Source organism: Lathyrus oleraceus, chromosome 4 (assembly GCF_024323335.1).
Source record: "Lathyrus oleraceus cultivar Zhongwan6 chromosome 4, CAAS_Psat_ZW6_1.0, whole genome shotgun sequence".
Lineage (NCBI taxonomy): Eukaryota > Viridiplantae > Streptophyta > Magnoliopsida > Fabales > Fabaceae > Lathyrus > Lathyrus oleraceus.
The window spans coordinates 37,048,879-37,120,698 of NC_066582.1; the positions used below are offsets into that span (position 1 = coordinate 37,048,879).

General features: G+C 38.0%; 5 protein-coding genes across 11 annotated transcripts in view; 2 read left to right on the top strand and 3 right to left on the bottom strand.

Moving 5' to 3' along the window:
• Positions 1-25,203: 25,203 nt before the first annotated feature.
• On the bottom strand, positions 25,204-48,886 carry LOC127138676 (uncharacterized). Of its 4 annotated transcripts, none has more exons than XM_051065170.1 (20): positions 48,593-48,886; positions 48,251-48,493; positions 47,861-48,049; positions 47,589-47,672; positions 47,316-47,375; positions 47,163-47,207; positions 46,635-46,834; positions 45,205-45,626; positions 28,667-29,147; positions 28,191-28,317; positions 27,906-28,103; positions 27,677-27,763; positions 27,515-27,577; positions 26,845-26,919; positions 26,688-26,738; positions 26,403-26,480; positions 25,946-26,080; positions 25,740-25,847; positions 25,603-25,668; positions 25,204-25,482 (listed from the first exon to the last, which is right to left on the bottom strand). In XM_051065170.1, exons 2-20 carry the CDS (start codon positions 48,485-48,487, stop codon positions 25,414-25,416), a joined length of 2,775 nt encoding a protein of 924 aa, XP_050921127.1. In that variant the 5' UTR covers positions 48,488-48,493; positions 48,593-48,886; the 3' UTR covers positions 25,204-25,413. The 4 variants fall into 4 exon arrangements, 3 of the variants coding, with proteins under 3 accessions (XP_050921127.1, XP_050921128.1, XP_050921130.1); XM_051065171.1 differs by having other exon boundaries at positions 48,251-48,391; positions 48,593-48,885; XR_007808834.1 differs by having other exon boundaries at positions 25,354-25,482; positions 25,603-25,683.
• On the bottom strand, positions 32,647-45,198 carry LOC127138675 (uncharacterized). 3 transcript variants are annotated; one of them, XM_051065169.1, is made up of 3 exons: positions 44,856-45,198; positions 44,313-44,375; positions 36,792-40,362 (listed from the first exon to the last, which is right to left on the bottom strand). In XM_051065169.1, exon 3 carries the CDS (start codon positions 40,302-40,304, stop codon positions 36,903-36,905), a length of 3,402 nt encoding a protein of 1,133 aa, XP_050921126.1. In that variant the 5' UTR covers positions 40,305-40,362; positions 44,313-44,375; positions 44,856-45,198; the 3' UTR covers positions 36,792-36,902. The 3 variants fall into 3 exon arrangements, with proteins under 3 accessions (XP_050921124.1, XP_050921126.1, XP_050921125.1); XM_051065167.1 differs by lacking the exon at positions 36,792-40,362 and adding an exon at positions 32,647-36,629 and having other exon boundaries at positions 44,313-45,184; XM_051065168.1 differs by having other exon boundaries at positions 36,792-40,359; positions 44,313-45,190.
• Positions 48,887-55,007: 6,121 nt separating the features above from the next.
• LOC127138677 (12-oxophytodienoate reductase 3) lies at positions 55,008-57,142 on the top strand. The gene is made up of 5 exons (XM_051065174.1): positions 55,008-55,267; positions 55,359-55,499; positions 55,646-55,776; positions 55,913-56,095; positions 56,262-57,142. Exons 1-5 carry the CDS (start codon positions 55,194-55,196, stop codon positions 56,915-56,917), a joined length of 1,185 nt encoding a protein of 394 aa, XP_050921131.1. The 5' UTR covers positions 55,008-55,193; the 3' UTR covers positions 56,918-57,142.
• A 2,961-nt stretch (positions 57,143-60,103) lies between these two features.
• LOC127138678 (O-fucosyltransferase 35) lies at positions 60,104-65,146 on the bottom strand. Of its 2 annotated transcripts, none has more exons than XM_051065175.1 (9): positions 64,565-65,146; positions 63,296-63,439; positions 63,098-63,170; positions 62,932-63,002; positions 62,762-62,850; positions 62,406-62,538; positions 61,444-61,676; positions 60,848-61,324; positions 60,104-60,708 (listed from the first exon to the last, which is right to left on the bottom strand). In XM_051065175.1, the coding sequence occupies exons 1-9, from the start codon at positions 65,036-65,038 to the stop codon at positions 60,486-60,488; spliced, it is 1,917 nt and encodes a 638-aa protein (XP_050921132.1). In that variant the 5' UTR covers positions 65,039-65,146; the 3' UTR covers positions 60,104-60,485. The 2 variants fall into 2 exon arrangements, with proteins under 2 accessions (XP_050921132.1, XP_050921133.1); XM_051065176.1 differs by having other exon boundaries at positions 63,296-63,368; positions 64,565-64,774.
• A 5,275-nt stretch (positions 65,147-70,421) lies between these two features.
• The window catches only part of LOC127135873 (uncharacterized), a 2,375-nt gene continuing 976 nt past the window's right edge, over positions 70,422-71,820 (top strand). The window contains exons 1-2 of the mRNA XM_051062501.1: positions 70,422-71,258; positions 71,339-71,772. Coding sequence (XP_050918458.1) covers positions 70,422-71,258; positions 71,339-71,772 — 1,271 coding nt within the window. The remainder of the gene's footprint in view (positions 71,259-71,338; positions 71,773-71,820) is intronic.

The window sequence follows — 71,820 nt, forward strand, 5'->3', positions numbered from 1 at the left end:
TGCCCCTGTGATCTGTGTTGGGAGGAAGAATTCTTTTGAGTACCAATTCACCGACTTGATACTCCCGAGGGCGCACTTTCTGACCAAATGCTTTCTTCATTCGTCTCTGACCGAGATACGTCAATTATAGGTACGTAGTTCCAGCATAGCACCATTTCCCGTTGGTTTGATTGATGACCAAAGCTGAGTCCCCGTATACATCCAGGGATTTAATCTGTATTTTGACGGCTTCCTCAAGTCTTAGGATACAAGCTTCGTATTCGGCTTCATTGTTGGTGCAGGGAAAAGTTATTCTGGCACCAAATGGCATATGAACCCCCTTCCGGTGTGATCAACACTATACCAACTCCGCGATCATTGACGTGGACCGCCCCATCAAACATCATAACCCATTTGGATTCAGGGTCAGGCCCCTCCTCCGGGAGTGGTTCCTCTCAATCTTTCGATTTGAGAAACATGATGTCCTCATCAGGAAAGTCAAACCTCATAGGTTGGTAATCATCAACCGGTTGCTCTGCAAGATAGTCTGACAAGACACTTCCCTTGATGGCTTTTTGTGAAGTGTATTGGATGTCATACTCTGTCAGTATCATTTGTCACCTAGTAACTTTTCCGGTAAGTGCTGGCTTTTCAAAAATATACTTGACTGAATCCATTTTTGATATCAATAGAGTCGTGTGAGTCAACATATACTGTCTTAGTCGGCGAGCAGCCCATGCCAAAGCGCGGCAAGTTTTCTCGAGCAATGAGTATCTTTGTTCACAGTCGGTAAACTTTTGCTAAGGTAGTATATTGCATGCTCTTTTCGACCTGACTCGTCATGCTGACCGAGCACACAACCCATTGACCTTTCTAACACAGTCAAGTACATGATCAACGGTCTTTCCTCTCGGCCTGTAGACTGGCCCCGATCTTGATCTCTTTCTTGTCGTCTTCGGTACCGATGTTGACGGTCTCAATCACCTCCTGATAAGGTGTAATAGCTCGGTCCTCCTGTTTCAACAATCTGGCTAACCCTTCAGGCAATTCACAAACTTCCTCAGCCCCTTCTTCGGCTTGATAGATAGGATTGTCGAAGTCATACTTGGCCATAGCAGTGTCGTTAGCAGTGAGATCCGAGTGGTCGACTCTGCATGATGGAGGATCATGCTTTACCTTAGAATGAGAGATTTTTTTTGAAAGAAAGGAAAAACGAAAAAAGAAACATTGCCATTTTTTTTGTAAAAAGTAAAAAAACTGAAAGAAAGAGAACACAAAATTGTTTGCAAAAGCCGTCCTTTATTGATGATAAAAATAATTGCGAAACGTAACTAAATGGATGGCCCTACAAATGAGTCATTACACCTTGGGCAAAGTGTAAGACTTTATTATGCATGTAATAAAAGGAAAACAATAAAAATTACTCTTTCAGCAGAGTAACCCGGACGGTTTTTTCAGACGACCAATTGTTGAGCTTTTCTCCCGGGACACACGGGCGAATCCAGCTATCTAAGTCACAGTCGCTGTCAGCCTTGTCTTCATCTGCAGCATTGACGACGTGGGGAGAAACCAAACCCCCGCTGGAGAAAGTACCGGCTTCATTCTTCTGAGATCCCGGAGCATACCCCAATCCAAACTTGTCTTCTTTGATGACTGGCTCCACAAATTTGCCCCAGCCTAGGGCATTACCAGCTTCAACCACTTCGACAGCATTAATCCCCTGCCCGCCGTGAGCCGGCATCGGGTTCTGGATAACATTAGGCACCGGAGCAAAATTGATAGCCTGGGCATCTCTCAAATCTTGTACCTTTAACTAGAGAGCCTTGCAATTATCCGTAGTATGGCCAGGTGCGTTGGAGTGAAAAGCACATCTGGCGTTGACATCATAACCTCTAGGCAAATTATTGGGATTGATTGGTGGGGCCAGAGTTCTCAGCGTAACCAGATTCATGTCAATCAGCTTGGGAAGTAATACTGAATAAGGCATTGGGATTGGCTCGATGACCCGGTCCGTCTGCCTTGGACGTTGTTGATAGTGTCTCTGCTGACCCGGATTACCTCCTTGTTGTTGATTGTTGTACCTGGGTTGTTGTTGCGGATGATATTGCGGTTGAGGAACAGGTGTTGGAATAGTGACTGCGGCCACTTGATCTTGATAATAATTAGGGCGTCCTCTGCCCCTGCCTTTGCTGGCATACACAGCGCTTGTCTCGCCTTCTTTTCTTCGCTGACCGTTACCAGGAAACGGTCTCTTGGGACCTGATGAGTTGGGAGCACTATTGTCTTGAATTCAGCCCATCTTCAACAGACTCTCGATTCTTTCTCCAGCAATTACTATCTCTGCAAAGCTGATTGACGGGCAAGCAGCCAATCTCTCAATATAATTGCCTTGAAGAGTGTTCATGAACATGTCCGCCATCTCCCTTTCAGACATAGGGGGTTGGACGGACGCAGCAATCTGTCTCCAACGCTGAGCATACTCTCTAAAGGTTTCCTTGGCAGTCTGAGACATACCTTGCAACAAGGTCCGATTTGGAGCCATGTCCAAGTTGTATTGATATTGCTTGATAAAAGCCTCTGCCAAGTCTTTCCAGCTCTTGATGGTAGTACGAGACAAACGAGAATACCATTCACGAGAAGCTCCAGTTAGACTGTCTTCAAAATAGTACATCCACAGCTTTTCATCTTCTGTGTGAGCTCCCAACCTTCCCAGATAAGATTGGAGATGAGTGCGTGGGCAAGAAGCCCCGTTGTATTTCTCAAAAGTAGGGGGTTTGAACTTGTGAGGAATCCTTACTCCCTGAACCAGACCAAGATTTGTGACATCAAAGCCTAAGGAATTTTGAGACTCCAAAGATTTGAGCTTCTCAGCCAGCTCATCCATACGGCGAGTGGTCTCGAGGGCCTCGTCGTGCAAAGAAAATTGATCACACTGATAATCTTCAGTAACGGGGCGCCCGTTAATCCGAATTCCTTGATTCACATCGTACCTTCCGCCAATACCATTCCCAACATTCCCTGTGTTGCCAACATTACCCGGGTTTCCATCAGCATTTGCGTTACCCGCGTTACCAGTGTTCACAGGGTTATCAGCGTTCCCAGGGTTACCAGGGTTCCCAGGGTTACCAGGGTTCCCCTCAGCACTTGGTATCTCCAAATCTGGATTGGGCCTCGGTTGCTCAACCAATTCCCTCAGCTTTTCTTGGCCTGCTGCCATACCAGTCATCAATGTCATGAACTGATCCATCCTTTCACGCATATCAGCCAGCTCTTTCTGTACTTGGTCCATCGCTAGTTGTGGACGATTTTCCTTTGTCGGGTACCTGTGGACTCGCTTGGGACCAATAACTGCCTGATACAGGGAACAAACATTAGACACTGCGGTGACACCTGCAAAACAGACAAGGGTTAATATGCATGGTATGCGATGCACTGCTTGTTCAGTTTTAAGGCACCCCCGTTTTGAAAGGGAATACCCTGCAAATGAATAAGCATGAGATGTTGGATGCAAATATGCAGATGATGTTATGCAATGCAAAGGCATGTCAATCAGAATTGATGGATCCACTTGAACATCTGTCAGGTTGCACTGTCTGGAGAGAAATTAAGAGCACACCAAACAAAGGTCATGGGATGGATCATGTTATCCTTAATATCAACCACCCATTTTGGTGGATTATGGTTTACACCTTATCAACACCCGAGTTTCATTGATATTAAGGATACCTGATCGGATTAACCATGAATCAAGGGTTTGTTGCAAGTCACGAGCATGGAGTTTAGGTTAAGAACCACCCAAAAGGAGTGTACTAAGGTTTAAACCTGCCAAACATGTTCTACAAAAGGTTCCCATAGTCATAATCCCATCTTTCGGATATTATCAGAGGAACGACTACTCGTATTCCAACAATATTCTCAAGAGAGACTCTTATGAGTGTAGTATCGCGTAACAATCGTATCAAATCTCACACTTGAACGACTTTCGCATTACGTCCTACGAATAGGCCAAGATGGGTTTGGTAAACTAAGGTCCTTGGCTTCTTAGGTCTATATTGGAACAAGTAATGTCTAACCACAACTTACTTATGTGACATTATTGATCTCAACATGACCTCCACCAAGTGAATGGGCTTGCAAGTCAACTCGCTAAGGAATACTCCACACAAGTTGACAGGACTATGCCATTCTCCTATCTTAAGTGCACTCGAGTTTGGGTATAGAACTCATCTCACAAAGATCACCAAGCAGCCATAGCCAACCAACAGATACAACAATGATATGTACACAATGTAATAAGGTAAAGCAGGTAAATAAATAACTGTACAAAAGCATGAACACCCAATAAACAAACAAACTACAAAAGCTATGAGGGACTCGCTTAGGGAAGATGGACCAGCAAGAGGTCAACTTCTTAGTATCCCCAGCAGAGTCGCCAGCTGTCGCAACCTGAAAAATACAGTGCGCGAAAAAACAACCGGCGAAAGAAAAAGACAGAAGAGTCGCCACCGTGCGTTATTCATCCCAAATGAGGGAAAGGAAACGCTCGAAGTAAACCTGAAAAAAGGAAAGGACATGACAGGGTCTCGCAACCAAATCTTGGGTTCGGGAGTCGGTTATGCGAAGGGAAGGTATTAGCACCCCTACGCATTCGTAGTACTCTACGGGATCCACTTTTGTAGTTTTTGTCTAAAGGGTGTGGGTTTATCTTGTGCTGTTTGCCAAAAAAAAGGGTTAAATGAAAATGACTCGCGCGGATGTCGCATCCACTGCATACGTATCTCATCTGAATATGAGAATCAGAGTCTTCGTAGCTCGGCTGACCTATGGGTTGGGGGGATGTGTGCTCGCTAAGACATCGCGTCTTATGCCTACGTATCTCATCTGGCCTGAGAATCAGAGCAAAACGTAGTTCGGCTAACTACGGGGTTATGGATTGGGTTTTGGGCGAACGACGTCACTACGCAATCTACCGGATGCTCGACCTTTGGAGACTTACTCGCCTGTAGTAGAAGGAGTAAACACGTTGCTTTGGGTTTTAGGAGAAGAAAAATCAATGAAGGGTTAGGGTTTGGGATGCTCAAGGGCAAAAAGGCAGTCCTTGACGAAGGAATCGCGCTACCTGCAGGGATATGAATACAAAACACAAAACATGTATCTCAAAGTAAAATGCCACCAAGGGGCTCAAACGTTGCCTCATATCGAGGTCTTCCAGCTAGGAAAGCAGTAAAATGCGGGAAAAATGTAAAAGTACCACGCGGATAAAGATCCGAAGTAACAACAATTAGAGGAGTAAGAAACCCTGAGATCCTTCCAAGCTAATGCCATCAAAGAAAAGTGAGTCAGTACAGGTAATCGGAATGAATCTCCAGGGGTTATCCCACAAATAAAGTGGGAAACCACGCAAGTTATCCCTGCAAAAGTCATGTGAGCCCTCACAAAAACTCAACAAAAGGGTTAGTGAAACACCATAAGCATTTTTTTCATGAATAACAGTATGGTTTCAGAAACCTCAAACCCTGTGGCATACACTCAAAAATTAAAAGGTTAAACATTCAAGGCATTGTTTATACATTCATATACATATTAAACCCATGGGCAAAGGTAATGGGAATAATGGCAAACCTGATTGGAGAGCTTGATTGAAATTGAGTTGCACCCGTGAGGTTTACAAAACAATCTTCAGGGTTTATGTGAGGCAGAGGTGATTCTGTGTAGTTGAGTTCCCTTCGGGGTTTGGAGGCTGCTCTGAACTCCGTTAGGTCTTCTCTCACTATCTTTTTCCTCAGGGTTTTGTTCCAAGGAAACCTCAGAGTATTTTGCTTCTCTTCTTTCTTCTCCTCTTCTGTGTGGCCTTTGTTTCAATGAAACTCTAGTATTTATAGGCTAATATTGGTAGCTTAGTGGGCTTTTGAGAAAGGTCCAAGTCCAAAAAAAATTATTATATTTTATTTATTTAATTATTTATTTAATTAATTAATTAATTAATTAATTAAAAAAAATTTATTATTTTTTTTTTGTAAAAAATTATTTATTAATTTTTTTCGTTTTTTTTTTTTTTTTCGGATCTAATTCTGATTGACATAATGAAATGTAATATGAAATTCTAAATGAATGCATGAATGAGGAGGGCAAATTTTGGGGTGTTACAAGTGTCAACAGGGAGGCAGATGAGGCCTCATGTCAGAAGAAGTCTACAACCGCGTCAACATTATCATCATGTTTCATCCATTATTCCAGTATTTTCCAACAATCAACCTATTCCAGTTCAACAACAACAACGTCAACAACAGCCACAACAAAGAACAAACAACTACAACAACACTGATAATCAACAACAACAGAACTTTGAGAGGAAAAAGGTCTCTTTCGACCCTATTTCTATGTAATATGCTAAGTTATATCCGTCTTTGGTTCTCAATAACCTACTTCAACCAAGAAATCTTCCACAAATTCCAGAACTACTTCCATGGTGGTATAAGCCAGAACTCTGTTATGCCTTTCATCAAGGGGGTCCTGGCCATGATATCGAGAACTGCTACCCGTTGAAGTATGAGGTCCAGAAGCTAGTAAAGAGTGGAATGGTATCCTTTGAGGACCGTGCGTCGAATCTTAAAGCTAACCCATTGCCTGCTCATGGTAATTCCTATATTAACATGGTAGATGGTTGTCTAGGAAGTTTCCGAGTGTTTGATGCGTGACGTATCTGTCGATCCTTGGTTGAGATGCATAAGACCCTGTGTACGATTAGTGATTATAAGCACGACCATGACAGTTGTGCAATCTGCAGTGTGAACCCCTGTGGGTGCTCAATCGTCAAGAGGGATATCCAAAAGTTGATGTATGAGAATGTAATCCAGATTCAACAGTTGAGGGATATAAATGATGTCAATGTTATAGTACCTGTGTTTAAAACCCCAGAGCGGGTAGTGATTCAGTTTGATAGCAACAACAGTAACAGCATTAACAGATCGGTATCGCCGTCGGTAATACGGTTAGTGGTCCCCGTCCCATATGCATCTGATAGAGTTGTTCCCTATCAGTATAACGCAACAATGGTAGAGAATGGTCAGGAAGTCTCGTTGCCTACGACTAATTCTGTTGTGAACATTGTTGATATTGTGAAGGTGACCCCTAGTGGTCGTGTGTTTGGTCATGTTTTCCCAAAGGATGTAGAGGATGTTGGTAAGAAGGTTGAAGTGCCTGCAGCAAATCCGGTTAGTGCTCCAAAGTGTCAGTATGGTGAATCCAGCAGTTTGAAGCCTAACGATGATGATGAGGTGCTTCATTTGATAAAGAAGAGTGAATTTAATATGGTGGAGCAGTTGCTCCAAACTTCTTCCAAGATTTCAATTATGTCTCTGCTTATGAATTCTGAAGCATACAGAGAAGCATTGCAAAAAGTATTGGAGAAAGCATATGTAGAGCATGATGTAACAGTGGATCAGTTTGACCATATCGTGGATAACATCACTTCCTGCAACAACTTGAGCTTTTGTGATGAAGAACTCCCCGATGAGGGTAGGAATCACAATCTGGCACTGCATATATCGATGAATTGCAAGGAGGATGTATTATCCATTGTATTGGTTGATACCGAATCTTTGTTAAATGTACTCCCCAAGTCAACTCTGTCAAGATTATCCTACCAAGGAGCTCCAATGAGATACAGTGGCGTGATCGTTAAGGCTTTTGATGGTTCTCGCAAAACTGTTATTGGTGAGGTGGACCTTCCAGTAAAAATAGGTCCGAGTGATTTCCAAAATACTTTCCAGGTAATGGATATCCACCCGGCTTATAGTTGCTTGTTAGGAAGGTCATGGATACATGAGGCAGGAGCTGTGACATCCACTCTACATCAGAAGTTGAAATTTGTGAAGAATGGTAAGCTCGTCATTGTGGGCGGGGAGAAAGCTTTATTAGTGAGTCATGTGTCGTCTTTATCATATGTGCAAGTTGAGGATGAGATTGGAACTCCGTTCCAAGCTCTATCTATTGCTGAAGAGAAGAAAGACGGGGCACTTATGTCCTCTTTTAAAGACGCTTAGAAGATTATTGAGGGTGGTAGTTCTGATCAGTGGGGCCGGATGGTAGAGGTCGCCGAAAACAAGAACTGATCCGGTTTGGGCTTCCAACAAGGGTCGTCTGCAGCTAAAGTTGAAGGTGCGCAACCTAGTTTCCGTAGCGGAGGGTTCATCCATGGTAATGAACAACACTCAACTGCTTTAATCGAGGATGATGAAGATGAAGACTGCACCAATTTTGTGACGCATGGAAAAGCTTGCAACAATTGGAGCATTGTCGATGTTCCTATTATTGTTCATTGCTCTAAGTAAATGCTTTTATTTTGAAAATCCTTCCCCTATGCCTAAGGAAGAGGTGAACATTGTTAGGCATCTTTCAATTTGATCATTAATAAAATGCAATTCTATTCATCCACATCTATGATGTTTTTATTTTTACTTTTTGCTTTCCTGAAAACTGGTAATCACATAAAACATGATTAAATAAATAATTAATTGTCCATCTGCATAATATTTGGTCACAATTCAATTCTCTAAAATCAAAATATCAAATCACTATGCAGGTTGGATTCTAAACCCATTGAATACAATGATCCTACTCCTTCTCCAAACTTTAAATTCCTTGTGTTTGAGGCTGAGGAAGAAAGTGATGAAGAAGTGTCTGATGAATTATCTTGTCTACTTGAGCACGTGGAAAAAGTCATTCAGCCATTCAAATAGCAGATTGAGTTGGTCAACTTGGGTTCCGAGGATAATGTGAAAAAAGTCAAGGTTAGGTCTCAATTGTGTCCAGAAGCTAAGAAGGGGTTGATTGATCTTCTTAGAGAGTATTCAGATGTGTTTGCCTGGTCCTATCAAGACATGCCTGGTTTGGATTCTGATATTGTGGAGCATAAATTGCCATTGAAGCCAGAATGCCTTCCAGTCAAGCAGAAGTTAAGGAGAACTCATCCCGATATGGCAGTGAAGATCAAAGAGGAAGTACATAAGCAAATCGATGACGGTTTCCTTGTTACTGTTGAGTATCCATAATGGGTGGCCAATATTGTGCATGTTCCGAAGAAGGACGGAAAAGTTTGTATGTGCGTCGATTATAGAGATTTAAACAAAGCTAGTCCGAAAGATAATTTCCCTCTGCCACACATTGATATGTTGGTAGATAATACAGCTAAATTCAAAGTCTTTTAATTTATGGATGGATTTTCTGGTTATAATTAGATCAAAATGGCACCCGAGGATATGGAGAAGACCATATTCATTACACCCTGGGGAACATTTTGTTACAGAGTTATGCCTTCCGGTTTAAAGAATGATGGTGCAACTTACCAGAGAGCAATGACCACTCTATTTCACGATATGATGCATAAAAAGATCGAAGTTTATGCTGATGATATGATTGCTAAATCCAGTGATGAGGAAGAGCACGTTGAGCATTTGTTGAAGTTATTCCAACGTTTGAGGAAGTACAAACTCCTCTTGAATCCCAATAAATGTACTTTTGGTGTTCGTTCTGGAAAGTTGTTGGGCTTTATTGTCAGTGAGAAGGGTATTAAAGTTGATCCTACCAAGGTCAAAGCAATACAAGAAATGCATGCACCCAAAACTAAGAAGCAAGTCAGAGGTTTTCTTGGTCGCTTGAATTATATCTCAAGATTCATTTTGCATATGACTGCCATGTGTGGGCCTATATTCAAGCTTCTTCAGAAAGATCAGTCTTGTGATTGGACTGAAGATTTCCAAAAAGCTTTTAACGGTATCAAAGAGTATATGTTTACGCCTCTGATTCTGTCTCTGCCTGTTGAAGGAAGACCGTTGATCATGTATCTGACTGTGCTTGAGGAAAGTATGGGTTGTGTTCTTGGTCAGCAAGATGAAACTGGAAAGAAATAATATGTTATTAACTACCTGAGTAAGAAATTTACTGACTGTGAGACTCGGTATTTTATGCTAGAAAAGACTTGTTGCGCATTGGTTTGGGCTGCTAAGCGTCTGCATCAGTATATTTTAAATCATACTACTTGGTTGATATCCAAAATGGATCCAATCAAGTACATTTTTGAGAAGCCTGCTTTAACTAGGAGAATTGCTCGTTGGCAGATGTTGTTATCTGAGTAGGATATCAAATACCGGTCTCAAAAGGCTATAAAAGGTAGTGTCTTGGCTGACCACTTGGCTTACCAACCGATTGAAGATTATCAGTCAGTGCAGTATGATTTTCCTGATGAAGAGATTTTGTACCTGAAGATGAAAGATTGCGATGAACCATTGCTTGAAGAAGGGCCAGAACCTGGTTCCTGGTAGGGCATGGTATTTGATGGAGCTGTTAATCAGTATGGTAATGGCATTGGAGCAGTGATTATTACTCCTCAAGGCACTCATTTTCCGTTTACAGCTAGATTAAATTTCAAGTGTACAAACAATATGGCTGAGTATGAAGCTTGCATTATGGGGGCTTAAAGAGGCCATTGATCTCAGAATCAAGTATTTGGACGTCTATGGAGATTCAACTTTGGTTGTGAATCAAATCAAAGGTGAATGGGAAACAAATCAACCCGGTTTAATACCATATTGAGATTATGCGAGGAGGATTTCAACTTTCTTTACAAAGGTTGAATTTCATCATATCCCTCGAGATGAAAATCGGATGTAAGATGCTCTTGCAACGTTGGCTTCAATGATTGTAGTGAAGTATTGGAATGAAGTTCCTAATCTTACTGTGATGCGTCTTGATAGGCCAGCGCATGTGTATGATGTTGAAGAGATCAAAGATGGGAAGCCGTGATATTTTGATATCAAATATTTTCTCCAAAGTCAGATTTACCCGCCTGGAGCATCTCTGAAAGATAAGAAGACTTTGAGGAGATTAGCTGGCAACTTTTACCTGAATGGTGATGTGCTTTACAAGAGAAACTTTGATATGGTCCTGCTCAGATTCGTGGATAGACACGAAGCAGACTTATTGATGACTGAAGTACATGAAAGTTCCTTCGGTACTCACTCCAATGGACATGCAATGGCAAAGAAGATGTTGAGAGCAGGTTACTATTGGATGACAATGGAATCTGACTGTTGCAAGTCTGTGAAGAAATGACACAAGTGTCAAATCTATGCAGATAAGATTCATGTTCCTCCGACACTGTTGAATGTCATTTCCTTTCCATGGCCCTTCTCCATGTGGGGAATTGATATGATTGGCATGATTAAGCCCAAAGCATCGAATGGACATCGTTTCATTTTGGTGGCTATTGACTACTTCACAAAGTGGGTTGAAGTGGCATCGTATGCAAATGTGACCAAGCAAGTTATTGTGAGGTTTATCAAGAATCAGATTATATGCCGGTATGGTGTGCCAAGTAAGATCATTACTGATAATGGATCTAACTTGAATTAAAAATATGGTGGAAGCTCTTTGCAAAGACTTTAAGATTGCACATCATAATTATTCTCCCTACAGGAGCAAGATGAATGGGGTTGTTGAAGCTACTAACAAGAACATTAAGAAGATCATTCAGAAGATGGTTGTAACGTATAAAGGTTGGCATGAGATGCTCCCATTTTCTTTACATGGGTACCGTACATCCATCCACACTTCAACAGGGGAAACCCCTTTCTCACTTTTTTATGGCATGGAAGTTGTGCTCCCAGTAGAGGTTGACATCCCATCATTGTGCGTGCTGATGGAAGCCAAGTCGACTGAAGTTGAATGGTGTCAGACCAGATTTGATCAGTTGAATTTGATTAAAGAGAAGAGGTCAACTGCCATGTGTCATGGTCAGTTATACCAGCAGAGAATGAAGAAAGCTTTTGATAAGAAGGTCAGACCTCATGTATTTAGAGAAGGTGACCTTGTGCTCAAGAAGATTCTATCTTTCAAACCAGATTCTAGGGGAAAACGGACTCCTAATTATGAAGGCCCATATGTCGTTAAGAGACCCTTTTTAGGTGGTGCTTTGATTCTTACAACTGTGGATGGTGAAGATTTCACTCGTCCTGTGAATGCTGATGTAGTCAAGAAATACTTCGCCTAAAAAGAAAAGAACATCTCGCTAAGTTGAAAACCCGAAAGGGAGGCTTAGGCAAAAATGAGTGTCTCGGTGGATTGAAAACCCGAAAGGGCTATCCAGGCAAAAGTTAGAGACATAAAACAGAAGAATTATCCCGATAAATTAAGTACCCCACCTTGGGGCAATTTATGTAAAAAATTATGGATTATGGAAAGTAACTGCAAGCTGTTGATCTCCAGTCTTAAAGACTTTCTTGAGCGCAACGTTTGGTTCTAATTCATCTTCAACCAAAGCCAAGAGCACAGTGGATATCAAAATTGGTAGAAGGATTAGTGATCATTGTATTCAATGTAGCCCTTTTCCATGTAAATTACCTTTTTTCAACTTTTGTAAAGATCTATGGAGTCTTGTCATTTACAGACTACCATTCTATTAAATAAAGTTAAGCCTTTTATCCAATTATTTCTAATCTTATTTATTCAGCTAAATAGAATTAAATTTTATTGTGATCATTTTGAAATTAAAGTTTTAAAATAAAAATCATGTTTTCTTAAATAATAAGAGCAATTACTTTTTAAAGAGCAATTGATTTCAAGAATATCCACAGCGGTTTGAGAACAGGTAAGCCCTAAAATGTGAAGCATTGTTGGTTTTCCCCAAGCAGTTAGTGTGATCTATGTTTATTCCCCAGCATCATTTCAACATCTCCCACCGAATTTTATTGGTTTCCCTAGCTGAGTTTGTAATTTCCTCCCTCGAGTTGTAGGCGCATTATCGCAGCAGGTTACATAGATTCAGCAAATTTTGTTTCCCCTCAAGTCGCCAGCGGAGTTATCCCTGACCACTGTTAACCCGGATTCTTGAGCAGTATTTTGGATCCTCTGCAAGGTTGTCTCCCATTTGATATGGTGTTGACCTAAAATTTCCCGCAGAGATGATGGTGCAGATTTTCGGCAAATCTTTTCCTCTTCCCCAGCCAGGGTTGAGCCTTTGAGATAGGTGATTCCTGTTCGTCCTTTGCAACCCTTTCTCTCCAGCAGATGCTTCTCTCCTGTGAGGATAGGCTGAGTATTGTATTGGTGATGCAGACCAGTGACATTTGTATCATTTGTGATCGTTTTGTTAGTATAATCATCATATATACATATACATATACATATACATATACATTCATAGATTTCATCATTTCATTAATAATGCATTTTGCGTTTCATTGTTTCTCTGATCCTCTACTACGATGGTATCCTTTCCCCCTCATAGATTTGGTATGTTTGTCCTCTTTCAATTGTAGAGTGTCAGCCCCTTAAGCAGAAAGAATTTAACCTTTTTCATTCCCCACTGAGTTATTTCCTCGTGGATGATCATTATTTTAGCTTCCTCCCCAGTTGACTATCTGGATGAAATCACTCCCCCTGATTTATATCCTCATTGGATTGAGTCTTTGATTGACCGTTTCTTTCTAGATGTTACCTAGATAGATGCTTTTGATCCCCTGAGAGTCTATTACCCAGTAACTAGTAATATTCTTCTAAATTTGCAAGTATTTCACTTCTTCCCCAATACCCAGCAAAAGTAACCTTTTCCTCCCCAGCGGATTCGTTTTCACGTCTCCCAGGAAGTTTATCCTTGATATGTTCATCTTAATCGATGACGGATACTCTTTCCCTTCTGAGTTTATCCTTGATATGTTCATCTTAACCGATTACGGATATTCTCGTTTTGGTATTCTACCCAGTAAAAAGGTAGTTGTAATCCCTGTTTTGTTCCCCAGAAGGTTAATCCTTGATATGTTCATCCTAACTGGTGACAAATTTCCTCTTCTTTGCGGTCTTCTGCCCAGTAACCAGTAGTTGTAAATCTTGCTTCCCCTTTTTGCGGAGTCTATCCTTGATATGTTCATCTTAACCGATGACAGATATTCTATTTTCGGTATTCTATCCAGTAACTGATAGATGTAATTCCTATTTCTCCCCTTGGAGTCTATCCTTGATATGTTCATCCTAACCGGTGATGGATATTCTCTTTCTAGTATTCTATCCAGTAATCGATAGATATAATTCCTACTTTTTCAGGTTGTTTATCCTTGATATGTTTACCCTAACTAGTAATGGATATTCTTCCTAACGTCCCCAGGTGAGTCTATCCTTGATATGTTCATCTTAATCGATGACTGATATTCTTCCCTTTGAGTCTATCCTTGATATGTTCACTTTAATCGGTGACGGATATTCTCTTTCTTTGCGGTCTTCTACCCAGTAACCGGTAGTTGTAAATCTTATTTGATTTGGTTCCTTCCTCAACGATTCATACTTGATATGTTTACCCTAACCGATAATAAATGTCCTTTCTAACAGATTATGTTATCTTCTTACCCAGTAACCGATAATGGATAATATACTTCTATTACTCCTGTGTTGAAGAACATTTCTTCCCCAGTTGAGTTTGAGTGTGTATTTCCCCAGTGAAATCGGCGTTCCCTGTTTGGGTCGAGTATTTCAGTTTTGTCCTGATTTACCCATTTCCCCTGCATATTTTTCCTTTTCCCCTGGCTGAGTCTTTCCATTGATTCATTTTCATGGAATCCCCCGTGTCCCCCAACAGTCTTAAGTCGTAGCCTGGCCTACGCACAACCTTTTTATCCCCCTAGAGTCTTTGTCTCCCCAGTGAGTTTTCCATACGGAATGTATTATACTCCTGCGGACTTTCGGTCTCTCCGGATTCTTTTCCTTTGTGGAAACATTCTCCCCACATATATTATTTTAATATTCATATCCTACTCATCATGAGGTCTCTTAGGGACCAAAATTTGTTTCTATATGTTGTTATTTAAGTTCATTCTACAGAGTCGATGCGAAGATTTTAACTTTCATTTCCTCAGCTAGAACGTCCTTAAATAGGGGCAGCTGTAAGACCCCAATTTTGACCCTAAGATCCCTCATGTTATCTCATCATATGCATTAGCATTGGGATCACACCTTGGCATCCTCCTTACCCCTCATTCATTAGGTTTGCATTGGGAGAGATCACCAAGCATAATTTGATTGTATCATACTTTGTTTTTTATCATTTACTAACCAAAATACCAAAAATATGTCATTGTATAGTTTAACTCTTTTGTAGGTAGTGCATATGCTCACCTATGCTCTATCAAGCTCATATCTAGGGTTTGAGACCCTCAATGTAATGAGCTCAATTAAGAAATGGTTCACATTGGCTCTAGACATCATATATGAATCCCTATGATCTTCACATGTTATTTTGATCAAGAAATCATTAAGAGTTTGGAGTTTGTTTGCCTTGGAAACCCTAATTCATCTGGGTATCTTGTTTGACATCTTCAACAAGTTTCTTCAACAATTGATCAAATATTTCAAGGGATACTTAACATTGCATCACCTTATGCATATATTATCCTCCATGATTCCCAAAGGTCAAGAGAATAGCAAGCTAGCAAGTTGGTTCATGGTGGTTAACCAGAGAAAGTTAACTGGTCAAAACTGGGGTTCCCTAGATCCTATCTCCTACAAATTTTGTCATATGAAAATGATTAAAAGAGAAACGTTACTTTAAATTACATTCCAAACAACTTTCATGTTTATATCAAGAGCTAGTTTTGCATTTAAAGTCATTTTTTATGGTGAAAGATTATAGGTCATTTTGTCTAAACCCTAGTTTGGAAGTCAACTTACCAAGACCATAACTTGCTCAATTTTTATGAGATGAAATACATTCAAGTTACATGATCCAATTCAAGATGTATAATTCAACTTTTATGTTTGTAGGAAGTTCAAATTAAACTTGCAAATGCATGTGCCAAGAGGAAACATTATAGGTCATTTTGGGTCAATACCATTGAACAAGTGATTTTCCTCAACTTCTAAAATGCATAACTCCTTCATAATAAATCAAAATAAGGTCAAATTTATGACTAAATTGACGGTATTTTAAATATATACAACTTTGATGAAGGAACATTTCTCATTTGAAGTCCATAGGAAAACTTATTCAAGGTGGGAGAAGTGAACATATGGCTTGATACTTAGAATTTTTTTTGATATGTTTGATTTTCCAAACTTCCACTTCAAAATTCATCATGATCCAAGCTTCAAATTAAAAAGTTTTCAACATGAAAGTTGTTCCTCTTGATCTAACCTTTCCAAAAAATCCAAAATCATCTCATTTGGATAAATTGTAAGGCGCTTACACATGGGTGAAAGTTGAAGGACTATTTGGATGATTTCCACTTCCACTTTTCATACACGAATGCATGGCTTGGCAACATGATTTCATCATGGCTTACACTCAATTTTGGATCTAAGTGCATCATTTGATGGGCCTATCACACGCCCATACAAGCATGCAAGAGAGACTTTCAAACTTTTGCCAAAAATGGAAGTGTGCAATTATCAATCTCATGGCCTATAAATAAGACCTCTCTTGCTAAGAAATAAGGACATCATGCCCAAGCTTTGATTCAACAACCCCTAACCCTCACCATTAAAGGATAAACTTAAAGATTTTCTTTGAAAATCGAGTTTCAAATCTCCAACTATTTTGAGATTAAAACTCCAAGAGTTCATCCCTTTCCTTGATCCATTTCCATTCCATCAAGCATCTGAAGCATGGCCAAGTATAATTGAGAGCAAGATCAGGCCAGTCTGAAGCTCCATTGAAGGTGAATTTTCAGATTTTTCATCTCTTTGATTCTCACTCAATTCTCCATTATTCTTGTTGATTTTTGGTTGTCTGAAGTCGTACCAATGTAGGCAACAAGATTTAGTTGTTTTGAGGTCAAATCGAAGCAACTTAGTTCATGATTCTCAAAATTCAAATCCATGTATCTTTTTATATACTTGGAATTAGATAAAATTGAGGCCAAATTCGAGCTTCTGAGCATTTTTCCTTCAAAATAGTGTACTCATTTTCCATTTTTCTTTGAGTTTTGGTTGGACCAGTCCGGTGGCCATCACCAGAGAAGATGACCGGAGCTAGGGCTCCGGTGGTGCGTTGGATCAATCCAGGTCATCTGATCCTTTTAAAACATTTTAATCTTGAGCATTGCTTCTAATTACCATTCCTGCAGCGTGTTTGACTCATGACCACATGGAACGCGCGTTTTGGACCATTTGATCTATCACCCTAATTAATGAGGGAGATCAGATGGTCCATGTATTTTTTATTTTCTGATTTTTTTATTTTAATTACTTTATTTTCATTAATTCATATTAATTTCATTATTGATCCAAAAAATTTCAAATATTTTCCTCTTTCATTTTCTGAATTAAAATTATTTTTTGGATCAATATTGATATTTTTCATGATTTAATTGTTTTTGTACATATTTTTAATTGTTTAAAAATACTTTGACTTTCCAAAAATTATGAAATTTTTTGACCAAGGTCCTTTGACCTTCATTGACCTAGGATAAATCTCTTGGCCATTTATTTGGTGTTTTGAAGAGATTTTAGGTTTTTGATCAAACATAATTTAATTTAATGCATTTTTAATTGATTTTTTAATTGTTTAATTGTGAATAAATTGTGTTGAGCCATTTTTATTGACTTGTGAAGTTTGACTATTTTGTTTGGGTCTTGGTCAAGGTTGATTTGACTTTTGTTGGATTAAAATTATTGGATTTAGGGGATTGATGAAATGTACATTTCATCTCCCAAAATGAATGAATGATTTTAATTTGATAAAATTCCTCCCATGACCAATTTATGTTTATCTCATTTCCCCTACCTCTTCATCTTCAATATCATTATATCCCATCCATTCCATTGACCAATGATATCTCTATATCCTAAGGCTAATTGGCTCATAAACCAATACAAGTATGAATGAGATTAGGTCCACCCTTTTGCCATTTTCTTTTAAGTGTGGTATGTTTTTAGGAGTTTGGTTCATTATACCATATCTCTAACATGCATTAACACTAAAATTTATATTGCTCGGTCTCAGATAGTTGTGACTTTTACATAAGTCCAATTATGATTGCTTAACATAGCGCTAAATTTTGACCCAAAAGACATAGAATTCTAATAAGTGGGATTGTAAGTCTCCCCCTTTCATGGTATTATGTGGAAACTTGGCCTTTTTTCCTTCCTTTGGAAGATGTCTTGGTTCAAGGATCCATGTTTGTGAATAGAGGGTTGAGTGGTCTCCAAAGAATGACTTAATCAATTGAAAAGCAAAAACAATACTAACATCTAATCAACTAACATTTGACTAACCTTTGTTCTATTTGCTTTTAATTTCAAGTCATTTACTTTATGTCATTTACTTTATGTCATTTACTTTATGTCATTTAGAATTCAAGTCATTTATCATTTTTTCATTTACATATCATTTAACTTGTTTATGTTTATGCCATTTTTCACTTTGCTCACTTGAGTCATATATTGTGATTGTATATATTTGTTTGTGTATCTTGTTTGTGTTTGTGGTCTTAAGACCCCCAAAATACCTAATAAAAACAAAAACCCTAAAAAAATGTTTGTGTGGACTGTTGGATTTGATCTGAGCTTTAGACTTAAAATTAGGCAACACTCTCTATGCAAAAGGACTTGGCCAATATCAACTTTTCTGAAACCAAGTCATTGTGAATTGAACATTCATCTGATGCAAGTATTGGGATCCACTTGAGTTCTCTGCTACATGGTCTTGATATAAATGTTACTTTGAACCTGTGTCTAATGCCTTATTTTGAGCCATTCAAGGAGTATGTCATCTGATACATGGGAGATTAAGAAGAAGACTATGGAGTTGCTAGCTTGGATGTGGCTATCTTTATTTGATTCCTTGCTCTTCATCTTGCTATTTGTATAATGATATTGCTTGATTCCAAAGTCCAAAGGAAAAGTGGCTTTCTATATGACACTTTTGTCTATTGGATTGCATCCCACTGGTCAGATCTTTTCAACTCTTAACTTTTAAATTCCTGCTTAGGATTAGTCTCTTCATCTCCACCCACTTATTAAATTTCAAATCTCTCCCCTCTTTCAAAATCTTCTTTGCTTGTGATTTTTAAACTTAGACTTTATTGCAAATTAGAAACTTTGGCCTAATGCCATTACATTTTTAAACTTCTTTTCTTAATTCAAATTTGTAAATGAACTTAACCATACTTGACTTAAAATTTCAAAGGACAAAAATAACTAACACTCATTCAAAGTATTTTAGGCCTTTTGTGCCTCTTTTAAACTTAATTTTTTATTAAAAGCAATTCACTCACTTTGAAATTGATACCACGAACTACGAGGTTTTGATCCCTCATTTTTATGTTGGTACGTAGGCACAAGTCTGAAGGTCTTGTCAAACACAAAAATATAATCAATGAATTCTTTTACTCATCCTCACCCTCTATTTTTCTCAAACATCATTTTATACCAAAACACATACTCACATAGAAAAGGGATCCCTAGGAGTACCTAGAACACTTTGGGTGCTAACACCTTCCCTCTGTGTAACCAACCCCCTTACCTGTAATCTCTGGCATTTTATTAGTTTTGATTTGAAAACTTATTATATTTGGGTTTTGTTCGTACTTTTACCTTTTTCCTTTGGAAACAATAAAAGTGTGGTGGTGACTCTTGTTTTATTGACGTTAAGTTTATCCATAGCTTAATGGTCATGAATTTACCGCTACACTTAGGCTACCGAAAAGAAGATGCATCTTGTTGGTATAGGTAGTACCAATAAATCCTTATAAGTCTTCCTTCAACCATGCAGTCTTAGCCCTGCACAACCTCAGGATCCCTCTCATTCCAATGTGAATTCAACGACCACTCTCTACCCTCTTCAGCATCGAGTGTTATATCCAATCTCCACCCTCTTCGGCCTTGGGTGTTATATGAATGAATGAGATGGGCCATTTGGTAGTAAAGTGAGGGCTCAAGGAGTTTGAATAAAATGTCACGTACCAATTAATCCTTATAAGTCTTCCTTCAATCATGCAGTCTCGTCCCTGCATAACCTCGGAATCCCTCTCACTCCAATGTGAATTTGGGGACCACTTCTAGACCTCTTCTGCCTCGAGTGATACATCCACTCTCTGCCCTCTTCAGCCTTGGGTGTTACATGCCCATCATCTTTTGCTTGGTGCATCCCTGAACCACATCATATTGGGAGAGGTCTGGCTCTCAGGCCATTTATAACGCCTAAACTGCTTTCAGAATTATCGAATGACCCCACAAACCAACACTGGTCTTTTTAGCATGCTTTATCCCCACTTACACGTTTTCCGAGAAACTTCTCAGAAGGTCACCCATACCAATACTACTCCAAGGCAAACCTCCTTAATTGTGGAGTTCTTATTTGTTAGGCTACCGAAAAGAAGATGTATCTTGTTTGTATAGGTAGTATCAGTCAATCCTTATAATTCTTCCTTCAACCATGAAGTCTCATCCCTGCATAACCTCGGGATCCCTCTCATTTGGATGTGAATTTAGCGACCATTTTCCTCCTTCTTCGGCCTCGAGTGTTACATCCACTCTCCGTCCTCTTCGGCCTAGAGTGTTACATCCACTCTCCGTCCTCTTCGACCTTGGGTGTTACAATATACCTCCTCGTCGATGGAATCTCTCTTCTCCTCTTTAACTTTTCATTTTCTTTGTGATACTAGTCTTATAGAGGGGTTGACAGCGAGGCGATGACACACCACTTTAGTATCTATCCTTGGCATGTCATATGGGGCCCAGACGAACAATTTGATGTTTCTAATGAGTTGTTTAAATAGTTCACGCTCTTCTCCTTTAGAAACCGAGGTGCTTATCTTCGTCACCTCGTGAGCCAAAGGGCCTATCTGAACCTCCTTCGAATTCTCCGTGGACGTGAGCCTCTCATTTTCCACGCTCAATTTGGGGTCTTAACTCGTAGTGTATACGACATGCGCATCAAAAACTAGGGCAGCCTAATGGGCGAAATCTCCCCCCCCCCCCTTCATCTAGTAACATTCTTGGGCATTTTTTTGATCTCCTTGAATCGTCCTGACTCACCTGTTGGGTAATAAGTATTTCAAGACCAGGTACTGGGTGGATATAATTTCTCCTAACGAGTTAATAATTTTCCTGTCAAGGATGACACTCAGGGGCAGATCCAGACAGTATATATTGGTGTGGTTAAACATAAAACAAATTACAAACTAAATCATATTAAAAATGAATAATAATATTTTTAATGCAATACATTACAATGAAAATCGTCTATCATTCATTTCTTAAAAATGAGCTAAAATAACATCATTGTTAATTGTTTCAAGAACATCTTTTTCTATAAAAGTTACAAGACAATCATTTAACCAATGATTACTCATTTTTTTACATAGCTGACTCTTCACAAACTTTATAGCTGAAAAAACACGTTTCACGCTGCAAGACTAAAGCCAATTTCAGAAGCTTATAAACCATATCAAATATGTTGCACTTATTTATTTCCACAAGCTTTGTATAAAGATCGGAAAGTCCTTTTAACTTTACAAATTTTGGGTCACATCAAACATCTCTAAATGGCATGTCACACCTCAAAAGAAACTTAGTAGCTATAAGGGATGTGTTTACACAAAAACGATATTCAACATTCATTTTCTTAGTTTGATTAACAAGTGTGACCTTAATACTTTGGTTTGAATTCATGAGATCATAACCCATATGCATATAATCAACATGACTATGGGAAGAATTAGCATGATTATCCATTCTTTGAGCATTCTTCCAGTCACCAAAACCGTCTCCCACAAAGTTATATCCCCCATATTTAGAGACATTTTTAAACAAAAAACATGGCAAACAAAATTCTAGGTCCTTGGATTCACTATAATAATCAAATCATATAAATCAAACCATTTTTTTGCAAAATCGGCATTATTATTTACCTTGAACAGACCAAGGGTAAACGAAATTGTGAGGAGGTTGATGACAACCTATTTTTAAATAAGTTTTCCTTACCTCATTTTGGATTTCAGGATGATAACTTGAAATTGGAGGCCTAATTCCTGGACCTGTTTCCAACAATTCATAATCAAACAACTTTGATACTCTCACTTGGATGTTGAGTTTTCGATGCTTATAGATTAGTCGAAGAAGTAGCTTTGTCTCTAGAAAGTACCGGAAAAAATTTATTCATTCTAAAAAGAGAACAATGAAACCAATTGATTAGAAAGAAAATAATTTATTAGAAATTAAGAAAAATGATATTTTTAATAAAGTGGGGTTTTAGGGTTCAACTTAAAAAGGAGAAAAAAATGAGGGAAACTTGAAATACTCATTTTACCTTTGATTTTCAATCACCCACAAATAAATGCAACCAAGTCAAGTGAAAAAATTAGAGGAAAAAAATGAGGGATTATTGGATTAGGAAATGTGAAAGCAAGAGACAAATATGAGAGATGGTGGGGGTTTGAGAATAAAAGAAAATAAAATCACTGTATGAGAGAGAAAGAGAAAAATGAAAGAAAGAGACATTGAAAGAGAGAGAAAAAATAAGTTAGTGTTGGTTGTATTTTTTTCTTTTACTAATTAACTTAATAATAATAAAACTAAATACATATATATATATATATATATATATATATATATATATATATATATATATATATAAATTGAGAAATCTGGTGTGGCTATAGCCACACTCTGCCTTCAAGTGAGTATGCCCCTCATGACACTATATGGCGATAAAACGTCCACTATGAGATAGTTGACTTCAATCGTCTTGGAATTTTCTCCCATGCCGCATGTTGTCTATAGGGTTATGTGATCCCTTGTGCTCGTCTGAAAAACCTACTAGTGAACCCTTGAACACCTTTATGTTATTGGGGTCGAGCTGGAATTTTTGAAAGGTGTTCCAGAATAAGATGTCGGTTGAGCTTCCCGGGTCTATCAAGACTCGCTTGATATCCCACTTACTGTGTTGCACAGTGATAACCATGGGGTCATTGTCATGAGGAAGACTCTGATGGCATCACTACTAGAGAAACTTATGTTAGCCTCTGGTCCTCTCTGCTTGGTTTTTGAGGGTCCTGGGGGATATTACGTTTACACTCAGCACCTGCCTGGCGTATTTCCTTTTGGAGGAGGTGGAACTTCCTCCGCTTAAAAAACCTCCGACTATGATATTAACCACGAAATCTAAATCTTTCTTGGTCATTTGAGGAGAAGGCGGTGAAAATGGAAATGATGATGAAAGGTGTGTCCCGAGTTAGTTTTATCGGGGCTCCATGGTTGACACCATTACACTTGTCAAAAAGTACAGATGCATGGCCCCCCTATGCTTGTAGGGGTGGCTAGAGGATTTAAGGATTTTTTGTGGTTTAAGGCTTGCTCACAGTGGTGAGAAACCTTGTTCGATGGTGTTTTTAGATATGAAGAGAGCAAACTCGTGTGAGGTGAGAAGCTCTGTATTCTTAGGGTATTTCGTGTGTATTCTGAGTTCCCCCTCTCAACTCTAGAGTTGAGGTATATATAGAGGCTTATGTGCCTGCAATTAGGGTTTCTCGGGAATGACGACTACCCACCTAGTAATCATAATGAAGCATTGAATCTTTATTTCCTAAAAAGACATGGTTCTGCCTCTTGACTCTAAATCCTCTATGATCAAGACATGTCATTTCCCATATTTTCTCAAAACTGAACGAGTTAGGGAGTATTTAAGGCGAGGTTGTCCCAATTGCAAGCGGTATAAGGATGTCGCCCCTTACTTGCTGCAAAGTCCTCTTGCCCGGGTGGACGATCCTCTGCAAATATATTACTACATCTTATAACAACTTTTTATAATGGATTGTTCTTAGAGTATAAGTTGATTGCCATTGTTAGACTACAATAGTCTTTACTAATCAAATAAAGTGGAGGCAATTGGTGCTACAAAATACTCCCACCATATTTTGGATGATTTGAAACGTTTATTTTTTTTATAAGCAACGAACACATTGCAATAAAAAAGAGGCACAAAGGGTGCACCCTTTTATAAACAATGAAACCAAAGAAAAAAAACACGCAACACATCGACCTACAACACCCGACTAAGAAAAAAGGAACCACCACCTACTTCCAACACTTGTCAAGATTACAACACCAATCCGACCGAGAGATATCCCTACCTTTCCTAGAAAAAGCAATAAACCACTCCATGAAACGTTGATAAATAATATTATGAACAAAACAAAACAAAAGTTAATAAGAAAAAAGTGGAAGCAAAGCAACTGTACCCCTTCCATTATACTACATGTTCAACTTTATGAAAACACAGTGGCATAACATTGGTCCCTAATAAAGCATGCATGCACCTCAATTATATTCGGCAATCAATGAATTTAAAGTACAAACACTTAATCAAAACAAAACTACCAAATTACTCAAAAGAGTAGAGCATTTAAGAAGAAAAAACTGTCCCAGACAAGAAGGACACATAAAATGTTTCCATTAATGTAACAGCCAGAAGGGAAAACCCCGGTATCTTTGCTGAAGCATTCTGGTTTTAAAATCAACCATTACAACATGGACCACCACACTTTTGATTCCACACAAATAGTGTGATCATGTCCTCAACTTGTGCTATTGCAATCACACCAAGTAGACATTAAACAGTACTCTTCAATCTTTGTATCTTTCTGTAATGCCAGCAACAGTATCTTCAACATTTTAAATTCTAATGTTGTATATTTCTATGGTACAAATACAATTGAGTGATTTCAATATGTTTTTGTACTTTTTTTTTGTTGTTAGTCTTTTCAGTTCTTTTGTCATTGTCCTTTAAAAAAATTATTTTTTATTATTTTTTTAAAAAAGATATTCTGCATTATGAAATGAATGTCACTTTAATAAATTATAAAATATATTATTTTTCAATTTCTAAAATAAAATTATTTATTTTTTATAATTGTACTTTCAAGTAGGGTAACAAAAAGTACAGTAACTTAGCTAGACAAAGATATCTATTTTCTATATACAAAAAAAGCAGGACAGGGGCAATACACAAAACCTTTAAACAAACAAACAACCTTCCAATTCAGACCATGTTGTCTCTGATCTCAAACGCCATTGTCAGTAACAACACTTAATGAGATGAAGTAGCTTTTTTTTTTCCTAACATGATTATGACCATAAAATACAGTATTGTAACCAGATTGAACCGAACAGTGTTACCGGTTGAACTTGAACCAATTGAACCATGATATACAAGTCTTTCCATAGCTCTAAATATTTAACTTTACTATGTAATTTAGAATTGAATATATAATTCAAATAATAATTATTTACAAGTGAAGTTTCATTCAAGATTTTAACTCCATAAAAAAATTATACAACACTGAACTTTCGCTCAAGATTTTAAGATCTAGATCGTGATTTTCACAACCTTGCTTATGTTCACGCTTGAAACAATACAATGATATTTCCAGAATGTTTTGCATGGTTGCTCTATTCGTTTTGTAAAGAAGAGAGCATAATGTCTGTGTGTACAGAAAAAAGCTGTGTATCGACGAAGAGCTGTTTAGCACAAAGCAACAGAGTTTAATAAATCTGGATTAGTAATCTGAATACAACAACAGAACAGTAAAATTGTTTACATAGTTAGCATAAAGCATGATGTAAGGTAAAGAAATAAACCTTCATGAAAGGTTGATCACGATACGAGAATGAGCCGATGAAACTCTCCTTCAAAAGCAAAGATACCTAGAGGTACAAAAACTACAAATCATCAACACATATCTAACTTCATTTGCTGCTGAGAATGAAATACAGACCTTATCGTCGTTTGATTGTACATTGGTAATTGTGTGAGAACGGATGTTATAGCAAAGAGAATCCAGATAAGACCGCAACACCGAAAGGAACCCCTTGGCAGCTCCAATCTGTAGAGACACTAATGCTCATAAGAACAACTGTAAAAAATCAGATATCTACTTGAATCTTTCTGAGGATGCACTTGAATTTTTATTTAAGGGCACACCTGCGATTCTGTGCAATCATACACTGGCCTTCTCTTTCCCAAGTAACTTTCTCCTACAAGAGTGTCGTGATAAGGGCGTAAACACGATATTAGCTCTTTCTGTCTTGGCAGTTGTGGTAGTGTTGGTGACTTCACCTATTGCAACAAATTATAAGATAAGTACATGAAAAACATATTAACGAAGTAGCTTGGCTCCATTTCATTCCTAGGAAGGATTAATGTATTAAAAGAACATCTGATCAGACACGATTAATTACATTTAGTGGATGGTTCAATGAATATCATGTTTAATTGAACACTAGACAATCATGGCTAATAACGTTCACAATAGCGGCTAGTAGCATTCAAAATTGCAGTTAATTACGTTAGTGAATGGTTAATAAGTTGTGACACATGTTTCTACTTATTAATAAGTCGATTTTTACCATCATTGAAAAGCTACATTAAAAACACAAACCTGGTTTCTGTCGGCATCAACCACAATAACATTGGTAAACTTCGACTGGACTTCACTGATCTTGTTCTTGATACCAACCTAGAGGATGAATTTTTTAGGCAATCAGAGACACCAGCAATGGTATTATTAAATGGTGGTTAAGATGAACTTGAAACAAAATTTAAAACTCAAATTCGACTAGCAAATCTAATTTTATCTTCCAATGGATGATAATGTTAAATCAAGAAGATAAGAATACGCCATTCAGAAAAAGAAGAAAAGAAAACAGAAGATAAGAATACTCACTATGTAAGGAACAGGTGCATCTAAAAAATCAAGCATGTCATTTGGTAAAACCTGGTAGATCATGTTCTTATCAGACACCGTAAGGTGAAAAAAATATATTTTAATAACATGAGTAAACTTGTTCACTTTAATATAGAAAAAGAGAAAGAACTCAAACTGTCATTAGCAGGCTTTGCCATCGGTAGGGCTGGATTAGCGGAATAACTGATAAAACTGAAGCAGATAGGACTCCCTGGTCATGAAAGAAGGATTATAAACTTTAAAACATAAGTCAGAAAAATTATGTCTAACACGGACTATTAGCCGAATTTTCGTCCCAAGGATTGAGTGTGAAGCATAATCATCCATATAATTACACAGGATAATCATTTACATATACCAGAGTGAGACCGACTAACTTGTAAAACTAGAGGATAATAATGCAGTCGCACGCTACAGAGACCATGAACATGATAGCAAAATTACTGATGAGATGAAAAAGAAAAAAAAGAAAAATTCAATGCAACTTTTTTTATGCAAAATGCTTTTAGATTTGTAGATGATCGTTTATATATTCAATGCAACTTTTTTATTCAAAAATTGCAATAATGTATGAGTACTTGACAAAACAACGATGAGAAGAAATCAAAATCAAAATATAATTGTTATTGTTCCAAATAGTGTGTGGAGACCAATCAATAAGGGAACAAGAATGTTTTCAAAGGACAAAACAATATATAACCTTTTTACTCATATAACCCACAGCAACGCAGCAAGTTCAACATTAAAATATTACAAGTATTCATCGACACAATATTGTTACACTTAATCTGAGGTGCCAGACATACCAAATTAGAACAGGCAACAATTATCTGCTTTTCCAGGAGAACTCCTGCTAAGAATGTTAATACCTGCAGAATTCAAAACGGACAAACAATTGGTTAGCATGTTAATACCTCCAGTTCATAGTTATCAAACTCTAAAAGATGATAACAGAGCATAAAACATACATTTTCAAGTCTTAAGGTACCACATAAGCATGCTATAGTCCATACAGATAACGAAGTTGCCTCTTCTACCACGGGAGTGTTATGTGCCTGAGAGGAACAAACAACAATGTAATCTTAAGTTTGATGAGCATATGACTCCTAAACCGAATGATGCTTTAATACTCAAATCTTGAATCTGAACTAATATAAAAACAAGCTTATCCATTCAAAAGTTACTATGATAGCATACATCAGCTAACTCTGGACCGGTACTGCAACTTTTCAAATCAAATATTGAACCAGTACGACATGGTACTGTTCCGGCTGGTCTATGATATTCCAAGGGATGCAGGTGCTCCAAAGGATGAAATGTAAGTGCTGAACCCTTGGCAGGACAATTTAGCCGGTAATACTCGCATATAATTTGTAGTGGTCCATGGTCATTTTCCTGCAAATTGGTAAATACCACTAACTATAAAAATTGTCTCCATAGACAAGGAAAATAACAGATATAGATGCTTCTTAAACTACAAACCATGGCCCATTCAAGAATATCATTTAAGTCATTTAACTTCTCTTGGCAGGAAAAAGATGCATCTTCTGTCTCATTATCATCAATATCCCTCCTGAAATTTCTGTCTTCACAAGGTGAGCCTTGAAAACTGCATAAAGTATGTCGAAGATTCATCATTTAAATGAAAGGTAAAACAATTTGAGGACAAAATGTTTCCCTATAAGGATATATCAAAAAACATCATAAATTAGTTAAGATTGTAGATATTCTAATTTTGGTTAACTTCCATAAGACACATAAGAACCTCAAAAGAGAGTGCTATGAAAGCAATCATGGGATTCAAATATTTTGGTTTAAAAAAACTACGCACTTCACTCTATTCTTACTCCATCAAAAGAGAAAAACACTATCAACTAGGAAAAAAAAGATAGCAAATAGATCAAACTTAAAGCAGCATATATTTTTTTGTAACACATTTATGTTTAAGAGCCACGAACCTGCAGGATGATTCAGAGCTTTCGTACTGGCAAGAACGCAGGAGGGGCAAAATAGCATTGGGTAAATTACTATCTTCTAATTCCTTATTGGTTGCAAAAGCATCTCCATACTGATCACTGTCTTCAGTTATTGTAGGGCCAGATTCTTCTTTGGCTATTTTCCTATCAGTTTCATGTTCGGTAGGCACAGCACTGTCATAATCGATTCTCTCCTTATAAGACTGCAGCTCTCCATCAACCAATATCTCTGGGTGGCCATCACTATCTTCAAAAATTGTAGTGCCAGATTCTTCTTTGACTTCTGTCCTATCAATTTCATGCTCAGTAGGCACAACACTGTCATAACCAATTCTCTCCTTATAAGACTGCAGCTCTCCATCAACCATTAGGTTCTCCGGATTGTCATCATTGTCTTCACATATTATAGGGCCAGATTGTTCTTTGACTACTGTCATATCAGTTTCATGCTCCGTAGGCATAGCACTGTGTCGCAATCTGAAAAATACAGTGCGCGAAAAAAACAACCGGCGAAAGAAAATGACAGAAGAGTCGCCACCGTGCGTTATTCATCCCAAAGGAGGGAAAGGAAACGCTCGAAGTAAACCTGAAAAGAGGAAAGGAAAAGACAAGGTCTCGCAACCAAATCTTGGGTTCGGGAGTCGGTTATGCGAAGGGAAGGTATTAGCACCCCTACGCATCCGTAGTACTCTACGGGATCCACTTATGCGGTTTCTGTTTAAAGGGTATGGTTTTGCCTAATGTGCTATTTACTAAAAAGGTTAAGAGAAATGACTCGCGCGGATGTCGCATCCACTGCATACGTATCTCATCTGAATATGAGAATCAGAGTCTTCGTAGCTCGGCTGACCTATGGGTTGGGGGTAATTGTGCTCGCTAAGACGTCGCGTCTTATGCCTACGTATCTCATCTGGAATGAGAATCAGAGCAAGCCGTAGTTCGACTAACTACGGGGTTATGGATTATGTTACGGGGTGAACGACGTTACTACGCAATCTACCGGATGCTCGACCTTTGGAGACTTACTCGCCTGTAGTAGAAGGAGTAAACGTGTTGCTTTGGGTTTTAGGTTTTGTTTGCGTTGTAGGAACGCGCATGCAAAGAGGAAGTCCTAGGCGGAGGAACAGTGCTACCTAAATTGGCATGCAAACGGGAGGCTATGCGAAGCCTCGCATCCTATGGGGAAACAATCACATCACACAAAACATATATCTTGAAATAGAAAAAATGCCACCAAGGGGCTCAAACATTGCCTCCTATCGAGGTCTTCCAGCTAAGAAACCGTAGAAATAAAAGGGAAGAAGTAAAATACCACACGGATCAAGATCCGAAGTTACAGCAATTAAAGGATAAGCAACCCTGAGATTCTCCCAAGCTGATGCCATCAAAGAAAACCAATCAGTACGGGAAATCGGAATAAACCTCCGGAGGGTATCCCTGCGAGAATATGTGAGCCCTCACAAAAACTCAACAAAAGGGGTTAGGCAAACAGGATTGAAATCAAAAGATAACAAGGCCATGGCAACACAAAGAACAGGTTAGAACAAAACGGAATAAAGCAGATACTGTCACATTCGCGACTGCTTCGCCTAGCGAAAGCCTAGCGAAGCTTCGCTGCGTGCTCGCCTAGCGAAGCGGCTAGCGAGCACCTGCGGGATTTGGATTTCCCATTGGTACCTGCACGATGTTAAAGATTCCAGATCCTATGGCATTCACCTCATAAACGAAACTGTTAAACAGTCAAGGCATAAATCACATATTCATACACAAATATAACCCTGAGGGCCAAGCCTGAGGTTACCTCATATATTCAGTATTCAACCCGAGGCATAGAGTAATAGGAACAGAGGCATACCTGATGAGAGACCTGTTAAAATTGGAAGGCAAGGCCGGATTGGCGAAGTAACGTTTAGGGTTTGCGTGAGGCGGAATGAACTTCTCAGGGCTGCCCGAAGGTTGCTGCAGAGTAGTTCCTAGGTTTGAAACTCCACGTGAACTCCAAGTCTATTTCTCAGGGAATTTCCAAGTGTCTGAAACCCTACTGAAACTCTTATATTTATAGCTGATTTTCGTGGACTTGTGGGCTTGGAATGAGGGAGACCCAAAATTTGTTATATTTTAATTATTTATTTATTTTTTTCTTTTTTTCTTTTTTTTTTTTTTTTTTTTTGGAAAAACTGAAGGGTAAATTTTGGGGTATTACAGCTGCCCCTATTCAATCAACTGGAGACCCGGAAGGAAGATGACAGCTGCTTTCGTGCTTTCGAGGTATCAAGGGATTGAATACAATAAAAGCCCAAAAATTTGCACTGAAGTGAAGTGAAGTAACAATGTCTGTCAAAATCGGCAAAGAGGTGGTCTTGAAAGAAGAATCCGTCTGGTACGGTGAAAGTCAGTCTGAATATCGAAAAAAGAATGTTAAATTGGATACCAAAATAAATGGTAACACAGAAATAACCATGGCCTGAATGCCGCTCATCAGTCTGAATACTGGAAAGGATTTCGATCTGATCATTGGAACACTGGCCTGGACGCCACTTCGATCTGAATATCGGAAAACTGGCCTGAATGCCACTTCGGTCTGGATACCGGAAAACTGGCCTGAACGCCACTTCGGTCTGGACACCGGAAAACTGGCCTGAACGCCACTTCGGTCTGGATACCGGAAAACTGGCCTGAATGCCACTTCGGTCTGGACACCGGAAAACTGGCCTGAACGCCACTTCGGTCTGGATACCGGAAAACTGGCCTGAACGCCACTTCGGTCTGGATACCGGAAAACTGGCCTGAACGCCACTTCGGTCTGGATACCGGAAAACTGGCCTGAACGCCACTTCGGTCTGGATACCGGAAAACTGGCCTGAACGCCACTTCGGTCTGGACACCGGAAAACTGGCCTGAACGTCACTTCGGTCTGGATACCGGAAAACTTCATGCCTGTCAGCATCGGCAGAAATAGGGAACGATAATAGAGGCGGCGCCTGGGCCAATGACACAAAGTTAAGTCATGAACAATCTTCAGTCTGAGTACTGGAAACAACTTCTAGCTTATCACTTGGGATACCGAGAATGTTTTATGTTTACATGCATATGTTTGAATTTTTCAATGGCGTAATGCTCCATGAAAATGGAAATGCTACGCGATTTGGAAGGATGCAATGCAATATGATTCTACATGCAGGGATGCGAAATGCTGGGTAGAATGCCAAGCCGAGGCAAGGGGATCTGCTGGGGAAACGATCACCATCTTCTGGGCTCTGGCAAGGCTGTTGGAGATGCACAGCGCAAAGAACTCTGTGGGGAGATGACTAGCCATGCGGTGTTCTGGCCATACCGAGACTCTGATCGGGGAAAGAATGGCATTGGAAGCCTGCTGCTGAGGAAAGCTACAATGGTTTTGGCAACCACGATTTGCGAGAGATGACTCAGCAGGGGGAGCAAACACTGATACGGTACCGAGGTTCTGCTTCAAGAAAAGAACCCATGGATCTGGCATTGGGACTATCGATCTGGCATCGAACTCTAAGGAGCAGCCACTTCTGCTGGAAAGATACAGTCTGGCGCTGTCAACTCCGCTGGGGATATATAGTCTGGCACTGTCAACTCTACTGGGGAGTGTATGTCCTGAAACAACCGCTTGGGGAAGTACGGTGGTGAGAAACTGCTGGGGATTGAAGAATCCAACACTCTGATCAGCTCTGCAGGGATAAGACACCGAATTTGTCTGTTGGCGACTTCACTGGGGAAGATATTCACGATCATCTGCAAGGGGATTTTAAGGAAATGCCCCGAGGGTATCTGTTCTGAATAGACGATCCAAAGCACTTAAAATTTACAGCAATTTTAAATGTTTATTGAGCATGTACCTGTAAAGCCCTTATGTGTCATGATGCAATGTTTATCAAAAATTCGGACGTCATTTTTGCAAACAAAACAGTAAAATGAAAATGAAAACAGAGATATACTGAATAACATGATTTTATTGATTGAATGGCCTCTGAATAGGCATTTACATTAAGAGGCAATCCCTGGAAAGAGGTAATCGCACAATAGATAAAACAAAAATTAATCTAATGGCAATGTGAAGTGGATTTCTATTGGGTTCCAATTCGGCTATGACTTGCCCGTCTTCAAGATCCTCCAGATGATCAGCTTTCTGAAAGAGTGATTGGATTGTTTCCTATCCTTCAAAAATTTCCAGTCATTGGCACGAGATGAGATTCAGAGCTACTCAGAACGCAGTCATTCGCTTAATCCCTAACTTTTGCCTGGATCGCCCTTTTCGGGTTTTCGATCCACCGGGATACCCATTTTTGCCTAAGTTGCCTTTTCAGGTTTTCAACTTACCGGGTGTACAATCTTTTTTTATTTTTTGATCCCTAATTTTTGCCCGAACCTTTCCATTTTCTTGGTTCGCCGGGATGCCCATTTTTGCCTGGACTATTCTTTTTACTGTCCAGCGGGTCTATTTTATGCGAAGTATTTTTTAACTGCGTCTGAGTTCACAGGGGAAGCGAAGTCTTCGCCCTCCATAGTTGCAAGCATTAGGGCCCCACCATCAAAAACCTTGGTGACAATATACGGTCCATCATAGTTAGGAGTCCACTTGCCCCTGTGATCTGTCTGAGGAGGAAGGATCCTTTTCAACACTAAATCTCCGACTTGGAAACAACGAGGACGCACCTTCTGATCAAAAGCTCTCTTCATCCGACTCTGATACAACTGCCCATGACAAATGGCTGCCATTCGCTTCTCTTCGATAAGACTCAACTCATTGAACCTTGTCCGAATCCATTCAGCTTCGTCTAGCTTGACATCCAACAAGACTCTTAGGGAAGGAATCTCCACTTCAACAGGTAGGACTGCTTCCATACCATACACAAGGGAGTAGGGGGTTGCCCCGGTCGATGTACGTACTGAAGTACGGTACCCATGCAAGGCGAAAGGTAGCATCTCATGCCAATCTCTGTACGTGACGACCATCTTCTGCACAATCTTCTTTATGTTCTTATTTGCCGCCTCAACAGCGCCATTCATCTTAGGGCGGTAAGGGGAAGAATTGTGATGCTGAATGTTGAAGTTCTGACACAACTCCTTCATCATTTTGTTGTTGAGATTAGAACCATTATCAGTAATGATTCTTTCGGGAATCCCATAGCGACAAATAATTTCTTTCTTGATGAAACGGGCAACCACATGTCTGGTGACATTCGCGAACGACGCTGCCTCGACCCATTTGGTGAAATAGTCGATGGCAACAAGGATGAAGCGATGCCCATTGGAAGCAGTCGGCTCAATCTTTCCAATCATGTCAATACCCCACATGGCAAACGGCCACGGCGAAGACATCACATTCAGAGGATTCGGCGGTACATGCACCTTATCAGCATAAATCTGGCATTTATGACACTTCCGAGCATACTTGAAACAATCTGATTCCATGGTCATCCAATAATAACCCGCTCTCAACAATTTCTTAGCCATCGCATGTCCACCGGCATGAGTACCGAAGGAACCTTCATGAACTTCCTGCATTAACATGTCCGCCTCGTGTCTGTCCACACATCTGAGCAAAATCATGTCGAAGTTCCTCTTATACAACACATCGTCTTTGTTCAAGAAGAAACTGCCTGCCAATCTTCTCAAAGTCTTTCTGTCATTGTTGGATGCCCCTGCAGGGTACTCTTGATTCTTCAGAAAGCACTTGATATCGTGATACCAGGGCTTGTCATCGACTACCAGTTCAGCAGCAAACACATACGCGGCCCTGTCAAGGCGCATCACATCGATCCTGGGAGCATGGTTCCAACGAATTACCTTGATCATGGAGGATAGAGTAGCAAGTGCGTCTGCCATCTGGTTCTCATCACGAGGTATATGATACAATTTTACCGTTGTGAAGAAAGTCAACAGTCTTCTCGTGTAATCTCTGTAGGGGACCAGAGTGGGCTGGAGAGTATTCCAATCACCATTCACTTGATTAATCACCAGAGCTGAATCTCCGAAGATGTCCAGAGTCTTGATTCTCAGATCAATGGCTTGCTCAATGCCCAAGATACAGGCCTCGTACTCAGCTTCATTATTTGTGCACTCAAAAGTCAAACGAGCGGTGAAAGGTATGTGGGCACCTTTCGGAGTTGTAATGACAGCACCAATTCCATTTCCTCTAGTATTGACAGCCCCATCAAACAACAAAGTCCACTTTTCGTTTGGATCAGGTCCCTCCTCAACAACTGGCTCTTCACAGTCTTTCATCTTGAGGAACATGATGTCTTCATCAGGGAATTCAAACTTCATTGGCTCATAATCATCAATCGGTTGCTCGGCAAGGTAGTCTGACAGAATACTCCCTTTGATGGCCTTCTGTGACGTGTACTGAATATCATACTCTGTTAAAATCATTTGCCAACGAGCGACCCTTCCGGTGAGAGCTGGCTTCTCGAATATGTATTTCACTGGATCCATCTTAGAAATCAACAAGGTAGTATGGTTCAACATATACTGCCTCAGTCGGCGAGCAACCCAGGCCAAAGCACAGCAAGTTTTCTCAAGCTGCGAATATTTGATTTCACAGTCGGTAAACTTTTTGCTAAGGTAGTATATGGCATGCTCTTTTCGACCAGACTCGTCATGCTGTCCCAATACACACCCCATCGAGTTCTCAGTCACTGATAGGTACATTATCAGAGGTCTCCCAGGAACTGGAGGTATAAGGATCGGAGGTTTCTGTAGATACTCTTTTATCTTCTCGAAAGCCCTTTGACAATCTTCATTCCACCTGATAGCCTGATCTTTCCTCAGCAATTTGAAAATTGGCTCACACGTGGTTGTTAGGTGAGAGATGAACCTTGCAATGTAGTTCAACCTCCCTAAGAAACTACGGACTTGCTTCTCTGTTCTTGGCTCAGGCATTTCCTGTATTGCTTTTACTTTGTCGGGATCCACCTCAATCCCTTTTCCGCTAACAATAAAACCCAGCAATTTTCCCGATCTCACCCCGAAAGTGCACTTGTTCGGATTAAGCCTCAGCTTGAATTTCCTCAAACGCTCAAATAATTTCTGCAAATTCACCAAATGTTCTTCTTCTGTCTGAGATTTGGCAATCATATCATCCACATAAACCTCGATTTCATGATGAATCATATCATGGAACAGAGTTACCATAGCTCGTTGATATGTTGCTCCGGCATTTTTCAGACCAAACGGCATCACCTTGTAGCAGAAGGTGCCCCACGGGGTTATGAAAGTTGTCTTTTCCATGTCTTCTGGTGCCATCTTGATTTGGTTATAGCCAGAAAAGCCGTCCATGAAGGAGAATACCGAGAACTGAGCTGTATTATCCACCAAAACGTCGATGTGAGGTAATGGGAAATCATCTTTAGGGCTAGCTCTGTTCAGATCCCGATAGTCGACACACATCCGTACCTTTCCATCCTTCTTAGGTACTGGGACGATGTTTGCAACCCATGGCGGATAATTGGTGACTGCTAGAAACCCTGCATCCAACTGCTTTTGCACTTCTTCCTTTATCTTGACAGCCATCTCTGGTCTTGTTCTTCTGAGCTTCTGCTTGACCGGAGGACAACCTTCTTTGAGAGGCAAGCGGTGTACCACGATGTCTGTGTCCAGCCCAGGCATGTCCTGATAAGACCAGGCGAAGATGTCAATGTATTCTTGCAGCAATTTAATCAGCCCTTTCTTCACATTATCTTCCAAAGCAGCCCCTATTTTGATTTCTCTCTTGGCGTCTTCGGTGCCGAGATTAATCACTTCAACAAACTCTTGATGCGGTTGAATAACCCTTTCCTCTTGTTTCAACAACCTGGCAAGTTCTTCAGGGAGTTCACAATCTTCATCATCCTTTTCTTCAGCTTGAAAGATTGGATTTTCAAAGTCGAAGCGAGCCATAGCAGAACCGTTATCAATAGGATCCGGTGATGTGCATCTGCATGAGTGATGGTATGTGCTTATGAGTGTGAAAAAAAATATGGAAACTAAACAAAACATTGCCATTTTTTTTTATTATTATTTTTTTTTATTATATATTTTTCTTTGAAAAACTGCAAAAATAGAAAGACAAGGAACGAAATATTTGAATGCGAAAATACGTCCTTTATTTATGATAAAAATGCAAGTGTCACATAGATGGGCCCTACAATGAGTCATTACGCCCTGGGCGGAACGTAAGACTTGGATATGCATGAATAAACAAAGAAAATTACTCTTCGAGAAGAGTGACTTGAACAATCTCTTCAGAAGACCAATTGTTGATGACTTCACCCGGGATCCTCGGACGCACCCAGTTGTTGATGTCGCAGTCACTATCCCCATCTTCTTCGTTGACTGCAGAGACTTGACCATACTGAATGATGCCAGCACTAGAGAAAGTGATCGGCCCCTGAAGAGTCTGAAGTGCTGAAGTTGTAGAAGTCAGAGTTGGCTGGTACCCAATCCCGAACTTATCCTCTTTCACTGGTAATTCCAACAGACGCCCCCAACCAGAAGCAACACCTGAATCCACCACGGCCCGTGCCTGCTTAAAGGATGAGATAGAGGCACCCGCTTTAACCTCTTCCACCGGAGCTGCATCCTTGATTTGAACTGACTCAAAAGCCTGACATAGAGTCTCATGAATTTCACCTCCTACTTCTACATACTTGAATGTAGACAGGTTACTGACCAGGATGTCCTCCTCACCACAGACGGTGATAATTCGTCCGTTGACCGGAAACTTAACCTTCTGATGTAGAGTTGAAGAGACTGCCCCAGCATTATGGATCCAAGGCCGACCCAGCAGGCAACTGTAGGAAGGACTGATATCCATCACGTAGAAGACAGTGTTGAAGGTTTGTGATCCAATCAGAATTGGCAATTCCACCTCTCCAAACACCGATCTCTTAGAACCATCGAAGGCTCTCACCATAAGATCTGAAGGTTTCAAGACCAAACCCTCTACTTCTAACCTCGACAGGGCCCTCTTGGGTAGCACATTGAGAGAGGAACCTGTATCCACCAGAACATGAGATAACATGGTGTCTCTGCATTCCAATGAGATGTGCAGAGCCTTGTTATGATTGCGTCCAGCTGGTGTTAAGTCAGAATCAGTAAAACCCAACCCGTTGCTTGTATGGACATTGGCAACGATCCCTTCTAGTTGGTTCACTGAGATCTCCTGAGGTACATATGCAGCATTAAGAACCTTCAGAAGTGCCTCCCTGTGTGCCTCCGAACACAATAGGAGTGAGAGAATGGATATCTTGGACGGAGTCTGAATCAACTGATCGACTACCTTGTAATCGCTTTTCTTTATGATTCTTAGAAACTCGTCCACGTCCTTTGCAAAAGTGGGCTCAGAACCATCTTGGGGTGCAGAGGTACCCTCATTCACGACTTGCTTGCCTTTGGTTTTCGCCACAGCATCAGCATTATCAGCTTGGGTAACCGGTGGTGAGAGCAATCTACCACTCCTGGTGAATCGCCAGATTCCACCAACATTATCCACTGCGGGACCTTCAAGTTCAGGCTTCTGACCCTCTTCTACTTTTAGTGGCCGTTCCACCTTATGATCGTGCGTATACACGCTCCCCCCATAATGCCATGGAATGGCCCTTTCACTGGTGAAGGGTAAAGGACCAGGGGTTGTGATGGTCATAGTAGGTCGTCGCATTGGTGGCGCGGGTTGCGCTTCTGGCACACTGATCTGATTAGTTGGATAGAAAATAGTTATAGTTGCAATGTCACAGTCGTACTCAGAAACCTCATTTGTTGGAGCATGAACATCCGAAACATCGGAATCAAGTTCAAATACAAAAGAGTCAACCGTATTGGAAAGAGTAAATACATCATCATGGACTGCAGAATCAGCAGGAACAACATCTAGGAACTCTTCAGTAGCACCTTCAAACCCTTCTTCCTCAACCCCTTCCATAAACTCTCGGACAGACAAATCTTCAACCTGGAGGATACCCTTGTCGAGCAAGGCCTGGATACCTTGCTGTAGTTTCAAACAACCCTTCTCCTGTGCAGCACAATCCAAACAAACTTTCCCACAACCGGGGAAAACATCGGCCTTCAGCAAGCATCCTTTGATATCCGACACCGGAGTCTTCAACTTCAACACATCCTTAATGAACTTGGCTCTTCCCTCTACCATGTTAACATTCGCACCACCATGCTGGGGCATGGGATTGTTAACGACATTCGGAGCCGGTGCAAGGTCGATGGCCTTTGAATCTATGAGGTCCTGAACTACGTGCTTAAAAGCTTTGCAGTTCTCAATATTGTGGCCAGGTGCCCCAGAGTGGAAGCTACACCTAGCGTTGGCGTCGTAACCCACCGGAAGTCTACCAACAGGAGGAGCCAGAGTGCGCAGTTGCACAAGCTGTAGTTGTTGAAGACTAGAAAGTAACTGGGCGTACGACATTGGAATAGTGTCGAAACGCCGGTCCATCATCCTTTGTCTCTGTTGATAAGCGGGTCTGTTACCCGGTTGTTGCTGCTGTTGATACTGAGCTGGTTGACGCTGCGGTGGTTGTTGTTGTAGTGGCGCTGCAGCTGGAATGGTCACCGTCGCAACATACGGTTGTTGATGATAATTCTGAAAATTATTCCTTCTAACACCTCTGTTCTGATAGGAAGCCAAAGAATTCACTCCCCCCTCTCTTTGCTTATGCCCTCCAACGAACGGCTTTTTTACCCCTGACGAAGATCCTCCTCCACTTTGGATCTTGCAGGTCTTCAGGTAATTCTCCACCCTCTCTCCGGTAGAGACCACATCAGCAAAGTTGGAAGCATTGCACCCCACCAGGCGCTCCAGATAAGGTCCAGGCAACGTATTCATGAACATGTTGGCCATTTCTTTCTCCAGCATAGGGGGCTGAACACGGGAAGCTGTCTCCCTCCAGCGTTGAGCGTATTCCCTGAAGCACTCATTGCTTTTAAGAGACAGATTCTGAAGTTGAGTTCTGTCCGGAGCCATGTCTGCATTATACTGATACTGCTTCACGAAGGCCTCCGCCAAATCCCTCCAGCAACGGATGTGGGCTCTGTCCAGTCTCATATACCATTCCAAGGATGCCCCAGCTAGGCTGTCCTGGAAGAAGTACATAAGTAGTTTCTCGTCATCAGAGTATGCAACCATTTTACGGAAATAGGCTTGCACGTGAGTCTTGGGGCAAGAGTTGCCCTTGTACTTGTCAAAGACCGGGACTTTGAATTTCGGTGGCACTCTCACACCTGGGACCAGCCCTAAGTCAGCAACGTCTACTCCCAAAGGATTCTGTCCTTCCACTGCCTTCAACCTCTCTTCCAATCTCCTGAACATGGGGTCTACGCCATGACCCATGCCAAAGTCTTCCTGAAGTGGGGGAAACTGATCGTCCTGATCATCATGAACGGGCTGTTGACCGGGGTTGGCGTGCGGGATCGGGATAGGCCCTGGTCCACTGGGTCCGTTAACCTCTCCAGCCGGAGGATCAGTCACTGTCTCTGGTTGAGCAGGGGGATTCCCCTGTATTATCTGCCTGAGCTCTTGTTGTCCCTGAGCCACCCCTTCAACCACATCCATGAATTGGGTCATGCGGGCCCTCATCTCAGCGAGCTCTGCTTGTACACCTTCCATTGCTCTCTGTTGATTCCTCCGGGTACCGTATCGGTGAATGCCTGAGTCAGCTATCCTGCTAGTGGAACACCAAACAATATGAGAACACCGCAGCGGTACCTGTTATGCAAGATATGACAATGAATATGTAAATGTAATGACATGTTTATCAATTCCAAAAGGTATTCTACCCCCTTGATTCCAGTCTCACATCAGGTGGGTAGTGCAAGAAGGCCGAGTCATGGATAAACTTCTGAGATCAAGATGTAATAAAGGGAAACCATCATACAAATGAGTTCAAGGAAAGGGCCTTAGCCAAAAATACATCAAAGGAGGATCTCCACAACAAGCCTGTGGATCATCACTACATAACACCAAAGCAGTAAGTAAAGAGAGGAACAAGCAAATCAGAAATCAGCCTCCTGTATGCGACCCATAAGGACCGTTCCTCACTTCATCCAGTAGCGCCACCGTGTCAGGATGATCTGGAGATTCTGTCAAACGCCGGATGAGCAGATTCCTCTTGTGAATGATCCCATCCAGTTCGTTGATGTGTTCTCTGTAGTAATTCCCATCATCTTCTCCAAATACCTCTTCAAGTCTGGATTTCTTCAAACTTGCCAGCGTCTTGAGTTCTTCGATATATCCTTGAGCCTCATTGAGTTGATCTGTGATATAACCATTAGTTGATCGGGTACACAGCAGCTCATGGTTCTTCCCCTTCAGCAAAGTCTTCAATTTCTCTATCTGACCAGTCAGTTCAGCCACCGTCTCTTCCTCCTTTGTCTTCCGAGAAGTTGAAAATGCATCCCATCGCTCTTGCCACCCAGCTAATTTACCACGAGCATCCATTAACTGCTGCTTGACTCGCCTCAACTCAGAACTGGATGATCTCAAGGCTTCGTCTGTCTTCCTGAAGAAATTCACCTCCACAGCAAATTTCCTTTCAGCTTCCTCTCGCAATTTGACGGCTTCCTCCTTCTGATATTCTGACTCATGGAATCGATGCATACAGTCTTGCAATTTCTCCCTTAACTCCGAGTTCTCGATTTGAAGTCCTTCCGTGGTGTTCTTCAACTTGTCATACTCCTCTCGGCTCACCGTTGCTGACTGCTCGAGAGTAGGTGAATACAAGGGTTCTTCAATAGGAAACGGTAGACCAAACTCTTCGATTCTTCCTTGAAGCCATTCTCCATACTGAGGGTAAGCTCTACAATCTCCTTTCCCAAGAACAATTCTTCCTTTCTTGATCACCTTGAGCTAGGCCTCAGCTGCCTTACGGGATACCGTCAAATCAGGCGAAGAATGGAAAAACAGAGACTCTTCCACATCCTTTTCCACCGGCGGAGTTCTTAAGGCATATCCAAACTGTCTAACTGCCAGAGAAGGATTATAGTTGATTCCTCCTTTTCTTCCTACCAACGAAACATTCGGGAAGTTCCCACAACTGTGAATAATATCTGCCCGAAGCAAACTCCGGTCAGACCACCAAGAAATATCTTCAGCTCTCAACCCCATCAATCTCTTTGACCAACTCAACGAGTCCTTGACATCAATGAATGCTCCTGACTTGGGTAGGTGAGAACTGAACCACTTATAGAACAAAGGCGCACAACAATTCAACAATCCTCCTTTTCTATTCTTATTCTTGTGGTGCACTGAATGAAAGAAATCTCCCAGCAAGGTCGGCACTGGATTTCCCAACACGAAGAGGCGTACGGCATCTACGTCTATAAATTTGGCGACATTAGGGAACAAGACAATCCCATACACACAAAGAGCCAACACAGCATTGAAACCCCTCTGGTCACCATCTTCAAGCTTCTTCTTTGCTTCTCCCAATAAGAAACTCAGATGAAAACCGTTAACTTCTCCCTTTTGACACATATTAGCCTTCAAAACTGATTCCCTCAAATATGTGGTTGAAGCAACCATGCTGAGATCGGGCAGACACTCCGAGCTGTAGAATAGCAACTGTGACTTGATGGGAATTCTGAGAAAACTGGCAATCTCCTCCAAAGTAGGGACCAAAACATAATCCGGGAATGTGAAGCACCTCAATGGAGGGTCATAGAACTGCAGTAGTGTGAAGAGAGCATCATGTTGATCTTTGGAAAGAACCGCGACGAAACTTAGAATTAAACCGTAATCCTCTCGGAATCCTTCTAGAGAACCAGGATCCATTAACTTCATCAGTTGTTGGATGGGCTCCAAACAGACCACCGGAAACTTGTAGGCGACGAGTCTCTTTCTGCCAATATCCATCTTAAGAGAACCAGGAAAAACCCCGACCGGAATCAAGAAGAAGATGTAAACCCCCTAGAAATGGATAAACATGTGTTAAATGATATGAATGCAAATGATGTGATGATGTGAATGCAATGCAGCGGCGTGTCAATCAGGATTGCTGTATCTGCTTGAGCATTTGTCAGGTTGCACTGTCTGAAGAGAAAACCACTGAGGAATATAATACGAGATCAAAGCACTGCTCCAGAAAACCGGGTTGGTTGGCGGTTAAGGTTTCCTGAATTTAGCCCGCCCCTCACTGGTAGGTTCTAAGAACAGAAGTTCGTCAACTTCAGCCCTTCAGTCGCGAATAATACGTTTACCATTGAAGGTTTGGCATTATTACGGAATAAAAGACCTCCACTGACTCCCCTCAACAGGACATCCTAAAGCAAGTTCCCAGTCTCGGGGTCCTCGGATTGATCAGCGAGAATGTGCCCACCAGAGCTAACATAATCACGTCTCGGAGGAGAGGCCTCGACTGAGTTCTCGGGAAATGGTCACCAGAGTCGACAATTTCTAGGGGAATATTATGTCGTTACGGAACATCCGTAGGACATAGTATATCCAAGAGAAACCTCGTCTGGGTGTGGTTCTTCACGAACGACTTAACGCAGCAACATACCACGCAAGCCTCATGAACATCCACTCTAAAACCTGTGTGTACACTCAAGCCTGGGTAATGGGCTTATCTCTCGTAGAACATCCCATCCCAACAAACAAACAAACAGCAGCAGATACAGCAAACATATGTACATGAATGCAATTAGGCAAATAAGTAACTGCACAAAAGAATGAACACTCAATAAACAAGAAAACACACAAGCTAGGAAGGACTCGCTTAGGGAAGATGGACCAGCAAGAGGTCAACTTCTACACTCCCCAGCAGAGTCGCCAGCTGTCGCAATCTGAAAAATACAGTGCGCGAAAAAAACAACCGGCGAAAGAAAATGACAGAAGAGTCGCCACCGTGCGTTATTCATCCCAAAGGAGGGAAAGGAAACGCTCGAAGTAAACCTGAAAAGAGGAAAGGAAAAGACAAGGTCTCGCAACCAAATCTTGGGTTCGGGAGTCGGTTATGCGAAGGGAAGGTATTAGCACCCCTACGCATCCGTAGTACTCTACGGGATCCACTTATGCGGTTTCTGTTTAAAGGGTATGGTTTTGCCTAATGTGCTATTTACTAAAAAGGTTAAGAGAAATGACTCGCGCGGATGTCGCATCCACTGCATACGTATCTCATCTGAATATGAGAATCAGAGTCTTCGTAGCTCGGCTGACCTATGGGTTGGGGGTAATTGTGCTCGCTAAGACGTCGCGTCTTATGCCTACGTATCTCATCTGGAATGAGAATCAGAGCAAGCCGTAGTTCGACTAACTACGGGGTTATGGATTATGTTACGGGGTGAACGACGTTACTACGCAATCTACCGGATGCTCGACCTTTGGAGACTTACTCGCCTGTAGTAGAAGGAGTAAACGTGTTGCTTTGGGTTTTAGGTTTTGTTTGCGTTGTAGGAACGCGCATGCAAAGAGGAAGTCCTAGGCGGAGGAACAGTGCTACCTAAATTGGCATGCAAACGGGAGGCTATGCGAAGCCTCGCATCCTATGGGGAAACAATCACATCACACAAAACATATATCTTGAAATAGAAAAAATGCCACCAAGGGGCTCAAACATTGCCTCCTATCGAGGTCTTCCAGCTAAGAAACCGTAGAAATAAAAGGGAAGAAGTAAAATACCACACGGATCAAGATCCGAAGTTACAGCAATTAAAGGATAAGCAACCCTGAGATTCTCCCAAGCTGATGCCATCAAAGAAAACCAATCAGTACGGGAAATCGGAATAAACCTCCGGAGGGTATCCCTGCGAGAATATGTGAGCCCTCACAAAAACTCAACAAAAGGGGTTAGGCAAACAGGATTGAAATCAAAAGATAACAAGGCCATGGCAACACAAAGAACAGGTTAGAACAAAACGGAATAAAGCAGATACTGTCACATTCGCGACTGCTTCGCCTAGCGAAAGCCTAGCGAAGCTTCGCTGCGTGCTCGCCTAGCGAAGCGGCTAGCGAGCACCTGCGGGATTTGGATTTCCCATTGGTACCTGCACGATGTTAAAGATTCCAGATCCTATGGCATTCACCTCATAAACGAAACTGTTAAACAGTCAAGGCATAAATCACATATTCATACACAAATATAACCCTGAGGGCCAAGCCTGAGGTTACCTCATATATTCAGTATTCAACCCGAGGCATAGAGTAATAGGAACAGAGGCATACCTGATGAGAGACCTGTTAAAATTGGAAGGCAAGGCCGGATTGGCGAAGTAACGTTTAGGGTTTGCGTGAGGCGGAATGAACTTCTCAGGGCTGCCCGAAGGTTGCTGCAGAGTAGTTCCTAGGTTTGAAACTCCACGTGAACTCCAAGTCTATTTCTCAGGGAATTTCCAAGTGTCTGAAACCCTACTGAAACTCTTATATTTATAGCTGATTTTCGTGGACTTGTGGGCTTGGAATGAGGGAGACCCAAAATTTGTTATATTTTAATTATTTATTTATTTTTTTCTTTTTTTCTTTTCCTTTTTTTTTTTTTTTGGAAAAACTGAAGGGTAAATTTTGGGGTATTACACACTGTCATTATCGATTTTCCCCTGCAGCTCTCCATCAATTATTAGGTTCTCTGGGTGATCATCACTCTCTTCAGAAACTGTAGGGCCATATTCTTCATTGGCTGTTGTCCTATCAGTTTCATGCTCAGTAGATACAACACTGTCATAATCGATTTTCTCCTTGTATGACTGCAGCTCTCCATCAACCATTAGGCTCTCCGGGTGACCATCACCAACAATGTTTTCAGGTGTAGATGCTCTTACTCTTGATTGAGAAATCAATGAACTTTCATGAAACCCGTGTTCTATAATTTCATCGCTCACCAACACATTTTCTGAATTTCCCCCTGAGTTTTCTTCATCATAGCTACCTTCAACAAATTCTAAATTTGAATCTTCAACACTTTTCGTCAACTTCTCTAACCTTTCTTGAGTGAAGATGCTACAGAAATATCAGCACAATAAAATGAGAAAAAAATCATAAATCCATAACATAAACTAGCATGCCATAATGTAAACAGCTTTAAGTCCATGCATAAGAATATGGCGTGGCAGCATATATTATCTGTAACTCATTATTTCAGTCTAATAGATCTGCAGTGTGACGTCTACACACACATATACACAAAAGTCAGGATAAAAACTTTCAGTTTAAGTTCCACAATATATAGAACTTAATCTTCCAATCTAGAAACCTACTTCATCTGACAAATCCTACCAAAAGAGCTGATAATCTGGAGCATTTGAAATCTGACACGCACTACTTAAATCCACACACCAATCTCAATGGTGTTGGGCGTGAAGGGATGTGTTAAGAATCTCACATCAGACAGTATATGGCATGAATAACATGTGTTTATAAGCGGGAACAATCTTCACTTTACAAGTCAGTTAGGTAGGGATGAGTTAAGCCCAACCCAAATTCTAAGACTGACAATATATTATTTGTTTCTCCAAATCTTTGGACATCAATTCGGTTTATATATTTTCTGCAGCAACCTATTATGAGAAGTGTTTGTGGCACATGTGCATGTGTGTATTCTTCCAAGTAGACAAGTATTTAAGTTAACTTTCTATTGACCATTCTTCTCCACAAGCGCTTTTCAACCTATATTTATAATGCATGATTTGATAAAATGCGAAAATTCCTTCTATCTCCAATTGAAACAGAAATATCTCCAAATTAGTATGCTGAGCTTATTGACAATTCAATGTCACAATATTATACATATTTTACAATGTAGTAGAGATTAATCCCAGTGAATCCCCTGCACAACAGAAACTACTACTTAACAGTTAACACTATTTTGTTTGACACATACAAGGATAACAGGACAAACCTACTGTTCGCCGAGTCCTTTCAAAATTTAATGCAACTAGTGCACACAAATGTTGCAAATAACTTCGACGTCCCACTTACATCAGATGACTCCAGATTACAAATGCCTACCTATTTAATACACCAAAGTGCAGTTTGAAAAATGGAAGCCTTGAAAGGATGCAGTAACATCTCTGAGTGGTTAACACATAACGTCTTAAAGAAGAGTAAGATGGTTGCTTGTCAGAAATCAGAGACAGCAATCCAGAGGGCTTTTGCACTAGTTCTTCAACCAAAACACAACACCCATAAAGTGTTGAATTGTCAGAACCCTACAAAGTCAAACAAATGAACATTTGAGTCAGAAATCAGAGCAATCTAGAAGTTTTTAATAGTCCAAACACATAAACCATATTTTCCCTTTATTTCCAAATCTAATACGTCAGACATACATTATGGCAAATATTTAGATCTCCGTTCCTTAGATGAAAGAAAACCAGCAATTAAGTTACACTGGTAGCAAGAAAATTGCATTATCTTGCAAGAGATTTCAATGTCTCTATTTCTAGGATTGACATCAAAGTGCTTAGAATAACAATCAAAAGAAACAAAAATATAAGATAGTGGCCGCTAATTGACAATAATAATTGCTACAAATACCTGTAACCTAAATACAAATGACAGATCCATTTGTTTAAGGTGTTCCTGTAATATCAGACAGACATTTAGTCATCAGTATTTATCATTTTAGATTCTCCAACTGTATAAAAAGAAAAGGTAGTCAAGATTTAACAAAAACATAGCCAAAAATACCTGTCCGTAAAAAATTTCATTCAACGCACTCATAGAAGGGGTTCTCTCAACAGCTCGAACCTAAAAATATATCCGAAAAAAAATAAAATTAGAAGCTCCACAAAGTTACTCAGATATGAAAACAAAGAAATGTTAGACAGGTCAGACAAGTAGATGGCTGACCTTGCTGCTTATTTACCATATATCTACACATAAATTATACATACCTATATAAACTACTGCTAATTTCAAGAAATTAAATATGCTTAGAAGTTCATTAAACATACACCTAACCTCCAAGCCTCCAGGGAAACAGAAAGAAAGAAGATCCTTGCATTTAAGAGGCATAGGTTTTTCTGGAGGATAAACAAACAAGACCTGGAAAAAAAATGAAGAAACAGTGTTCATAATACAGATATTTTAAGAGAAACTAAATAAAAAAGACAGTAATCAAAAAACATTCTGGTCGCCATTGAAGTAAATTTGTAACAATTAGCAATACTTGTGCCATTGGCAGTAAGAAAAATATGTAAAATTGTTCAGTCTCTGCTACAAAAAATCACAACCTGAGGTTCAATATTGGGTTCTACAAGAGATTGATTCTGACAACCAAGTGCACTTCTCAATTTGGCAGATTCTTCAAATTTTCTATCAACAAATTGTCTATGTAGTGTCTGAACATCACAATTCGGGTGAAGTCCAACAACCACTATGCTTTCAAACAGTTGTGAGGGCTTCTTGAAAGACCTATGACCCTGTGAAACCAATAAGAGCGGATGTATCAAATCGAGATACGACTCGCATACGGATAAATGAAATTCACAGGAAAAGAACACTCAAAAGCAAGTGCTAAAAATCCTACAATTAACAAGCACATTAATCTTTCCTCACATTCCATACTCACAATACTATATAAAGAAAACATATAAATCTGGCAAATTATGCATCATACATACCATATACTTCAACTGAAAATTTGCAGCCCATTGACGCTTGAGACTAGTCAAAATCTCAGGATTGTAAGTTTTGTTTTCATTTTCAACTTCAGGTGGACTTGAAAAGCCCTTGAACAGTTTTGTAACTTGATATTGCAGCCTCTGAAATTGGCTACCATTGTTATCATATTTTGATGAATGCAAGTGAGAATTAACATCAGCTCTAGAAACATCTTGTTCTTTTTCCGTTCCAGTCATTTGATCCTTGTTAAAAATTGTATTTAGATGATAATTAGTTACCCTAATCTAACTATGATTAAAGCAACAGAAAAAAAAAAGAAGAAAAAAGGAAAGTGAAGTTACCTTTTAGAAAGAGCAAAATTGAAGAGAGGAAGAGGCAGTTTCTTATTTAGCACGCTTTCCTTTTGGCTACTAATACTAGCTGTCTGACTACACTGCTGCTGCAATTCTAAGATTCTTTTTTCTCATAGCTGTGTTTGGCTTGTGTTGTGTTGTGTTGTGTGGTAGTAGGAGTAATAACTATTCCATCAAATCAATTTCTCTTTATTAAACAAAGGGTCAATAGATTACCATATAACACAAAATACTCCACGTTGGCTTAGCCTCCAATAAGCATTGCTATTAGATTAGTCATAGATATAGATAAGGATTGGTATTATAATAGATGCCCATTTAGGGTCTGTTTGGTTTAAATAAGGAGAGGGAGAGGGAGAGGGTGAGGATAAATTTTAATAAAGGGATGGGGAGAAAAGAAGAGGAAAAAAAAAAAAAAAAAAAAAAAAAAAAAAAAAAAAATATATATATATATATATATATATATATATATATATATATATATATATATATATATATATATATATATATTCTAAGTTTTATAATAGTCATTTGTATCAATGAGATTTATTAGAGTGACTCATCCACCCTAGTGTATGGCGGCGAAAAAACCTTAGATTTGTTTCTTCCCCAGATTTTCTAATGTCTCTCTATGAAAATCTATGGATTTCAAAGATCTCTTCCCAGAAAGAAAATCAACCCCCACAATTCAGGAAAAGCCTCCCATTAGTGATGCTCTAACACCATCAAACATACCTTTTCAACAATCTTTTAAAGACACACTTCCTTGCATTCGAGTTCTTCACCTGTCTTGTGCATACTCGATTAAAAGGCTGAATTATCCTGGGTATTCTTGCTTTCCGACTCTAAGACATCAAAGAGAGTGCTTGAAATACTTTTAAGGAAAGTGACTTTGTTCACGATTCAACCTGGATCCATTTAATCTTGTTGAAATTTCTAACAGTCTTAAAAGTATTTACACAATGGCTTCCGACGCTGCAGTTTCAAGCATCAAAGTTATGAATCAGGATCTTGTCAAGTTGGATCACTTTGATGGAACCAACTACGCCAGATAGCAAGATAAGATAACATCCCTACTGACTACCTTGAAGGTTCATTACGTCTTAGATTCTAACTTAGCACCAATTCCTAAACCATCAGAAAATGACTTTGAAGAAGTCAAGAAGGAACGCAAGAAACGTAAGGAGGACGAAGTGTTATGTCGTGGACATATTCTGAATATACTGCTTGATCGTCTTTACGACCTCTATACGGATAATCTGTATGCAATAGAAATCTAGAAAGCACTCGAATCCAAGTTCAAGGTCGAAGAGGAAGGTACGAAGAAGTTTTTAATTTCTAAATATTTTGATTTTAAATTAATAGACTGCAAGCTCATTCTTCCCCAAGTGCATGAGTTGCAAGTCCCCGTGAATAAAATAAAAGCGGAAAAAATAGACATCCCTGAGACCTTTCAAGTCGGTGCAATCATTGCAAAATTGCCACCTTCGTGGAAAGGCTACATAAAGAAATTGTTGGACAGTTCTTAGGACTTCTCTTTGGAGAAAATCCAGAAACATATTTGAATCGAGGAGGAAACGAAGTAGAGGGAGAAATCAGAATCTACGGGTCTTTCTAAAGCCAATGTTGTGACCACCAAGGGAAAGAAGAAACATGATGGCATAAAGAGTCATCTTGGACCAAAAAAGGAACATAACAAATTCAAGAATTTTGGCGGTCATAAAGGTCTGAAAAACGGGTGTTTCTTTTGTGGAAAACCTGGACACTATGCTAGAGATTATATACCCAACAAGTCAAAAAACGAGATCAATGTAGTACATGCAAATGATGACATAATTGCTACAGTGAGAGGAATTATGGCAATCAAATGCAAAGTTTAAGGTTGGTGGTATGATACATGCGCTACGGTGCATGTCTCTTATGACAAGGTTGCTTTCAAAACCTATTCTGAGACAAATGATGGACAAGAAGTGCAGATGGGAAATGAAGTAAGATCTAAAGTTGTTGGAACCAGATCGGTCGAATTCAACTTCACTTCAGAAAAGAAAGTCACTTTCGTCAATGTACTCCATGTCCCTGACATGAATAGGAATCTTGTTAGTGGGGATTTATTGGGAAAATTGGGCATTAAATCTGTTTATGAATCGGGCAAATTTATTTTGACCCGTAATGGTGTATTTGTTAGAAAAGGATATTCCGCTGAGGGAATGATCAAACTATGTACTACCGACAATATTATTAATGAAATTTCTACTTCCGCTTACATGCTTGAATCTGTTTCTCTATGGCATAATAGACTAACACATTCTGGTATTAATTCTATGAAGAGACTAATTAAATCTGGATTGGTTTCATGTAATATAAATGATTTCAAAAAATGCGAATTATGTGTCAAATAAAAGATGATTAAGAAACTTTTCAAAAATGTTGAAAGAAATACAAATTTACTTGATCTTGTACACTCAGATTTGTGCGAATTTAATGGCATGTTAACCCGTGGAGAAAATAGATATTTTATTACATTCATCGATGATTCTTCTAGATACACACATGTATATCTCTTAAAGCATAAATATGATGCTTTTAATGCCTTTAAAATTTATAAAGCTGAAGTGAAAAATCAATTAAGTAGAAGTATCAAAGTCCTTAGGAGTGATAGGGGCGGTGAATACTTTTCTACTAAATTCGATGCATTTTGTGAAGAACACAACATAATACATGAATGTTTGGCACCTCTCACACCACAACAAAATGGCATGATCGAAAGAAAGAATCGAACATATCAAGAGATGATGAATGCCATGTTTATGCATTCTGAACTACCCCTCAATTTGTGGGGGTGAGGCCTTATTATCCACTTGCCATATAATTAATAGAATCCCTTTAAAGAAAATTGGTATTTCTCCATATGAGGCATGAAAAGGAAGAGCACCAAATATCGGTTACTTTAAAGTGTGGGTGTGTGTGGCTTACTACAAAAACATGGATTCTAAAAGAACGAAGTTGGGTCCTCGAGGGATAAGATGTGATTTTGTAGGATATGCACAAAATAGTAAAGCATATAGACTATTAAATTTAGAGACTAATGTAATTATAGAATCCTAGGATGTAGAATTCTTTGAAAATCTTATCACCAAGGATAAAGAATGAGAGTCGGCTGCAACTAAAGAATCCTGTGGAAAATATTCCTCTCGGATTGTAAAAATACAACCCGAAGGCACTTCTCGAATCATTGAGCCACAACCCGATCCTAGGATAAGCAAAAGAGTCCGAAAAACAAAGAATCTAGGACCAGACGAAATTGATCCTCAATTTATTTCCTTTTATCTAGTTGAAGTAAATTGTAAGAATTTCCTGCAAAGTATTCCGGTCATTCTTCAATTAGGAGATGATCCTAAAACTTACAAGGAAGCAATAACTTCAAGGGACTCCTCTTTTTGGAAGGACGATATCCAAGATGAAATGAATTCAATTGTTTCAAACTACACTTGGGAACTTGTTGACTTACCAAATGGATCAAGGCCCATTAGATGCAAGTGGATGTTTAAAAAGAAATATCATAGTGATGATACCTTAAACACTTATAAGGACAAATTAGCGACAAAAGGATTTAAACAAAAGGAAGGTATAAATTACTTTGACACATATGCACCGGTAGCAAGGATAGCCACAACTAGATTATTGTTTGCCTTAGCCTCTTTAAGTGACCTTATAGTTCATCAAATGGATGTTAAAGTAACATTCCCTAAATGGATATCTTGATGACAAAATCTACATGGAACAACCAGAAGGCTACGTGCTTCCTGGAGATGAACTAAAGGCGTGTAAGCTTGTCAAATCCTTATATGGCTTAAAATAAGCACCAAAATAATGACATCAAAATTTTGATTCCATGATACTTTCAAATGGATTTATTCTTAATTCTTGTGACAAGTCTTTATACACAAAAGTGTGCAAAACCACTATGATATTTCTTTGCCTCTATGTTGATGACATGCTAATAGTTAGCAACGATTTGAATGGAATTCTAGAGACAAAGAGGTTTCTAACTTCCACTTTCAAAATGAAAGATCTTGGACTTGTTGACACAATTCTAGGGATCCAAGTTAAGCGAAATAGTGGGGGTCATGAACTTAGTCAAACACACTATATTGAGAAAATATTTGATAAGTTCAAACACCTAAAATTCAAGGAAGTAACCACTCCATTTGATCATGTCGTCAAACTTCAAAAGAACAATGGAAGAGCAGTAGCTCAATTGGAATATGCAAGTGCAATAGGGTGTCTTATGAACTTAATGCAATGTACCAGGCCCGATATATCATATGCAGTTAGTAAAATGAATAGATTTACTAGTAATCCAAGTAATGAACACTAGAAGGCAATCATGAGGATTTTTGGCTATCTACTGAAAACCAAAAACCTTGGTCTTCATTATGGTAGGTTCCCTGCCATACTAGAAGGATATACTGATGCGAGTTGGATATCTAACGTTAAAGATCATAAATCTACAACTGAATTAATATTTACACTAGCTGGAGGAGCAATTTCTTGGAAGAGTAAGAAACAAACATGCATTACTCTTTCGACCATGGAATCAGAGTTTGTGGCTCTCGCTTCTGCTGGTCAAGAAGCAAAATGGTTTAGGGATCTTCTTTTGGAAGTTCCATTGGCTAAAGACAATGTTTCAAAGGTACACTGCGATAGCCAAGCCACTTTAGCAAGAGCATTCAACAAAGTGCACAATGGTAAGTCTAGGCACATAGGACTTAGACATTCGTTTTTGAGAAAAATGATTAAGGATGGAATCATTTCACTCACCTATATACTAACAAGCTATAATTTGGCCGATCCATTTACTAAGCCACTGGTAAGAGACTTAGTAAAAACAACCTCGAGAGGCATGTGGTTGAAACTCCTTGAATAAGAGTTTCAACGACAGCGACAATCCAATCTTATGTCAATAGAACATTAACTTCAAGATTCAATGGGTAATAAAAAGTCGTTGATTTAGATGTAAGTTAGGCATTGGGTAATAATGTTGACTATTTTAATAGAGGGTTGAGGTTTTTTAAACTTCTTAATGAAGTTCATAACCGAGGAAAAGTATCTCATGGAAAAGGATACAACATGAACTTCACCTATGTGAATTTTGAGATGGTGTCATCTCAAAGTGAGAGTTGAAGTTTCTCTCATGAAAAATTCATGAAACATGATAGCATATGTCCATAAATAAGTGCTAAGCAAGATATGTAGAGGAAGAACCTTTAAAGAGTGTGTGTAAGGTAACGCCGGTCTAACCATATGGATTAATGGTTTAAAAGCATTGTTATCTAATATTCAGATTAAACTTTGCGTTATCCTCACTAAGGTTAAGTTTTAAATCGAAAGATACTTACCTGTATTAATACTCTTTATATCTCATTTTCTGAAATTAGTTTTGTCAGTATTAGAACAAGAGGGGGGTTGTTGGAAATTTTTATAAACAATAATTGTCATGGGTATGTTCCAATATGATAAAAATGAGCAATTGAGTTAATGACAATAAATGCATTGCAAATAGTCCCACATAGAAAGTGGAGCTAACACTAAAAGCATTTATAAAGACCTTGAAACATTAAATTCACCAAAGGAGCCAAAGAGGATAAGGTGTCACATGGACATATGTGGTGGTCTCAAGCATTATGCCACATGTCACATCCAAACAACCTCTCGCCAGTGTATCGGCTCCGGTTCCGAGGGCGTGTGCGTAGAGACGCTAGCGGCGGCTAGTAGGCGGTACTTGAGCACTTAGGTGGTTGCCGGTCCCGAATCCATTTAAAATTGTCGACATTTCTAACATTAACAAGTTAGTTAGTTACCTTAGAACATTCTATCCCAAATTATAAATCATTTTATATAAAAGATTGTCGTAAATTATATGTCATTTTACAATTTCAAAATATTAATGATATTTTTTCAAATATATATTTTATTTATCATTTATTACTTTTTTATTTCAATTTTTTAAAATTTCTCTTTTATTAAATACAATAATGTAAAGTCATACATAATTTATCTTTTTCATAAAATTAATTATACCATCTCATGATTATTATAAACAATAAAAAATATTTAGATTTGAAGGGAAAAAGATTTTTTTTTCTTATAATAGGATGGTGTATGTTTTTTAATTTAAGTTAAATACTTTCTCTCTCTCATAAAAATGTCTCATTTGTATTTTTTATGTTTTAAAATAAATATTCTTTTAAATATCAATACAATATTTTTTATTTTTTTCATTAATATACATTTATTTATTAACTTTCATTTTTAATAAATAATAGTATTGATTTTATTATTAAAATTTGGGATGGAGGGTATAACTTGCAATTACATTGACCAATGATTTTTTTTTGTATTTACCACCCACCGTCCAAATCTCAAATCACGTTTCATCACAAGTCTCTAACATTAAATCACGTGTTTAAACCCACCCATTCAAACCATGAAAAGAAGAAAAAAAAGTACATATTCTAAGTTAACACTTTCTCAACATCTTCAATTGTCTTCATCATAATTCAGCAAGTTTAGAAGACGAAATTCATCCATGGCTGATAATTCAACTTCAACAACAACCCTCTTTTCTCCTTACAAGATTGCAAACTTCAACTTATCTCATAGGTACTCAACACTTTTTCATCTTTCAACGTTTCTTAGATTAGTAGTAGCTTGGTAATGTTTTGATTAATGATGAATTTGCGAGGTGATGCAGAGTAGTGTTGGCTCCGATGACAAGATGCAGAGCCTTCAATGAAACTCCAAACGATGCTCTTGCTGAATATTATCGTCAAAGATCAAGTTCAGAGGGACTTCTCATCACTGAAGGAACCAGCATCTCTCCCTCCGCTCCCGGGTACTTATTTTATATATATGTAGTGGTGTCTGTGTCCTATGATTTTTAGATTATCGGTGTCATGTCAGAGTGAGTGTCTGTATCGTATCGCTGTGTCCGTTCAGATTCCGTATTTTTTAGATGAGGATTATTTTGGTTTGTTGCAGGTTTCCCCATGTACCTGGAATATATTCAGAGGAGCAAGTTGAGGCATGGAGAAATGTTGTGGAGGCTGTTCATGCCAAAGGCGGCATTATCTTCTGTCAGCTATGGCATGTTGGCCGAGCTTCTCATTCCGGTAACATCTTTCACTATCCTAAATGCATCACAATTTCGTTCTTCATGAACTGGATTTAGAATTTAGTAGTATTTGTTGTTTGTTGGATTTACTTGTTTTGCAATTATTTTCACTGATTGGTTATGTTGGGAGGCAGTGTATCAGCCTGGTGGTGCTGCGCCCGTTTCGTCCACGGCCAAACCCTTTTCGAAGAGGTGGACAATTCTCAAGCCAGATGGCTCCTTTGGCCCGTACTCAGATCCTCGCGCACTTACCACTTCTGAGATACTAGAAATCGTTGAACATTATCGCCAGTCAGCTATTAATGCAGTTCGAGCAGGTTCTATATATGTTTACTTCTCTTCGATGAACCCGTTTAGCTTATTGATTTATGATTGTGAGTTGTTCAATAATGAAATTGATCCGTACCCGTGCAGATGCAGCACGGGTATGGATTAATTTCATGTTTCCGTGCTTTTAAAGATGAAATATGCATATGAATACAGGTTTTGATGGAATTGAAATTCACGGGGCACACGGTTATCTGATAGACCAATTCTTGAAAGACGGGATCAATGATCGAACAGATAAGTATGGCGGATCACTTGAGAATCGATGCAGATTCTTAATTCAGGTGGTTCGAGCCGTTGTTTCTGCTATAGGAGCAGAAAGAGTTGGTGTAAGAATTTCACCAGCAATTGATCATCTTGATGCTACTGATTCTGATCCACTCGGATTAGGCTTAGCAGTGATTGAAAGACTAAACAGTCTCCAGAAAGAGCTTGGTAGAAAACTCGCATATCTCCATGTCACTCAACCTCGATACACAGCTTATGGCAAAACTGAGCATGGTAGTAAAAAAGACCAAGACGGAGTTCATTTGACAAGGAAACTGAGAATAGCTTATGATGGAACATTCATGTGCAGTGGCGGATTCAATAGGAAGTTAGGAATGGAAGCTGTAGCCCGAGGCGACGCGGATTTGATATCGTTTGGTCGTCTTTTCATCTCTAATCCAGATTTGGTCTTAAGGTTTAAGCTTAATGCACCTCTAAATAAGTATAACAGGAAGACATTTTACACGCAGGATCCTGTTAGAGGTTACACAGATTATCCTTTTCTCAGCAAAGGAAGCGGGACGGAGCTAAATGCGCGTCTGTGATTGTTCTTTTTGCTTTATCATTTTGAGTTTGTTACATGAACAATTAGAGTCTCAAAATCTTAAGTAAATGGTGTTATTATGAATGCAATCTCACCTATGATGGATACTAAATATGTACTGTATAATTTGTACCTAGGTGAAATTATAGCTATAGAAATTAAGAATAATTACAGTAAAATTTTGACAGGACGATCCAAATTAGATTGCAGATTCTGGTCCTTTCTGTATTAGTTTGGTTTAATTGGAGGGAATTTTCAGAACCATGATTTTAAGAGTATAATTCTAATCTTTCATAAAAGCTACCTTCAGCAGTGCATTTCCTTGTCATATAAAGCAAACCACACACTGCCTTGTCATAAATTAATGACAAATGTTAGTTTGGGATCAATTTTTTAAAAGTCAATTATGTTGTCTTTTGATTGTTATGTATATATATTCTAATATACATATAAATTGTATAAAAAGTAAGAGAAAAATAAATATTGGAAACTCAGTGGTTGTGGTTAGAGGGATGAAACTTTCTAAATTGTATTATTGGACAAAAGTTTTGGTGGTAAGAGAGACACTGTGAATGCTATCGATATGGAAGTGTTTTTGTGGCAATGAAAATTTAGTCAAATCAGTGAAAAAGTGTTCTCATTATATGGTTGGTAAATAAGCTAGAGTGTCCTTCAAAAGATATTCTCTTTTAAGAAAGTCAAAGTTATTTTAATTGATACATTTTTTATGTTTGCGGTCGTTAAATGTAAAATTATTTAGTGGTGCATTTTATTTTATTATCTTTTTGATAATTGTTTCGAGAAACTGAGTAAATACCTTGGAGACAAAATACCAAGTGCGGGAGAAGTTTAAAGAATTCTATGTTTTGCTTGAGAGGCAGACAAACGATAAACTAAAATGTGCTCGTTCTGGCAATGGTGGTGAGTATTGTGGACTTTTTTATGTCTATTGCAAGTAGCATGGTATTGCACATGAAAAGACTCCTCCTAAAATTCCTCTGATGAATGGTTTATCAGTGAGGATAAATCAAACAGAAAGTGAGGTGTATGCTCTATGAAGTTAAGTTGCCTAATCATTATTAGGATTATGCACTTTATACGGTGGTGCATGTTCTTAATCTTACTCCTACTGTTGTTTTGAATAGTGACATTTGAAATAAAATTTGGTTTGAAAAGAATGTCAAGCATGATCATATGGGGTTTTTTTGACTATAAGGCATTTGTGCATATCCCAAAGAATGAAAGATCTAAGTCGGATACAAAGTCAAAACAACGTATCTTTATTGGCTATGAGTAAGATGAGTTTGGTTACAGGTTATATGATCCTGTAGAGAAAAAGCTTATCAAAAGTCGCGATGTTTTGAATCAAAATTCGAGGTGTTACAACATGGTATGAGAGCATATCTCTCCCAGCACGATGTGGTTCGGGGACGAAGCAAACGGAAGTTGGTGGACATGTAACACCCGAGACCGACGAAGGCGGAGAGTGATTGGCGGTGCACAAGACATGTAACTCTATTATTGAAGCAAAGAGATCCAATAGCTTATGTCTTTTTCCTGTTTGTGACAGAGAGGCTTAGTGGCTTAGTTACAAGTAGGGTGAAAAAAACCATTGGATCATCTTGCTTTAAATCCCTTTGCAGGTTAATCTTTTGAACAAAGGCAAGATACATATAAATCGAGTGTTTCCCTTGGTTCTGAGATAGATTAGGATTTTTTCTTGTTGGTTTTTTTATTTATATCCACCAGAAGGAGTGTATCATCCGCATACTAAAGATGAAATACCACCGAATTAGACACTAAAGATGAGATACCTATGAATTGATCTTTAGTTGTCCAGATATTTTTCCTTCTCTATTCTATTTGATTTGTTGTTCGGATTGGAGTTTTTTTCTTGTTGATTTTTTATTTACATTCTCCATAGTCCTCGAAAAATTTCTTGTGCTTTAAAATTATTTGTATTTTATAAATTTTCACCTTTCATATTAATATATATTATTTTGCCATTAAAAAAATCATTCAAAAGTATTTTAGGTGATACTCAAACTTATAAAGCTGATATAAATAATACTAATAATGATTTTTAAAAAATTATAAATAACCTATTATTATTATTATTATTATTATTATTATTATTATTATTATTATTATTATTATTATTATTATTATTATTATTATATATTATTATTATTATTATTATTATTATTATTATTATTATTATTATTATTATATATTATTATTATTATTATTATTATTATTATATTATTATTATTATTATTATTATTATTATTATTATTATTATTATTATTATTATTATTATTATTATTATTATTATTATTATTATTATTATTATTATTATTATTATTATTATTATTATTATTATTATTATTATTATTATTATTATTATTATTATTATTATTATTATTATTATTATTATTATTATTATTATTATTATTATTATTATTATTATTATTATTATTATTATATTATTATTATTATTATTATTATTATTATTATTATTATTATTATTATTATTATTATTATTATTATATTATTATTATTATTATTATTATTATTATTATTATTATTATTATTATTATTATTATTATTATTATTATTATTATTTATTATTATTATTATTATTATTATTATTATTATTATTATTATTATTATTATTATTATTATTATTATTATTATTATTATTATTATTATTATTATTATTATTATTATTATTATATTATTATTATTATTATTATTATTTTATATTATTATTATTATTATTATTATTATTATTATTATTTATTATTATTATTATTATTATTATTTATTATATTATTATTATTATTATTATTATTATTATTATTATTATTATTATTATTATTATTATTATTATTATTATTATTATATTATTATTATTATTATTATTATTATTATTATTATTATATTATTATATTATTATTATTATTATTATTATTATTATTATTATTATATTATTATTATTATTATTATTATTATTATTATTATTATTATTATTATTATTATTATTATTATTATTATTATTATTATTATTATTATTATTATTATTATTATTATTATTATTATTATTATTATTATTATTATATTATTATTATTATTATTATTATTATTATTATTATTATTATTATTATTATATAATTACAGAAGCAAAGAAACTTGAAATAATTCTTTTCATATATTATTTAGTACAACAAGAATACAGCTTATTCAGACCCAACCCTTTTTCTTGAAACTAATACAAGTATTGAATAAAATAATGACAAAGAAAAAATATTAAAAAGTGTGGTTAGAATGAGGTTTGCTTAATAAGGTATATTGCATGTATTGACAGTAGTATACTTTGGCCAGCCCAAACTTGATCCTTTAAAACTGCATCTGGGTAGTTTAGTTTCTTACCAAATCATGGCCACTTGTAATCTTATCCAACCATCCAAACAATATATGGCAATGGCATCAGATAATCCAGCCTTTGGACAATCATCACATTGCCATCTCCAGAAGAAAGATTGTCGAACGCGATATGATTGCAACTCTTATAAGGCACCGAGACCGAGTATCTGCTCTTTTCTTGTTTCACAAATACATCCTGGCAGAGGATTTGCGTAAAAGCTTTCCTCCAGCTTTGGGAATTCTCCCGGCTCTCTTAGATATGGAGCACCGATAGAGTCTTTATGAAGTTTTTTTACTTTGGAGCTGAACTTTTTCCAGGAAATGTTTCCTTCGTCCAACTGATCGACAAGTTTAACAAAATTCATCCTGTGTAAACCATTGAAATCACAATCAGTTTATATACCGAGAATGAACAAAAAAGAGTTTCACAATGAATTGAAATTGCGTGTATCGTGAAACCAGCAGAGTAGAAGCGATATAGAAGATATAGAGGATGAATTATTACTTGTCAGGATTGATTGTCTTCTTGAAATTTTCAAACCGCCTATGACCTTGTACAGCTTTCGCCATATTTCCATCGTAAGTGTAAAGAAATATGTCACTTTGAAGGGCAACAACATAGTCAATACCGGCTAACATGTTTTGGTGATTCTTGAAATGATTCAACTCTTCTTCGGAAGACAGGGAAGAATGAGAGAAAATATTGGGGAAATCATCCTCGAGATATTTCATACTTCCTTTTCCATATGCTTCTCCAGCTACAAGGTAAATCCTGGTGTGTGATGGAAAATCAAGTGCTCTAAGTAGTAGGGAGGTTTCTCTCGGAGTTAACGGACAACCTCCAAGCAACCTCCTTTCAGTCCCATTAATCTCTTTTTCCTTCCAGTGACCGACTTCATATCGCATCTGTCTCAGTTCTTCACCTTCTTCGGAAGTCAAATTATGACTGCAGCCGGTAAACGCAAGCATATCCTTCTCATATCTGTCAAAGACGAGAATAGAATAAGGTGATTAGAAGTGGAAAGTTACTTAAAATACTTGTTACTCTCATTATAAATCCATATAGATTCAATTGTATTACAAATTGCAATTGCAACTTGCCTTAAATGAAGGGCAAGATAAGGATTTCCATTCTGCTGCATTCTAGATACCAATTTGTTTCCGAATTCTTCAACTGGAGCTGAATATCTCAATGCTCTGTAATTTACACGACATCTTAGTTTCTGTATGGATCTTGGAATGCCGTTGTTAGCAAGCCGGGAATCAGTATGAGTGAAATAGATCACTTTGTGCTGCTTTAAGAGGGGAAGTACTTCGGTCTTGTAATAAGGAACCTGTGAATAAGCATTATGTACATTCATTGACTGTAATCTGAAGAATTGTTAAAAGGGGATGCAATTATATGATGTGCAGAATATTTTGGCATTAACATAAGGCGACTAAATGAACTAATGTGACAAATTGTCAAGATCTCGATCTAGGTCTTAAAATTTTAGATTATACGATCTCACTAATCCCAACGATCCATATGTAAAATCATGTACTGCAGTAAGATCACTGCAAGTAATGGGTCAACTTTGTCCCTAATGTCTAACATATGTTTTCTACGGAAAATGGTAATAAAGTATAAAACACAATCTTACATGTCTAAAGAATATGACAGAGGGTCATTTCCTCATAACACACTTGCCTACCAAAATATTATGTAAAAAAAACACCTCAAATATATAGTATTATTTTTTGTTTCATTAGGATCTTGCGATTTTTGTTACGGTCATATGTTTTACGATCTTGTCACCCCCTTTCGATCTTACAAAAAAAAATTGGGTAGTAGGATCTTTCGATCTTAGTTACGTTTTTATGTTTTATGATCTTTCTACCTTCTTCCGATCTTATGCAAGATCTCGATCTTGACAACTATAAAACCATTATATGATAGTGATACTTTTGTTTTCTTAACAACTAACTGGTTACCTAAAGATGAGATGGATGGATGGCTGACCTCAACAAGAATGTGGTAAACCACTAATCAAGCATATTTTGAGTATATAAGTTATGTTTACCTTAGACCAAGATATTGGAGTTTTAGAGAAAGGCTGAATTCCGGTATAAGCTTGTGGTAATGTCTCAACTATATGGATATCATCCTTCAGTGTATCAATAAAATGCTTCCAGTCAAACAAATCCTTAAAGCCACTGCAAATATATTGAAACAAAAGTCATATACATGCTACAAGAAGTTATGTACTATGCCATGCTTTGAACAAGTCTATCACTAAAAATCTTATGTCAACTAATGTGGATAATCGGTCGGCTGAAACTGAATGAATTTCATGCTTGCAGAAAACGTTAACTAATAAGAGATCCAAAATCCAATTTTCCAAATCTAAAGTAGATGGTAAAATAGTTGTAAACCAACCTCTGATCAGCCCAGTACGAGGTATGATCAAGAGAAGGAAGAACGAGTGTTGCCTTCATAATCCTAGCAACAGCAACCATATCACATATCTGCAATCAAAATATATTTAGACATTAGATTATGCATTTTGGCTTCTTTTTAACATAGCATTAGAAATCAACACAGCATACCCCAAATCTCATCTGATTCAGGCCACCGTTAGCATTTACAAGAATATATCCATTGGTCTTAGCATCTAGCTCTGTCAAAGAATATATTGAAAATGAGAGGAGGGAAATTATGGAGTAATCAACTGCATAACAGGAAAAGGAGTAAACTTCATACAAGTTCTCATACTTTTATGATTTTTAGACAGATCAATACATTGCGTGAAGTTTTCACTGTTGGGTTTAGACCAGACATCCGATTCCTGAATGAAATGAAAAACAAACTTTGATTAATGAAAAGGCAAATATATTTCTGAATATAGGCATGTATTGAGAACCAAACAACATTACGTCCACAAACTCGAGATATAGATTTGAGTTTTCTCACTTTAGCAGTCTGGCTTCCTACTCCTCTTGTTTCTACCGTCTTCAGAGTTCGTTCAACATCTCCTTCTTGACTCCTATATGCATAACCAACAGATCTTTGGTCCATTAGATTCAGATTATCTATACCATTGGAGTCAGATAGTTCCTGATAAAAAGGTAAAATGATTTACTTAGTAGGTTAAGAGATGCAAACACCCCTTTCCAATCCCCAAACAAAAGAAAGTAATACGGAAACCAAATGCAAATAGTTGTCAAATTACATAATCATCGATCTAATTCTTAATCAACTCCAACTCCCTGCCGTTGGGTATTTTTCACAATTTGGTGTAATATGATTGTCTTTGGTAAACATCAATACATAAAGATCGAGAAACAAAACCTCTTGATTGAATTGTCCACCATATTAAAGTTGGTAAAGTTGCTATCAGCTAAAAATTACAGGTTGAGACGTAGTAATAGTTGTCAATCCATCTACTTCTTAATCCACCCCAGCTCACTACTACCATATGGGATTTTTCACATTTTGATGCAATAAGGCGGCTGTTTTATGTAAACATCAGCAGCACATAAGAAATTTCGTAGTTGATCCAACTGATAGAGATTCAATAAAGTTTTACATTGACTGTCGACTGCCTAAAACAACTCTCTCTTTTTATCCGGGCTAGGGACTGGCTATGCATAGCAAAGCTATAGGCCGGTAGCAGCGCATAAGAAAATGAAAACAAAAAGGCTTGATCAAGTTCTTCACTCCATAATAGTTCATAAAGGTGGCTACGGTACAGCATACAAATGATACAATATACTGCAAGAGATGAGAAATTTAAGTAATTCCTACATTGCTCCAAACAACCTAGTTGATTGCATAAAAGCATATACTAAAAAATGTTACAAATTAAAAGCTTAGCACTAGCACTGGCATTGGTTCTAGCATGTTGACTCACAGATTAATAACTGGATAATAAATTTTACATTTCTCAAATTAAGACATGGAAAATTTTCTAAGTTCAAAATAGAAAAGATTGTTTATTCAGAATACCCAAAAATCCAAAACAAGAAAACAGCAACCAGATGACAAAAATCAAATAAAATTTATAAAAATAGATCCACAGAAAGCATGATGTTATGGTGGATAAAGGTTCCACTTTGGTCAAACTTCCACACACTAATTACAAAACTTAACTTTCCTAAAAGATTAAATTAAGTTATATTAAATTAAATATTTCCAAAACCTAATTAACACTTGGCAGTGTAAGATAAGATTCAAACAAACCTGATGAGATTGAGCTTTTTCAATGGCAGATCCAAGCCAACCAGTAGCACAAATCTTAACAACCCCCATAAACAAACAAACCCCACAAAAAACCAAGAACATCCAATGCCCAATCTTTTTCCTTTCCCTAAACCCCAAATCCGCAGCAATAGATTCAAGCGGCCTCTTAAGAAAACCCTTAACAACTCCACCATGAACTCTCTGCGAAACATAATTCTGATGATTATGATGATGATGATGATGACCGCCGTGTTTCCTCTCCAAAACCGCCTCCGAAACTTCCTCCGATCTCGGAGAATTAGAATTAATCTGAAGCTCAACCTCATTATGTGTAGTGAGAGAACCACCGCTGACGGCGGTGGTATTGGTATTATTCCGTTTGAAAGAGTGAGCACGGCGAGTCATCGGACCGGAGAAACGCGGACTGTTGACTCGCTGAGAAACGCCATCGGAATTGGATTCGAATGTAGACATTAGTTTTACAGAATAGATACAGATGCAGAAGAATACTACTTTTTTTTATCTTGTTACTGTACTTGTAGTATTCTTCTACTATTTTTCTATTTCTCTCTTGAAGTCAATGATTTTCTTCTATTGTATCATGTATATATAACTTTCAATCAAATTTGATATAATAATTTAAAAAATTAAAAATTAAATATAATTATAATTATCAGTGTCAATTTTAAATATCAATATTGACATAAACATATATTTTTTCAGTTTCCTATTGATTTCTTCTTTTAATTTTGATTATAATGATGAGCGGTGTTAAAGGTAAGAATTTATGAGAGCTTTGATTAGCTGGCGAAGTTGTAAAATTTTGAGTCAAAAAAGACGACGCTGTAAAATTAGAGTCCGCGTTATCTGGTGTTGGTTTATAGTAATTCAGTTGATTGGATAAACGAGTCAACTTTATCGACCGTTGGTTTATACTCCTTTGGAGGTTATATAAGGTTTTGGATATTTCATACGGTTTATGAATTTAAGAAAGATAGTTTATTTTTGGATGATATTTATTATTAATATTAGAAAGAGAAATTTAAATAATAGAAAGAAAATAGAATAATGAATGGTAGTACGATGAAAGATTAATCATTAGTATTCTATTAAAATTATAAGATGGAGGTAGTAATACTTGGAAATGAGAATAAAGTCCGGTCATAATATATTTTAAAGTTTATTAAATATATCTAAATTAAATATGACTTAAATAGTTTATTTTTTTTAAATGTTAAACTTTTTTATTATTTTTAGAGTTAAAATTCACAGGAAAAAAGATTTTCATGCAAATGTTAATTTTAAGGATGAATACAAAAAAAAATTTAACTGTTATTTTAAAATATATATATATAATGATGAAAACAAAAATTCGCTAATTTACAAGGACGATTTAATTATTTAAGTCATTTAATATTATTTCGGATTAGTTAAAAATTCATTAAGGCACACTCAATTACAATGATCCAATCAAAGCAATGTGGAAGGCTAGTGAACAAGTAAAACCTCGTTAAAAAGATTTTACATTTGATATGAGTTGCAAATCCACTATCCACCATCAAATTTGATTACACGACTCTCCGCAACGCATGTCTGATCATACAGAGACAATTTTAATTGTATACATTACATAAGTCTTGCCACAGGTTATAACAAGGATAATCTCAATCTCATTCTTGTAAGTTACACATATATGACTTCATTGACTTTAGTGTTAGAGTGTCAACCTTGCAGATTCACCGCACTAGAATGACTCATTCATTACATATCATTGATCTCTCGTTCTGTGACCAGAACAATTTAATGCTATATGTGAAAATCAACGTCTAATTCTCAGGAATTTCTAAATAGATTGATAAAAAATTACATGTGTGCATGTTACCCCATGCAAGGGCAGGGGTAATCAAGTGTCTTAGTAGGTTTATAACAACATATAAAGGTTATGGTTTGCCCACAATGGCGAGAAGGTCTATGTTGTGGTTTTACAATGGATTTAGAGGTCTTGCTCACGTGAGGTGGGAGACCTTGTTATGCAAGTGTGTTGCTTTAGGTGTTATGTGTGTCAGTTAGAGATTTATCATTTCTCATGTTAGATGAGAAGTATTTATATAAGCATTTCAGCCTAGGGTTTCTTGGAAAGGAGAATCACCCATCCAGTTAATGGTAAGCCATTGAATCCCTATTTTCTAGGAGGACGTGGTCCAACTACTAACCCTGACTTCTCTTTGACCAAAAGATATTTTTCCCAAGTTTTCCCATAACTAGACGAGTGTAGGATACTTGGGGGCGATATGATACCTCTTGGAGGGAAACACATGGTTGTCTCCTTTCCTGGGGGCTCCCAAGGTCTCACCCTTGTTAGGGCCTTTACAAATATAACATTACACAATCCCTTAAGCACAATGATTTTTTATGAAGGGCAAGGTGTTTTTTAGACTATAGAGCGTTGAAGTATCCCGAAGCCTTAAGTTTCTTGGTGATATGTTTGACGAACCATTCCGATTAGGCTTTTACGTCCTTAGGTTGAGCTACGTTGAGCCTGACTGATGAGACTATGAGTCCCTCAGGTAAGGCGTTGAATCTCTCGGGCAGGACTTCAATCAAGCCCTTAAACAAGACTTTAGACTAAGTCTCTTAGGCTAGACTTCGGTCGCGCCCCCTGGACGAGATATATATGTTTAGACCCCTCCCAAGGAACATCTAAGCCCCTCAGGCGAGGAGTTAGATAACATGTTAGATTGGAACCATTAGTCCCACAGTAAAAGTTACATTAAGCTTGTCCGAGAAAACAATGAGTCCTTCAGACGAGGCGTTGAACCTCTTGGGTAGGACTTTTATCATGCCTTCATACAAGACCCTAAACTAAGTCTCTTATGCTAGACTTCCATCGCATCCCCTGGGCGAGATATATGTTTGTGCCCCGTCCGAGGAAACTCTAAGTCTTCTCAACATATACTCTAGGAAAGACTAGCTAACTAAGTCATAAGCCTTCTCAAAATCCATTTTAAACACAAAACACTCTCATTTAGACACTTTAGCCAGGTCTAAAACTTCATTCAGAGTATGGGTGGTGAACATGTATCCCGCCCAATTTAGACTTGTCCTACAAAAGTCTGCAAAAAATAGGGTGAGGCGGGACATGCATATTTGAGGATGCAGATCTAAAATTTTGGTTTGTCCTGCAAAAAAAATAAGGATGAGATGGGGAGGGTCCGTAAGCACTTAACCTTTTAAGCCTAAAAATGAACGAAAAATTATGTTAATGCTCGCTTCTGTAAAAGACCGCAAAAAAACAAGGTGGGCGAGCTGTTACCTTGGATTTTTCGACCTGACTATAAATGGCAAGTAAGAATAAGTGTGCCATGACGAAAGCTATTAAACATGTTGAAACGATGTGTGTGGCAGGTGTGGTCAAAGCATCTGAAGGTCGATGAGCGTTGGTAGCATCTGTGGACTTAGTGAAAAAGTCAAATACTCTAAGTTGGTTATTTGGTTTGATTGAAAGAGCGGCAATTGGATTAGAACATGTGGTTACTCGAAATCACGTGGAGACTCGTCGAAGATAACGGCTGCATGGAAGTAAAACGTGTCGTGATTTGTTTGGTCGACCGTTTGTATGTGGTTATTTTAGATTAGTATGTAAGAGGACACATGTTTACATTATAGGGGTTCACAATTGTATTCATATTTCTACATACTCAAAGTATCTACGTAATTGAGAAACAAGTGAAGAAAATGTACGTATACGTTCCATATTTATAAATTCCAAGCACTTTCACATTCAAGCCTTTTTCTGCATTCATTTACATTTCGATCATTTATCATTTTATCTTCATTTTTACATTTCGATTTCAGTTATCTTTGTCTTCAAAATCTTTTACATTCCAAGTCTTGTCAAAATTTCACATTATTATCTTCACATTGTGTTTTCGATTTCAATCATAACATGGTGTTCAAAGGTTTAAATTCACACAAATATATTCTAGGAGATTTTCGAGTTTGATCCCTTAAGTATTAATAGAAACTTATTTTGCTTACCAAATTTACTAGTAAACACGGGTACATTAAAGGGTGCGAGTCTAAAACCTCGACATGTCCTAAAAAAATGTGCGGACAAAACAGGCATGTCGGGACCTTCTTGCCACCCCTAATTCATAGCAACCACTCCATCCACCAAATGCTTCCCCTCGACAAAGGTCGATTACTTTGGGGAAATCAACTTCCCCATAAATCGTGACTTCGTAGCCGCTAATACCTTCACCATTAAACTCATACAAGGAACCAAGAAGAGAAATAGGTCTAAAATCTCTCAACTTTAACGAAGACTCGACCTTCGGGATAAGAGAGACGAAAAAAGACGCCAGAATCTTAGCCAACACAACATTCTAAAAGAAATAGTCAAACATCACATACAACTCTCCCTTGACTAACCCCCAAAATTTCTTAAAGAAAGAGAAATTAAAACCATCAGGGTCCAGACTCTTAGAACCATTCATCTTAACAACCATTACATCCACTTCTGAATGCAAAAACATAGAAGAAAGAGACTATGCATCGACTAAAGAGAGACATGGGAGAGATACCCTCTCTAGGTTTGGCTTAGAAGCCTCAGAGTAATAAAATTTCTCCTTGAAGTGATGTAATTTCAGGTGATTATACTCTTTTGGTGAAGTATTTCAGTTCTCTTTAAGATATTGATCGTTGGTGAATACAATGTAAAAATTATTCGAGTGACTTAGATTTTAATGAAACATACTCTTTATAATGGAGCATGATAGTTCTTTTGAACTATAATTGTTGGTGAAGATAATGTGAAAATATGAATGTGGTTTATCTTCAAGTGAAGTAAACTTTTTATGATGGAATATGTTATTTCTTTGAACTCACCTTGTCAATGATGCAATGAAATAGAATGCATGATTTTCAATCAAACTGAATATTATTGATGTTAATTAAAAGGATACATGATGAAGAAATCTCACATTACTTAATATTGTCTCACATGAGTAACCATGACCACCACCCATGAACTGGTCTTTCAGTCCTCAACAAAATTCCATTAATTTATTTTTAAATTGGAGTAGTTTGAAATTTTAGACTACCACCTTCATGTATTGTGTTCAACAAACTTGAACTCCTTAAAAAAAATCAAATATCAGGTGTTCCTCATCGCAAATTCTTTCTACTATATTAATTTTTCTTGTTTGATAGACACTTTCACATACACTCATGCACAAGAGAGTTTCTGATCACCAATTTTCAATTCAAATCAATTTAAAATTGAAGGATTGATCATAAATAAAAACAAGGGTACATCAACATAACTACTTGAATTTTGAAGCAATACGAACTAGAAAAAGTTTATGATTATTCAACTATCTTATAATTCAGGGCAACTATTTATTCGATTAATATCTATACATTAACAATGTAAAATTTTTACATATATATTCAATCAAATTATCTCAAATAGATATTTATTGAGATAATTTTAAATATAATCTAAACAGGGATTAATATTCATACATTCATTCACTATGTCAAATAGATATTTATTATGATATTTTTTAAATTAACATAAATATTAATTAAGAAATATTTATTGAGATATTTTTATAATAATCTAAAAAGAAGTAGTATCATTGAGTGATTTGATGAGATGAATATAAATGCATATAATAAAAAAAATTATAAAATACTTAAGAAGTTTCTGTTATAAGCAACCTTTTTTCTTTCTTTTTTGCTACGATTCCAAATTCTCAAGCTAGTTTGTAGCAAAATCCTTTATATTATTCTTTCTTTCCTCAACAAAACCACTGAATATTTTAACGTTCTAGTCTTTGATCAATCAATCAGAATGGACCAAGAACAAGAACATGAACAACCATCTTCTTCTTCTTCTGCTTTTCGCAAGAGAATACTTGAACATGATGATGATACTGATGCGTATCATCTCGGTCTTTTGCCTCCAGAAGCTTATGATACTTCCAAACGCATCAAAACGTACGATTTCTTAGCCACTTTCGACCAACCAAAGCGCGAAACCATTGTTATCTCTAACAGTGATGGTGAAGAAGTTCAAGATGACAGTGAAAGTGATGATGATGAGAGAAGCAATGCCGCGCGGACTCTCGCATTATTTCCTAGAAACCAGCAAGAGGAGCGTCACAAGAATATCGCAAGGAGATATGCAGCACGCATTCACAATGCTTCTGAGAATAAAAACAACGATGTTGTGATTGTGAGCAGTGCGGATGATAAAATCAATGATGCTGATGTGGAAGATGAAGTTGATGATGATTCTCCAACTCCATTCTCTGAAGCAATCAAAGCTATTCAAGAACGCGCCGAGAGAAACCAGAAAAGAGGGATTGTTGAAGAACCTCCTGTATGGATTTCAAAAAGGAATGAAAAGGATTCAGTTAGAAGAAGGTCGTGTGTTCCGTCATTGCAAGAACTTTCTCTTAACATTCTTGCTCAGCATTCTGATGCAGTTGTTTCGCTCGACTGTGTCAACGACGACTTCAGACAAAGGCTTAGTAATCTGCTGTGTGATTCAAGAAAAATGAACTGTTACTTTCTTGAACTACTTCTTATTGGTGTTCCGACTCAAATTCGGCTTAAAGACTGTTCCTGGTTGACAGAAGAAGAATTTACTAATTATTTTCAAACACTCGACACTTCCGAATTAGAGGTACGTTCATTAATTTTGCTACAATTCAACATGTTTCTTTCCTATTTGAATTTGTGTTTATACGTTTATTTTTCGAATAGGTGCTACAACTTGACAAATGTGGAAGAATTGTGACTGAACATACATTGCCTGCTACATTGGCAAAGTCACCAAACTCCTTGTCTAAATTAACCATTCTATCGCTCACTGGTGCATGTCGTCTTACGAATGAAGGATTGCGGTTACTAATTTCGTCAGCAACAGAACTTAGATCCATAAACCTAAGCCAATGTTCCCTTCTCACTTGGGATAGTCTTGACATTTTGGCTGATTCATTTGGATCAGTTTTGAAAGAGTTGCGTATTGATGATTGCATACTCATTGATGTTGCGTGTATTTTACCAGCCTTGAAGCGATTCAAACAATTACAAGTGTTGTCACTAGCTGGTGTTCCAACTGTTTCTGATAAATTTATCAAGAGTTATTTCATCGCGTGTGGTTACAATATTAAGGATCTTGTTTTAAAGGACTGCGTGTAAGACAGTTTATTAGTAAGATTCGTTATTCTTGTATGCTAAAAGGA

Bases quoted from the DNA above. Each gene is read 5' to 3' on its own strand.
- LOC127138678 (XM_051065175.1), bottom strand. From the start codon at position 65,038: ATGTCTACATTCGAATCCAATTCCGATGGCGTTTCTCAGCGAGTCAAC. The intron at 62,851-62,931 runs GTATGCTGTGTT...TTTTGATTGCAG, and splicing joins TGAATCAGATGAGATTTGGG to ATATGTGATATGGTTGCTGT. The intron at 60,709-60,847 runs GTAATAATTCAT...TGGTTTACACAG, and splicing joins AAGACAATCAATCCTGACAA to GATGAATTTTGTTAAACTTG.
- LOC127138677 (XM_051065174.1), top strand. From the start codon at position 55,194: ATGGCTGATAATTCAACTTCAACAACAACCCTCTTTTCTCCTTACAAG. The intron at 55,500-55,645 runs GTACTTATTTTA...GGTTTGTTGCAG, and splicing joins ATCTCTCCCTCCGCTCCCGG to GTTTCCCCATGTACCTGGAA. The intron at 55,777-55,912 runs GTAACATCTTTC...GTTGGGAGGCAG, and splicing joins TGGCCGAGCTTCTCATTCCG to TGTATCAGCCTGGTGGTGCT.
- LOC127138675 (XM_051065167.1), bottom strand. From the start codon at position 36,592: ATGGCTCGCTTCGACTTTGAAAATCCAATCTTTCAAGCTGAAGAAAAG.
- LOC127138676 (XM_051065170.1), bottom strand. From the start codon at position 48,487: ATGACTGGAACGGAAAAAGAACAAGATGTTTCTAGAGCTGATGTTAAT. The intron at 28,318-28,666 runs GTTCGTGGCTCT...TACTTTATGCAG, and splicing joins AGCTCTGAATCATCCTGCAG to TTTTCAAGGCTCACCTTGTG. The intron at 25,483-25,602 runs GTTTATTTCTTT...TGTGCTAAACAG, and splicing joins GTGATCAACCTTTCATGAAG to CTCTTCGTCGATACACAGCT.